The 67,552-nt window shown below is 48.1% G+C and overlaps 2 protein-coding genes across 3 annotated transcripts; one reads left to right on the top strand and one right to left on the bottom strand.

Annotated features, from left to right (window-relative positions):
- Positions 1–8,991: 8,991 nt before the first annotated feature.
- MTHFR (methylenetetrahydrofolate reductase) lies at positions 8,992–30,258 on the bottom strand. Of its 2 annotated transcripts, XM_081341096.1 has the most exons (14): positions 30,236–30,258; positions 28,667–28,842; positions 28,190–28,368; positions 26,423–26,689; positions 23,406–23,644; positions 23,208–23,318; positions 21,272–21,465; positions 19,889–20,139; positions 18,711–18,845; positions 17,455–17,635; positions 16,471–16,653; positions 15,429–15,530; positions 11,718–11,837; positions 8,992–9,234 (listed from the first exon to the last, which is right to left on the bottom strand). In XM_081341096.1, exons 2-14 carry the CDS (start codon positions 28,772–28,774, stop codon positions 9,019–9,021), a joined length of 2,286 nt encoding a protein of 761 aa, XP_081197222.1. In that variant the 5' UTR covers positions 28,775–28,842; positions 30,236–30,258; the 3' UTR covers positions 8,992–9,018. The 2 variants fall into 2 exon arrangements, with proteins under 2 accessions (XP_081197222.1, XP_081197223.1); XM_081341097.1 differs by lacking the exons at positions 28,190–28,368; positions 30,236–30,258 and having other exon boundaries at positions 28,667–30,114.
- A 2,859-nt stretch (positions 30,259–33,117) lies between these two features.
- Positions 33,118–64,601, top strand: CLCN6 (chloride voltage-gated channel 6; the record flags this gene model as incomplete). The annotated part of the gene is made up of 23 exons (XM_081341583.1): positions 33,118–33,201; positions 34,685–34,744; positions 35,238–35,303; positions 39,015–39,080; positions 39,636–39,702; positions 39,914–40,020; positions 41,282–41,408; positions 41,526–41,593; positions 42,670–42,728; positions 45,676–45,808; positions 46,461–46,574; positions 47,221–47,387; positions 48,584–48,713; positions 51,059–51,188; positions 53,627–53,780; positions 53,915–54,074; positions 56,489–56,595; positions 56,706–56,892; positions 58,452–58,609; positions 59,178–59,334; positions 60,294–60,401; positions 60,801–60,926; positions 63,414–64,601. The coding sequence occupies 23 exons, from the start codon at positions 33,118–33,120 to the stop codon at positions 63,492–63,494; spliced, it is 2,616 nt and encodes an 871-aa protein (XP_081197709.1). The 3' UTR covers positions 63,495–64,601.
- Positions 64,602–67,552: the final 2,951 nt, after the last annotated feature.

Genomic DNA, 67,552 nt, shown 5'->3' with positions numbered 1-67,552 from the left:
GCCTCACTGGAGGTTTTTAAGAAGAGACCGATCACTGGTCTGAAAATGGTAGAGGTCCTCCTGCCTGAGCAGGGGGCTGGACTAGAAGACCTCCGAGGTCCCTTCCAGCTCTGACGGATCTTTCTTGCTGTCTTTGGCCCTTCAAGATGCTTCAAAGCCTGGCAGAGTTTGGCCCGGTGGACACGGCACAGCAAGGCCGCCGTGGAGCACCTGCGGGCCCAATCCTTGAGGGCGTCTTTCCGGCAGTGGTGCCTAATGGTGCAAGCCAGGAGAAGCGCTGAGCGGGTGCTGATTGAGCTGCTGTGGGCCGGGCGGCCAAACTCCCGCGGTAAGTAAAACAAGGATAATCATGATAATAGCTCGGTGCTCCTTTGGGGGGCAGCCTTTGGCCTTTCCTGGGGTGACCCACAGGAGAAGCACAGCCAGCCTCTTTGTCTCCAGATGCCCCAGGGCCGCGGAGGGACCCCGAGAGAAGAAACTGGCCCCCAAAGTATGGAGAACATACTCTAGACTCTCTTTTCCACTTGAGGACGTTGCAGGAAGCATTTCTGACCTGGAAGACAAGGTGCCGGGAAGCGCAGCGGGCTGGGTAAGTGGTTGCTTTCCAGCTTCCCAAATGTATGCTCTCTGCTCTTCTCGGAGAGGCAGGTTCCTAGTCCTCAGGGAGGCTCGCCATCTCTTTTCGTCCCACAGGGCTTTCTATCGAGATTCGACCCTGCGGCAGCTCCGGGAGTCTCTTGCGCGATGGCGCCGGAGGAGCCGGGTTCTGAATCCTCTTAGGCTCACTGAGGTCTCTCTCCTTGCGTCGGCGGATTTGCAAGAATCTTCCCTTTCCTCCTCTGCCTTGCCCAGCGCCGGTCAGGTTTGTGTTGCCCGTGGTGGCGGCCTTGGCGAACTCGCAGATTCCCCCTCCTGGTCTTCGAGCCAAAATTTGGTAAATAAGAGAAGAAAATTGCCTTCCAAAATTTTCAGCAGCCTTGCAAAAGGTTGGCCTTCTGGATTGAGGGTGTGTTCTTTCGGTACTAGGGGCAGGTGGTTCAACTGGTAGAGCCCAGCCGCTTCGGCCTGTCCTCCTCGGGGACTGTTGGGGAGCCCAGCGGCCTTCCTGCGCCCGTCTTTCGCTGTCCGAGATGCAGTTTTGACCGTGAAAATCCTAGCCGGGTTGCGGATGAGGATTCTCCCCCTTCGGCAGCGTAAGTCCCGCCGGTTTCGCCCTTGGGACTTTCCCAGCGTGAAAGATTCAGCAGCGACTGGCTCTCCCTCACCCGCAGTCCTCGGCTTACGACTACGATCGTGGCTGAGCGAGACCGTTGTGAAGTGAGTTTTGCCCCGTTTTACAACCTCCCTCGCCACAGTCGGTAAGTGAATCCCTGCAGTGAAGAGAGCCACAGGTTTGTTAGGGGCTCCCCCCATTGACTCGGCTTGCCCGAGGGGTCGCAAAAGGGGGTCGCCGGATCCCGGGGACGCCGCGCCCGTCACAAATAGGAACCAGTTTGCCAAGGGTATGAATTCCGCGCAGGTGGCCCACGCTGCGACAGTTGCAGGTGTGAAAAAACGACCATCGGGTCACTTTTTTCACTGCTGTGAGGAGCTTCGGTCACTAAACAAAGGATCGTAAGTCAAGGACGGTCATTACAGGAAATGTGGGTAAAAAGTTACTTGAAAGAGGGACCCGAAGCTTTTCCGAAGCAAATCCAGTCATTTTTGACTGCCCGTTTTTGCTTCTTGAGAGCTAGAAACCTGAGGGGGTGACAAATGCAAACAGAACAGATGAAGGAATTTCCTGGGATGGGCAATTCTATCCGGGGCTCTGCAGATGATGCGTGTGCATTTAAGCCCTGGGTCAAGGAGTTTATGGGCCTCCTTGTGGGGCTAACTCTCCTGCTCCTTGCCCCCCCCTCCCTTCTCCCAGGAGCAAATATGGAAGGTTGTGGAAACGCGAAGTCCAGCTCCACCACTTCCGGGCCAGGTGGGACGCCCGTCAACTGGCCAAGGCCTGGCGGCTTTGGAAAGACGCCTACAGTGCCGAGCTGGTGGTGCAAACGTTGGTGAGTAACTTGCACAGCTCCTAGGGCTGCGGGAATCTGGGCCCTTGCTTTTAACTGCCCTTATGTTCCTAGTCCATATTAAGCAAGGGGTTTGCACGCAGGCTGGGGTCCCAAAGGTGCTTTTTTCCACGAGGCAACTGGACTTTCTTGTTTTTCTCTGAAGACATTTCGCTTCTCACCCCAGAAGCTTCTTCAGCTCTGGCTGGATGGTGGGGAATGAGAAGATTTATACTCCTTGCAGAGAGCCGGTCATTTGCATCCTTTTAGAGGGTCCTTGAGGCCACTTGGAGGTTTATCTGTGCCCTCTCTGACCTCCTTTTCCAACCCAGTGGTCCTCTCTGTCCAAAATGTGGACTTTGCTGTCTTCGAAAGACTGGCCTTTGTCTTTTTAAATGCAGATGGACTGCTGAACCTTTGTCCTGATCGGTTTGTTCTCCCAATATTGTGCTGTATGCCAAAGTCCACATTTTGGACAGAGAGGACCGCTGGGTTGAAAGTGGGATCAAAGAGGCCAACTACGTCAAAATGCCCCCTGTCTCCAGTCCACAACAGAGTCCTTTCAGCAGTTCCACACCTATTTGCACCACTCAGGTGACCCTGAGGACACAGATAAATTTCCAGGTGGCCTCAATGACTCTCTAAAAAAGCATGCAAATGACCAGCTCTCTGCAAGGAGTATAAATCCTTCCATTCCCGACCATTCAGTCAGAACCTGAGGAAGCTTCTTGGGTGAGAAGCGAAACGCCTTCAAAGGAAGACGAGAAAGTCCAGTTGCCTCGTGGGAAAAGCACCGTTGGGACAAACATGACCTGGATGACAGCATCTCCACAGACATGCAGGCTGGGGGATTCTGGGAGTTGAAGTCCACACATCTCAAAGTTGCTACAAGTTGAAGAGTCAGAGGGACCGACCCCACAGAAGGATGCTGGATAAGCACGCTTGTCCTTCCTTTCTCAAGCCTGGGTCTTCTGCAAACGTGAGAGCTGCTAAAAATCCCCCATCTTGGCTACTCCGGGCCAGATTTGGGGAGGATTTTAACCAGGATTGGGGGCTCTTTATCGGTGTCGTGCCTCCACCCACAGGTATGGCAGAGACGGGCTCAGTGGGGCTGGAAAATATGGAGACGGCGCTGGTTACAGCTTCGGGTGGCCCAGCGTTTCCGCGAAGCTGAAGAGGAACAATTGCTCAAAAGAGTAAGAAGGATGCATTTGGGGTACAGGGGGGAGGGATTAGCACCCCATCCCCTGGCCCTTCCCTTCACTCTGGGGTTGGGTCTTAGAGTCTTAGTAGACGATCAATTAAAGGTGAGCCAATAGTGTGCGGCAGCAGCCAAAAAGGCCAATGCAATCCCAGGTTGCATTAACAGAGGAAGAGTTGTAGATTTTCATCCGTTGGAACCATGACATCAAGATTGTGTGAGCTACTACTGCCCCTCTATAAAGCCCTAGTAAGACCACACCTAGAGTACTGCAACCAATTTTGGTCCCCAGGCTATAAAAAAGATGTTGAGACTCTAGAAAGAGTGCAGAGAAGAGCAACAAAGATGATCTGGGGACCGGAGGCTCAAACATAGGAAAAACGGTTGCTGGAATGGGGTATGTCTAGTTTAATAAAGAGAAGGACGAGGAGGGACAGGATAGCAGCGCTCCAATATTTGGGGGGGGGGGTTGCCACAGAGAAGAGGAGGGGGTCCACCTGTTCTCCAAAGCCCCCGAAAGCCAGACAAGGAATAACGGATGGAAACGGATCAAAGAGAGATTCAGTCTAGAAATGAGAAATTTCCTGACGGCGGGAACAACCAACCAATGGGACAGAAGTGGCCTCCAGATGTTGTGGGAGCTTCATCGCCGGAGGCTTTCAAGAAGAGACTGGACTGCCATCTGTCAGAAATGGTGTAGGGTCTCCTGCTTGGTTGTGGGGGGGAGGGGGGTTGGACTAGATGACCTCCGAGGTCCCTTCCCACTCTTGTTATTCTATAACAGTGATGGCGAACCGTTTAGCGCCCGAGTGCCCAAACTGTAACCCAAAACCCACTTAGGTATCGTCAGGTGCCGGGTGGGTGTGGCCTGTTGGGTGGGCGTGGCCCAATGGGCGGGCGTGGCTGCAGTGGTAACCAGCAGACCGGGTGGGACTAAAAAGTTCAATCCATCAATTCCAACTTTGCGAGATCTTTTTTTCCCCAGCGATAAAGTTGAAATCGATTGATTGAACCTTTTTTTTTTTGCACACGGCGGCGGAGGCCTAAAGCGAAAAGGTTTTATAAAACCCAGATAAAGGCCTAGGACTGGGACGTCGGCACGCGTGCCCACAGAGAGGGCTCTGCGTGCCGCCTGTGGCACGCGTGCCATAGGCTCGCCACTACGGTTCTATAAACAGCCCTACCCTGGACCATCTCTTTGCAGGCTTTCGGGAAGTGGCGTCGTCTGGCAGCCGTCTCTCGTGTCCGGATCGAATAAACATCCGGCTGGATCCTTTTACTAAACCGGCTGCAGGATGGACAGACCGCAGGATGGAGATGCAAGGGACACGCAGCAGCCTCACACACACACACACACAAAAACCCGGACTTTGCACTACAAACTTTATATATATATATATGTATATATATATATATGTATATATATATATATATATATATATATATATATATATATATATATATATATATATATATCCAAACATGGGGCAAATCTTTATTTCCTGTTTTCAGCCTTATCTCAAAGGCCATCGAACAGGCTGTAGTCAGACCGTTCATATATTTTTTATATCTTTGTTAGTAATTTACATACACACACACACACATATATATATATTTATATTTATATTTATACTGCTAAGCTTGTAAGCCGCCCTGAGTCTTTGGAGAAGGGCGGGATATAAATGGAATTAAAATAAATAAATAAATAAATTTGCACATTTTGGACTGGGGGTTGGTGGGGGGGGGAAAGACGGTGTAAAAAAATTAAGCTGCGCCGAGCATCAGCCAAGCCAGTTTATTCTGAGACAATCATTAAAATTCAAGTTCATCCTTGGCTGCATTGTGACGGGGGTGGGGGTGGCGGGGGCGCTATTTGTCAAGGCCCCTCTGAAATTGCCCTGTTCACCGCCCTGAGTCCTTCGGGAGAAGGGCCGTATAGAAATATTATTAAATTAAATTAAATTAAAATTAAATTCAGGAAAATCCCTTTGTGTGGGCAGACACACACACACACACTCTCCAGAGGATAAGTTCAGATTGGGTTCAGCAACGGAGCAAGCAGTCTTCTCCCCCCCACCACCCGCTTATAGTCCTCGACCTACAACGGTTCGTTTAGCGACCGTTCACAAAGTTGCAACGGCACCGGAAAAAGTGACTTCGGGCCGTTTTTTCACACTGAACGACCGTGGTAGCAACCTCAGGGTCACGTGATCAAGATTGGCAACAGACTCGTATTTATGACGGTCTGCAGCGTCCTTGGGGGGGGGTGTCACGTGATCCCTTTTGCCGACCTTCTGACAAGCAAAGTCCATGGGGAAGCCAGCTTCACTTAAGGACCAGGTTGCTGACTTAACAGCTGCAGGGATTCACTTAACAAACTGTGGCAAGGACGGTCGTGAAATGGGGCGAAATCCACTTAACAAATGTTTCGCTTAACGGTCGGAATTTGGGGCTCCGTTGAGGTAAGTCTACCTGCATTTGCTCGTTAAAGCAGCAAGAAAGAAACATGGTGGGGGGGGGTTAACCATCTCACCCCCACAGGAAGATCCCTCAAAAGGGACTTTTTTTCTCTCTTCGGATTCATAACAATAATAAAGTTGGAAGGGAGCCGCGAGGTCATCTAGTCCAACCCCTTGCTCAGGCAGGAAAGTTCCCACCAGCTATTTCCTTCTGGACCTTTGGCGACAGATAGATGGACAGGCAGGGACGCTCGTCTCTCGATTTGGGCTGAATGGAGGTGACAGGTTTTATTTGTTGTTTGTGTCCTGCCTTTGTTGCTTTTACAAATAACTCCAGGGGACGAATTTGCCCTACACACCTTCCTCCTCTTTTTTTCCTCATAACAACAACCCTGTGAGGTGGGTTGCGCAGAGAGGGGGGGTGCTGGCCCAAAGTCACCTAGCTGGCTTTCATGGCTAAGGTGGGACCCAGCCACCTTTCATGGCTGAAGCAGGACTAGAACTCGCCGTCTCCTGGTGATTGGCCCAAAGTCACCCATCCGGCATTCGTGGCTAAGGCGGGACTAGAACTCACTGTCTCCTGGCAATTGGCCCAGTCACCCAGCTGGCTCTCGTGGCTAAGGCGGGACTAGAACTCACTGTCTCCTGGCGATTGGCCCAGTCACCCAGCTGGCTCTCGTGGCTAAGGCGGGACTAGAACTCACCGTCTCCTGGCGATTGGCCCAAAGTCACCCATCCGGCTCTCGTGGCTAAGGCGGGACTAGAACTCACCGTCTCCTGTTGATTGGCCGTCACCCAGCTGGCTCTCGTGGCTAAGGCGGGACTAGAACTCACCGTCTCCTGGCGATTGGCCCAAAGTCACCCATCCGTCTCTCGTGGCTAAGGCGGGACTAGAACTCACTGTCTCCTGGCGATTGGCCCAAAGTCACCCATCCGGCTCTCGTGGCTAAGGAGAGACTAGAATTCACCGTCTCCTGGTGATTGACCCAAAGTCACCCAGCTGGCTCTCGTGGCTAAGGCGGGACTAGAACTCACTGTCTCCTGGCGATTGGCCCAAAGTCACCCATCCGGCTCTCGTGGCTAAGGAGGGACTAGAATTCACCATCTCCTGGTGATTGACCCAAAGTCACCCAGCCGGCTTTCATGCCTAAGGCAGGACTAGAACTCACCGTCTCCTGGTGATTGGCCGTCACCCAGCCGGCTTTCATGCCTAAGGCAGGACTAGAACTCACTGTCTCCTGGCGATTGGCCGTCACCCATCCGGCTCTCGTGGCTAAGGCGGGACTAGACCTCACTGTCTCCTGGCGATTGGCCCAAAGTCACCCAGCTGGCTTTCGTGGCTAAGGCGGGACTAGAACTCACCGTCTCCTGGTGATTGGCCCAAAGTCACCCAGCCGGTTTTCATGCCTAAGGTTTGCCTTAGCGGCTGTTGTGAGTACAGGTGGTCCCCGTCTTACGGCCTCAAGTGAGCCCAACATTTCTGCTGCTAAGGGAGACGGTGGCTAGCTTGCCTTTTGCCCCGTTTAACGACTTTTCTGGCCCCAGTTGTTAAGGAAATCAATGCACGGCTGTGGTATTGACTTTGTTTGCCAGGTCACCAAAGGGGATCACGTGACCCCGGCACACGGCGACCGTCGTAAACACGAGTCAGTTACCAACCTCTGAATTTTGATCACGTGACCATTCAGATGCTGCCAGGTGCGAAACAACAGCCACTATTTTCACTTCTATTGTAACTTCGGTCACTAAGTGGGACTGTTGTAAGTCAAGGACTACAAGTGGAGCGCAGCGTGTGTCCCCAGCCCCATCAAAACCAGTGTCGGTTCATTTCCTGGCTTCTGAGATACCAGGTAGTCCTCAACTTACGACCACAAAGGAGCCCAGATTTTCTGTTGTTAAGTGAGACATTTGTTAAGGGAGGGTTGCTGTTTTTTTTCACATTTTACATATCGTGTATCCCTGCAGTTGTTGAGTTAGTAACCCCGTTGCTACGTGAATCTGGCTTCTCCCATTGAGTCTGCTTTTCGGAAGGTCGCAAAAGGGGACCCCGGGACCCCGCAACTGTCATAAATACGAGACAAGTTGCCAAGCGTCCAAATTTTAATCATCTGGCCCTTGGGGATGCTGCAAAGGTCCTAACTGTGAGGAACAGTCATAAGTCACTTTGTTCAGTGTAAATGGTCACTGTTGTACGTTGAGGACTAGCTACGCAAAACTTTCTTTTCAAAGCGGCTCAATTCTTCCCGCGGGGAGGAAGAACAGAAACACCTAATTTTACGCAGATCTCTTAGCCCGGGCAGCCAGGTTCAAAACACAGAAGGAGAACAAGATGGGGGACTCCTCAATGGGGTAGGATCACAACTCCCATCGTTCCCTTGCTCCTGAGGGCATCGCCCTGCAGGCTGGGAGCCCTCCAGGCCCATTTTTGAGGCGGAGGATTTGAATCTGGGCTGTTTGCAAATACAAGGGGGGGGGGAAGACGGATGGCACGGTGCCCTCTCTGACGGGCAGGAGGGGGGCAATTTTTTCCTTGGCACTGGAGACCCCACCACTTTCGGACGAGGCCGTTCTGGTGACGCCACGCCTGGAGACGTCCTGGCTGAAGTCATTTTATTCCATTTTTTTCCTTCCTTTACAAAGGTTTCGCTGGCTGCCATTCCCTTGAAACGAAACGTGGAGGGCAGTTCTCGGGGTCTGCCTCTCACAAAAATCAGAATAAATAGGGGGTTGGGAAGTGGGTGAACTAAAAAAAGGGGGTGGCTTGCAACTCTCAGCCAAGCTGGCCGTACTGCTCTTTAGGAGGTTTAAGAGCAGGGGTATCCAATGCCCGGGGCCGTGGCCCACTCCCGGGCCTCAGTTTGTTTGCGGGAGAAATGGGCGTGCGTGCGTGCGTGCAGCTCCGTTCGCACAAGCGACGGGCAAGCCCGCCCGCACGCCCACGAAGCTCCGCTCCCTCGGGTGCAAAGCTCCCGTTGGCACCAAGAGCTTCGCGCGCCAGCACAAGCACCCCACCCACACCCAAACTCTCGCAGGAAGCTCCCTCTGCATGGAGGGCGCGACGCACACGCCGCTCACGCGAATGGAGCTGGGTGCGCGTGCCTGCCGCTCGCACGCGCAAACACACACGGCCAGGCCGGCCCGCCAAGCTGCAAAAACTGGGGACCACCGGTTTACAGCACCGGTCGTCAAAAAGTGTTGTTGTTTTTTTTAAACAAGTGGGAAAACCAGCAGGAGAATTCCGCTGGGTTTCTTAGCTGCCATGAGTTGTGACGGAGGTTTTAAAAAGAAAAAAAATTGTCGGGGAGCCTCCGTCTCAAAAGCCGGAGGTCCTCGCCTCATCTCCTGGACTGTTCAACTGTTCGTAGGTGTCCTCCAACACCTGCCAGAGGCAACTCTCTATGGGGAAGTCGTTGTCCACCAGGTTGACCAGGTAATAGTTGTCGTGGATGTACTGGATGATCATACGAGACGGGGATTCTTCCTCGTACAGCTTCGCCCACTGCTCGATCCACAAGGCGAAGGCCTCGTCCTGCCAGGGGGGGGGGAGACAGACGGGTTAGAATAAGAATAAGAATAAAAGAATAGAATACAGGATCGAATGGAGAAGAGAATCGGAGAGAAAAGAAAACAGAAGAGAATAGAATATAGAAGAGAATATAGAAAAGAGAATAGGATAGAAAAGAGAAAACAATAGATTGCAGAAGAGGAGAGGAGAGGAGAAGAGAAAATTGAATAGAATAGAATAGAATAGAATAGAATAGAATAGAATAGAATAGAATAGAATAGAATAGAATAGAATAGAATAGAATAGAATAGAATAGAATAGAATAGAATAGAATAGTAGGAGGAATGAAGAATAGAATAGAATAGAATAGAATAAGAATAAGAATAGAATAGAATAGAATAGAATAGAATAGAATAGAATAGAATAGAATAGAATAGAATAAGAATAAGAATAGACTAGAATAGAATAATAGGAGGAATGAAGAATAGAATAGAATAGAATAGAATAGAATAGAATAGAATAGAATAGAATAGAATAGAATAGAATAGAATAGAGAGGAAATTAAGAATAGAATAGAATAGAATAGAATAGAATAGAATAGAATAAGAATAGACTAGAATAGAATAATAGGAGGAATGAAGAATAGAATAGAATAGAATAGAATAGAATAGAATAGAATAGAATAGAATAGAATAGAATAGAATAGAATAGAATAGAATAATAGGAGGAATATAGAATAGAATAGAATAGAATAGAATAGAATAGAATAGAATAGAATAGAATAGAATAGAATAGAATAGAATAGACAGATTGTAGAAGAGAAGAGAAGACAATATAAAAGAAGAGAAGAGAAAATAGTATAGAATAGAATAGAGAAGAGAAAATAGAAGAGAAGAATATAGAAGAGAGAAGAGAACAGACCAGAATAGAATCTGGAAGGGACCTTGGAGGTCTTCTAGTCCAGCCCCCTGCTCAAGCAGGAAAACCTCCTATACCAGAGACCCTCAACCTTTTGGGCACCAGGGACCGGTTCCGTGGTGAAAGGTTTTTCCACGGACCGGAGAGTGCGTGGTTTTGTGTGCTGCCTGCAATCCCACGGATGGGGCTTTGTGTGGACTGGTTGCTGGCATGCCACGGACCGGTACTGGTCCACGGACCGGGGGTTAGGGACCCCTGTCCTATACCATTAGGGTTGCACATTTTAAAGAGGTCTGAGGCAGCAGAAGATGGCAAGACTCGAACACAGGATTCAGCCCGGGAGCTGTTTCCGAAATGAGTGCAGGCAGTCCTCAAATCTACAACCGCAACTGAGCCCCAAGTTTACGTTGCAGAAAAGGGAAAGTTTGTTCACTGAGTTTGCCCCCAGTTTACAACTTTCCTTGCCGCATTTGTTAAGGGAAGGATCTGAGGGGAGGAGGAGACCTTCGCTCCTTCCGACACGATCTGAAGACCAGCCTGGCCTGATGGGGGATGGGTTTAGGTTTTATTGTTATTTTAAATGTATTTTAATCTACTGTTTTAACTTGGGCATCTTGTTTAATTCTTTTTTAGTTTTTGTATTCCTGTACTTTTATATGTTTGCCCTGTTCACCGCCCTGAGTCCTTCGGGAGAAGGGCGGTATACAAATAAAATTATTATTATTATTATTATTATTATTATTATTATTATTATTATTATTATTATTATTATTATTATTATTATTATTATTATTATTATTATTATTATTATTATTATTATTATTATTACCTAGTATCCCATTGGTCAAGTGATCAAAATTCAGATGCTTGACAACAGAATTCCAATTATTGACGGTTGCAGCATCCCAGGGTGTGTGTGTGTGTGTGTGTGTGTGTGTGTGTGTGTGTGTGTGTGTGTGAGACGTGATTCCCCACCCCGCCTTTTGGAGACCTTCTGACAATCAAAGTCAATGAGGAATCCAGATTCACTTAACACCCGGGTTACTAGTTTAAGTACTGTGGTGATTCGCTTAACAAACGTGGTGAGAAAGGTCATAAAATGGGGGCGAAGCTCCCTTTGGCAAATGTCTCGCTTAGCAACGTAATTTCTGGGCTCAACTGTGCTCATGGGGGTGTCAAGCTCAATCGCGTCACATGACGTATCGTGACGATTTTTGCCTTGGCGGAGCCGGCTTGGGCGTGGCTCGAGCGTGACGCATCCGGACCGCGGGTCGCCTGTTTGATACCCCTGCTCTAGTTCGGGGGTCCCCAACCCGCCGGTCCGTGGACCGGTATTGGGCCGCGGCATGCCAGCAACCGGTCCGCACAAACAAGCAAAGCCCCATCCACGGGATGCAAGCAGCACGCAAAACCACGCACCCTCCGGTCTGCGTAAAAACCTCTCTCCACGGAAGCGGTGGTCCCTGGTGTGGCCGAAAGGTTGGGGACCCTTACTCTAGTTGGTCGCTTCCAGCTGGATGGCGGGCTGGACTGTAAGAAACAGGCTCAGCAGAGCTCTGCAGGTGGGAAAAACGAAACAAGAGGTTTACCTTCCAGTACATGAAACTAACTGGGTCCACCACTGTGGGCTGGATGATTTCTCTGCCCGGGAAGATCCCCCAGGTCACGGCGTTGGGCTGCATCTCGTGAGCGTTGGTGACGTTTTCTCCCTGCAGAAGCAACAGGAAAGGGTTGGAGAGGAGGAAAAGGGGCAGAGATTTCAATTTTTATAGGTCAATGCCACGGAGAGCTGTGTGACCACCCAACGATGAGAGCACGCTTGGAATACTGCATCCACGTCTGTGGAGATTCTCAGTCCTCCAAGTCCCGATTGTCCCAAAAGATGCTTTTTTTCCCCCAAGAGGCAACTGGACTTTCTCATTTTTCTTTTGAAGACGTTTCGCTTCTCACCCAAGAAGCTTCTTCAGCTCAGACTGGATGGTGGGGGGGAATGGCAGGATTTTTTTTTTAAAAAAAATTCCTTTTATATCCCGCCCTTCTCCGTAGACTCAGGGCGGCTTACAAGCTTAGCAGTAGCCTTCATTCTATGTATATGCCTGCTTATTAGGGCTTTCACACACACACACCCAAGCGGCATTATTACAAAGTCAGCTTAATTGCCCCCAACAATCTGGGTCCTCATTTTACCTACCTCGGAAGGATGGAGGGCTGAGTCAACCTTGAGCCTTGGTGGGACTCGAACCTGCACTAATTGCAGGCAGCTGGTGTTCCTTAAGGAGGCATTCGCCCACTGCTCCACCAAGGCTCTTTTGATTGATACTCCTTACAGACAGCTGGCCATTTGCATGCTTTTAGAGGGTCGTTGAGGCCACTTGGAGGTTTGTCTGTGTCGTCTCAGGGTCACCTGAGTGGGGCAATTGAGCACAGAGCCTCCTTGGAATTGTTGAAGGCCCCTCCTTGGAAGACAGCAAAGTCCACATTTTGGACAGAGGAGACCGCTGGTTTGAAAGAGAGGTCAGAGAGGCCATCTAGGTCAAAACTGAACAGCCCTCTCTCAACCGAGGGGGAGGGATATAGATGGACGCCATCCATCTCCAGTCTACAACACGGTCCTTTCAAGATGAGAAGCAAAACGGGTTCAGGGAAAACGAGAGAGGCCAGCTGCCTCCTGAAAAAGCACCTCTGGGAACACTGCATCCAGTTACGGTCGCCACAATACACAAAAGATGTTGAGATTTCTAGAGCGGGGCTTTTCAACCTTTTCACCCATTGTACCACTTTTAGGACACGGCAACATCCGAGGACCACCAGTCGCCTAGCAAGGTTTCAAAAACATGACCAAAAAAAAAGAGAGAAAAAAGTGATGAAAAGTAGTCCTCGAGTTACAACAGTTTGCTTCGTGACTGTTTGAAGTTACAATGGTACTGAAAAAAGTGCCCCCCAAGCCAGAGCCGAGCAAGACACCTGCCCGCCTGCCCGGTGGCGCTCTTCCTCCTGTCCGAGGTTTTCATTGTTGTGAACATCTGTTGAGGATTGGCAGCGGGGGTGGGGTGGGGAGGTGTTTGGTTTTTATTCCCCCCTCTGCTGGATGGTTGCAGCAGGTTTTGGTCACTCCACATGACCCTGGGGACACTGTGACCGTCATAAATATGAATCAGTTGCCAAGCATCTGAATGTAAATCACAAGGCCCTGGAGTTGCTGCAACATTCCAGCTGATCGGCGCTTCTTCTGGGCTCAGAAGCACCAGGATCAGTGCTGAGCTCCAGCTGGAGCCTGGTGCTGATCCTGGTGCTTCCGCTGAGCCCTGACAGCCCTGCAGCTCCAGCCGTCTCTCACTCAAGCTTGTACGGTGCTGCCACCGGTTCAGCTCATTCCCCTCCCCCGCTAGCACTTTTCTAGGATGGTCACGTACCACCTGCCAATGTACCACAGGTGGTACCCGTACCACTGGTTGAAAAGCCCTGTTCTAGAAAGAGGACAGTGAAGAGCAACAGAGATGATCAGGGGACTGGAGGCTAAAACATATAGGGAACGGTTGCTGGAATTGGGAATGTCTAGTTTAATGAAGAGAAGGATGAGGGGGGACATGATAGCGGCCTTCCAGTATCTCAGGGGCTGCCCCAAAGAAGAGGGAGTCAAGCTATTCTCCAAAGCCCCTGAAGGCAGGACAAGAAGCAACGGATGGGAACTCATCAAGGAGAGAAGGAGAAATTTCCTGACTACGAGAACAATTAACCAGTGGAACGGCTTGTCTCCAGAAGTTGTGGATGCTCCATCACTCATCTCTCCTTTAAGAAGAGAGTGAACAACGGATTTGTCTGAAATGGTTTAAGGTTTCCTGCTCAACAGGGGCTGGACTAGAAGACCTCCAAAGTCCTTCCCAACCCTGCTATTCTATTCGGTTCTCTATAAATATATATAAGGGAATATATTTCCAAACCAGCCATCCACTGACCCATAGATACTAACAACATCTGTGGACTATGCGAAAGAGACAATCCACCAGCCCAAAAGAGAACAAAAAGACTGCAGCAATTCTCCACCAGTACTCAGCACTCAGATCAGCATAGATTAACTCTGTTGTGATTCAGTGTCAGCCTGTGCTCCCAGCAGCTGAGTCCAATGAATCTGAGGAGGAGGAGGAGGAGGGGTTTGGAGAGCCTTTGGTGTTGGAGGGAGGCTCTGATGCACTGCAGGACTCTCAGCCTGGCCCCTCCAGTCACGTTCCTCATGAGGCTCAGCTGTGTGAGGAGGAGGTGTCAGACTCAGAGGAGTCACAGCTGAATCTGTTCAGAGACGCTAGAAGCAGAAGGCAACCCAGCAGAGCAGAGAAAAGCAATGAGGCAACTCAGTGAGAGGAGGAGAAGGCAGTGAGAAGCCACGCCTTGGGACTGATAATAAAAGGGGAAGGTGTGGGCAGGGCTGGTTGCTGAAGGCAACCATTCGTCGACATTCTAAGGCAGGGGTAGGCAACCTTGGCTCTTTTATGACTCATGGACTTCAACTCCCAGAATTCCTGAGCCAGCATGGCTCAGCTAGGAAACCTCTCCCTTTCTCCTCAGCACTGCTGGCCCAGGAATTCTGGGAGTTGAAGTCCACGAGTCATAAAAGAGCCAAGGTTGCCTACCCCTGTTCTAAGGGAATCCTGGTCTGTTCTTGCTACTTTTGTTTAACTCTTGTTTGTTGACTCTTGTTTGATATTTTGATTCATTTATTGAAGGAAATATTCTGTTGCTTTTTTTGTTTGAACTGTAAATAAATTTGGGTTGGGTTTTTCCAGGAAAAAGGAAAAAGGGGTTGTCCCTGACACACAGAGAGGGCCGGTCGTAGGCTGTAACAGGACAGAACTCCAAGGTCACCTTCAGACCAGCAAGCAAGAAAGCAACAGCCAAAGAGGCATCAGTAAACAGCCCAACCAAAGGATTCGTCCCCCACTCACACAGACAGGCAAGACGCAAGAATATAAACAGGCAAGCCAACAGCCCTCCTTACTAGCACTGATGAGGTTACCCAGTTAGGCTAACGAAACGTCTGCAAGAAAAAAAAGCAAGCTCAGACAGCGCCGAGGACCCCTCCATCTATTTTCAAGAAGATATGAGAGGATTTGTCTGAAAATAGTACAGGATCTCCCGTTTGAGCTGGGGTCAGACTAGAAGGCCTCCCGAGGTCCCTTCCAACTCTTCTTATTCTGTTGTTATTTTTTTTCTAGCCGAGCAGAGCTGAGCCGATTCTGTTCTCTGACCGATGGGAGGTGCATGCTTTTGAGGGGGGGGGGGGGGCTGAGAAATTCCCAAAATACCTTCACGTTGACGATGTGGTAATTCACTCGCTGTCCGTATTTTTTCAGAACTGCCAGAAGAGCTTTGATGTTCTCAGCGGAGGTGAAAAACTCCAGGTAAGCCTAAAGGTCAGAGGAGAGAAAAGGATGGCATTTTTTTGTTCTGTCCACACATCTTAAACTTGATGAAGTGGAAACAACCTCGCAAGTGGCCGCAGTTTTTAAGAAAGCTAAAAAAAATTTAAAAAATTTATTTTTCCAACTGCTTCCCGATCGAACCAATTTTCTCAGCTTCCACCAAACCCTCTGGGTTTGCACAACCGACAAGCTGAAATAATTATCCTAGCCAAGGTTCGCTCTAAACAAATCTGGGTTAAGGGTGTTGTGTGAACACAGCTTCTCTGTGTCTGTGCATTGTCAAAGATATTTAAGCAGCGAGGTTTTCTTCTTAATCTCATTAGGGCTGTGAGGAGCGAGGCGGTGAGAACACCGTTATTTTGTGCTGCCTTGTTGGATGATGGAAGTTAGGGATGAATTGAACTACGAATTATGGATGCACACAATTAAGCCCATACCGATTGTGTTTGAGGTTGTAACTGCTTTTTTTGTGTGAATCGTTTTAATTAGAGGGAGGAGATTGCCAACAGGGATAATCTGGGACATCGTTTTGCTGTATCCCCTGGGGTTCACTCTGGGGTGTCATTTATGGGCCTCCCAGTAGCAAAAACAGGCTTGTAATGAGGGCTGATTCCCCTCTGAGACCCCCCATGAGCTTCTCTTAATACTGTTTAATCTCTGCGCCGCTTGCTTTAATGGTTTTAAGAATAATCAAAATCCCCTTTTCCCTGGTCTTCTGAATGGGCTGATCGTTTGAGGCTTGAGGCTCCCTCTCCTTAGGCACAAAGCCAGCTGGGCGACCTTATGCCAGTCCCCTCTCTCTCAGCCCCGGGAAGCAAGCAATGGTCAACCACTTCCAAAGGAAACCCCTGGGAGTTTTCCAGGGGTCAAGACTGACCCAAAGAGACAGAAACAAAGAACCAACCACGTCGGCTCAAGATACTACCTTCTGGAAGACGTAGCCGCCTTCTGGTCCCCAACCCACGATGGGGTCCGTGGAAGGCTTTCCGTTGATGTTGGGTTGGGAGTTGATGGTCAAGATGCCTCTTCTGTTGACTTTAACCAGCTCGTCCTTCATGAGGTTGGTCTCAGCAGCCAGAGGGTCATCGTTCCACGGCAAACAGGTGACCTTGTGGAAAAGGACACAGAGGACAAAGTTACAGAAGGGTGTTTGTCAACCCTGGTCATTGGGAGACGGGTAGACTTCATCTCCCAGCATTCCAAAGGTGCTTTTTCAGGAGGCAACTGGACTTTCTTGGTTTTTTTCTTTGAAGGCGTTTCGCTTCTCATCTAAGAAGCTTTTCAGCTCTGACCGAATGTTGGGGAATGGAAGGATTTATACTCCTTGCAGAGAGCCGGTCATTTGCATCCTTTTAGAGAGTCGTTGAGACCACCTGGAGGTTTATCTTGTGTCCTCAGGGTCACCTGAGTAGTGCAAATGTGTGCTCAGGTGAACGTGCTTCATTTGCCCCACTCAGGTGACCCTGAGGACACAAATAAACCTCCAGGTGGCCTCAACGACTCTCTAAAAGGATGCAAATGACCAGCTCTCTGCAAGGAGTATAAATCCTTCCATTCCCCCCCACCATCCGGTCCGAGCTGAAGAAGCTTCTTGGATGAGAAGCGAAACGTCTTCAAAGAAAAACAAGAAAGTCCAGTGGCTTCCTGAAAAATGCACCCTTGGGACAACCACGACCTGGAGGATGGAGAATCTTCACAGAAATTCCCAGAATTCCCCAGCCAGCACAACTAGCTAGGGTATTCTGGGTGTTGAAATCCATCCGTCTTCCAAGTGGCCAAGCTTGAGCTACATCGCTGGAGAAGGAGCACTAGATCAAAGTAGCCCACATTGGCTTGGTCTCCTCACGGCCGACCTCCATCTTTCTTCCCCATCTCCCAGAAAAAGTCCCTACTCCTCCTGAATTCTCACCTTGTGTCCATTTCGGTTGGACTCCCCAGCAATGTAGCACCTGAAGACTTCGTAAACGCTCTCCTCGCTGCTCAGCTCTTCTCCCCACATCTTCAGGAGGTCTTCTCGCGGGGACTTGCTCTTCAAGTAGAAAAGGTAGTAGTCTTTTAGCTCCCCAAAAGCGGGGGACGAAGAGTTGCCCCTGGAGATTTGGGGGAGAATTGGCACGTTGAAGAGAAAGAAGGACCAACGTAGGACACTCTCAAACGCTTTTGGTTGATTGCGTCCTTGTCCCTTTATTATTATTACAGCCAAAGGCCAGCACATAAATTACAACATTCAAACAAAACAGAGCGAAACAGAAACGACACAGCAATGTGTTACAATTAGCGATGTAAATCAACGGGTGACCGAGGTCTGCCTAGTTTTACAGACAGTATGACGAAACCTAGCTACCTTCAGAAAAACTGAATCGTACTGACCTGAGGAAAAAAAAATACATTGGGCGTGGTCTAATGCTGGATAAAAACATGAAATAAAATTAATTATACAAGATTATTAAAGAGATCAAAAATGTTTACGTTTCTGGCGAATCCCCAATGCTGCTGCGCAGAATCTGGCCACCTGCGCCGCGATCACTGCCAGCTCGGGTTGATTGTGGCTGGAGAGCCTTTACATTAATGTTTAAATTCAGGGCCTGGGCTTTGTGAGCAGTCCACCACTAGCAGAAAGCTAGATACAGGTAGTCCTCGACTTACGACCATTCACTTAGTGACCCAAGTTACAATGTGCGTTGAAAAAAGGGACTTGTGACACTTTTTCCACCCTTGTGACCGTTCCAGCATCCCCCCCCCATCAAGATTCAGATGCTCGGCAACGTATTTACGACGGTTGCGTGTCCCGTGGTCGTGTGATCCCCTTGGGCGGCCTTCCGCCCAGCAAAGTCAGTGGATAAGCCAGATTCTCTTAATAACTGTGTTACCCACTGAGCGACCGCAATGATTTACTTAACAACGGAGACAAAAAAAGGGGCAAAGCTCATTTAACAAATGCCTCGCTTAGCAACAGAAATTCTGGGGCTCATAAGCCGAGGACTACCTGTACATAATTTATTCTAAAATTCTGGGGATTATAACGTAATGTAGATAAAAACAGAATCAGGCAACCAAATCTTGAACGAGGAGCCGACGTGAATTCGTCTTAAGCACGACTGACCCGCCGTGCAACCTATTTCGTTTTGCTTCGACGAGGCCCGACTGCCAGAGGACTACACTCACCATCGTCCGTTGGGGAATTCGTCCCACTCCTGCGTCCGATAGATGTAGCTCTTGGGTCGGGATGCCCAGAAAATAGGTCGGACGTCTTCGACTCGCCGTTTGGGGTGAGCGCTGACTGCCCATGGCAAGGGACGCCTGGCGTGGAAGATATCGGGGCCAGAAAAATTAAAATGGTTCAAAGTCTGGATCACGGCTTTTTTTTTTAAGATAGCTGACCTTGACTAACCTAACCCTGATGGAAAAGGGTTGGTCGAGAAATCAGTAAGTCGCGCTTGGAATCTTCCCTCAGGGTTTGGAAATTCTGTTTTCCTTAGTTTGTATTTCTGCAATCCTCCCTGCCTTCTCCTGGATGTTAACAGTGACATTTTTAAAAGCAAACCGACTCCAAATTCAGCTTAAAGGGGAAGTGAGGTCAAAGTTATGAGGCATTATTCCCCATAGACAAGAGCAGGGGTTTCCAAACTTGGCCACTTTAAGCCTTGTGGACTTCAACTCCCAGAATTCCTCAGAAACTGGGCCACTTTAAGCCTTGTGGACTTCAACTCCCAGAATTCCTCAAAAATTTGGCTACTTTAAGACTTGTGGACTTCAACTCCCAGAATCCCCTAGAAACTTGGCCACTTTAAGCCTTGTGAACTTCAACTCCCAGAAACCCCCAGAAACTTGGCCACTTTAAGCCTTGTTGACTTCAACTCCCAGAATTCCTCAAAAATTTGGCTACTTTAAGACTTGTGGACTTCAACTCCCAAAATCCCCCAGAAACTTGGCCACTTTAACCCTTGTTGACTTCAACTCCCAGAATTCCTCAAAAATTTGGCTACTTTAAGCCTTGTTGACTTCAGCTCCTAGAATTCCTCAAAAATTTGGCTACTTTAAGACTTGTGGACTTCAACTCCCAGAATCCCTCAGAAACTTGGCCACTTTAAGCTTTGTGGCCTTCAACTCCCAGAATTCCCCACCCAGCTTGAAGTCCACAAGTCTTAAAGTGGCCACGTCTGGAGAGCCCTGGCCAAGATCAAATTTCCTTTGGCTCGGTGAAATAGGCCAATCCAGACCTTAGGGTGATTAACCATGATTTATGGCTCAACGTGCTTTGCAAATGAGACCACTCTGACTTGTTCGCCAAGCCAAGGCTGAGCCCCAGGTGTCCAGCCATCCCACCTTCTGGACAGACCCACCTAGGGTCTTCTTTCCAGAGCCCCAACCGTCGGAGGATCTCCAGGGTGGCCACCTCACGGTTCAGGGTGTAGAAATGCAGACCGTGCACCAGGCCGCTGACTAAGAGCTCTCGGCACATCTTGACGGCCAGCTCAATGCCGTAGTTCCTGATGGCCGCGTCATTGTCCTTGATGGGCTCAATGACGTCCTTGATTTCCTGAGGCACCACTAATTTTGAGAGCTTCACGAGCTGGCGGAGAGAATGGTAGCCCTGGAAAGAAGCAAAATGGCTGGCTGAGAGTGGAAAAGCCGACATCTCTGAAAATGACTACAGTTACAATGGTTTGGACAGATTTCCAGAAAACATGGCGGACTCCAGGAACCATTTGCACTTCATCCTGCAGCCAAAAAGGCTCCACACCCATTTGCCCCGCTCAGGTGACCCTGAGGACACAGTTAAACCTCCCAAATGGTCTCAAGGAGTCTTCAAACTTGGCCCTTTGATGACTTGTGGACTTCAACTCCCAGAATTCCTCAGCCAGCGTGAGGGAACTATGACCCTTTTATGACTTGTGGACTTGAACTCCCAGCCTGGCTGAGGAATTCTGGGAGTTGAAGTCCACAAGTCATAAAAGGGCCAAGTTTGAAGACCCTGGCTCTAAAAAGATGCAAATGACCAGCTCTCTGCAAGGAGTATAAATCCTTCCATTTCTCACCATCTAGTCAGAGTTGAGGAAGCCTCTTGGGTGAGAAGCGAAACATCTTCAAAGAAAAAACAAGAAAGTCCAGCTGCCTCCTGAAAAAAGCAGCTTTGGGACAACCATGACCTGGATGACCGAGAATCTCCATAGACTTCTAAAATGGCTGCAGTTGGGAAACCCTGATACAGAGATTGCCTGAATGGGTTTATTTATTTAATCGATTAAATTCATTTACCTCCCATCTCGTGCTTCCAGGTGACTCTGGCCTTGTGGTACTACAATTCCTCTTTTATAACGCCGGCATATTATGACTTACGACCACAGTGGTGTCCAAAACTTCTACGGCTGAGCAAGACAGCCGTTAAGCGAGCATGGCCTCATTTTACGACCTTTCATGCCACGTGAATCCCTGCAGTCGTTCAGTTAGCAACCTGGCCATTAAACGAATCTGGATTCCCCCTCGACTTTGCTTGTCGGAAGGTCGCAAAAGGGGGATCGCGTGATTTCCCGCCCCCCCCCCTCAGGACACTGCAACCGTCATAAATACGAGTCAGTTGCCAAGCGTCTGGATTTTGATTGCGCGACCCACGCGGGATGCTGCAACGGTCGTCAGTGTGAAACACGGTCACAAGTCTCTTTTTTCAGGGGCGTTGCAACTTTGGACAGTTACTAAATGAACTGTTGCATGTAGCACACCTTTACCTGGATGGGGAATATGCCTGGCACCACGGGGCAGCTGATCCCAATGTCCTGGCAATCCTTTAGAAATTTGAGGAAGGTTTCCGTCCGGAAAAATAGCTGGGTAATGACAAAATCCGCCCCGGCGGAGACTTTTTCCTTGAGGTGCTTCAAGTCCTCCATGTAACTCTCGGCCTCTGGGTGGCCTCCGGGATAACCTTCCAAAAAAAAGAAAGAAAATGGCGGTCTCCAGGCTGGTTCCACGCCCTTGTCCTTACCAAAATATCCTCCGCATAATGCACAATCACGTTGACAGTTAGGACAAACTTGTTTTGCAAGATTTGATTTGTGGTTTCTTGGAAGCTCGCCTTTATTTTCCTCCACTCGGTTTCCAGAAGCAGAGACCTTGTGATTTTTTTAAAAAAAAATTCGGGGGGGGGGAGGGGGCTAGTTTTCTTGGTCAAAAAAGGGCTCCTCTTTTTTTCTTCCCAAGTCATCCGGGACCTAGGACGAATCCAGAAGGGAGTTTTTTTCTGAATTAAAACTTCGAAACCTGGGTGAAATTCACAAATCTCTCTCTAGAGACTTGCATACGGAGTGGCTGTGCCATCTGGATTTTTTAGAGCGGGGGTCTTCCAACTCGGCCCTTTTATGACTCGTGGACTTCAACTCCCAGAATTCCTCAGCCAGCATAGGGGAACTACAGCCCCTTCATGACTCGTGGACTTCAACTCCCAGGATTCCTCAGCCAGCATGGGGGAACTATGGCCCCTTCATGACTCGAGGACTTCAACTCCCAGAATTCCTGAGCCAGCATGGGGGAAGTATGGCCCATTCATGACTCGAGGACTTCAACTCCCAGGATTCCTCAGCCAGCATGGGGGAACTATGGCCCCTTCATGACTCGAGGACTTCAACTCCCAGAATTCCTGAGCCAGCATGGGGGAACTATGGCCCCTACGTGACTCGTGGACTTCAACTCCCAGAATTCCTGAGCCAGCATGGGGGAACTATGGCCCCTTCGTGACTCGTGGACTTCAACTCCCAGAATTCCTGAGCCAGCATGGGGGAACTATGGCCCCTTCGTGACTCGTGGACTTCAACTCCCAGAATTTCTGAGCCACCACGGGGGAACTATGGCCCCTTCATGACTCGTGCACTTCAACTCCCAGAATTTCTGAGCCAGCATGGGGGAACTATGGCCCCTTCATGAGTCGAGGACTTCAACTCCCAGGATTCCTCAGCCAGCATGGGGGAACTATGGCCCCTTCATGACTCGAGGACTTCAACTCCCAGAATTCCTGAGCCAGTGTGGGGGAACTAAGGCCCCCTCATGACTTGTGGACTTCAACTCCCAGAATTTCTGAGCCAGCATGGGGGAACTATGGCCCATTCATGACTCGAGGACTTCAACTCCCAGGATTCCTCAGCCAGCATGGGGGAACTATGGCCCCTTCATGACTCGTGCACTTCAACTCCCAGAATTCCTCAGATAGCGTGGGGGAACTATGGCCTGGCTGAGGAATTCTGGGAGTTGAAGTCCAAAAGTCATAAAAGGGCCGAGTTGGAAGACCCCTGTCTTAGAGAGCCATAACATATCAGGATGGAGATGGAGACTCGGTGTGTATCATTGGGTAGGCAACAAAAGATTAAATTTCACTTCATGCCCATAAAAAGCAGCATGGGGGAAGTGAAACTTGAGAAATGGAGAAACCTGTATTGGTTCTTCGTTAGACACAAAGCCAGCTGGGCAAGCTTAAGCCTGTTTCCCTCCCTCGAACCCAACAGGTCAACAGGTTATGAAAACTTTGCCCCCCAAATTGCAGAGACTGGGCCAGGCCATTGCCGAGTCCAACGTGACCTGAAGAAGCGCCACCACTGGTTAGAAAAGATGGAGGAAGATGGAAGATCTTCTCCTGAGAAGATCAGGAGAACCTTTGTATGAAACCCGTCTACTCACCTGCCACGCAGAGGTCAAAATAATCGTCAAACTCCTGACGGATGTGCTTCACCAGGTCCACTGCGTGGTTGAAGCCCTCCAGTTCCTCTTCCCATTCTTCCCCAGAGGGATCTGCGGGAGAAGAAGACCCCCATTGTTAAGGAAAACACGGCTCTTCCTTCCTGTGGACGAAACGACCACCGCGTTGGCGTTCCCCACCTCCTCGCAGCGCCATAATATTCTTCAGCCCCAATCGTTTGGCCTTCTGCAAGTGGGCGGTGATGGTTCCCCTGCTCTGGTTGCAACAGGTCATGTGGAGTATCGTCTCTAGGCCACAGTAGTTGAGGGCGGTGGTGGCCATCATCATGGACGAGGTCTCCTTATCGGAGCCCGGATCGCCAGCTGGATGCCAAGTGACATCGATGAAAAGAGGGCCACCTGCCCCCATGCGGTCAAACCTGCAAGGGGCAAAACAAACAAGCCATCTTCAGCTGCTGGGTCATCAGAAAGCAACCCAAAAGATCTTCTGCAGAAAAGAGGAAGAAGTAGTAGAGTGGAGTGAGATTGCTTTATCAGTTCATCAAGACACTGCATTAAACTCTCATTATTGGAAAAAAAAGGGACAAGGTGGCTCAGTGGGTTAGGACGCTGAGCTTGTCGATCAGAAGGTCGGCAGTTTGGCGGGTCGAATCCCGAGTGCCGCATAACAGAGTGAGCGCCTGTTACTCGTCCCAGCTTCTGCCAACCTAGCAGTTCGAAAGCACGTAAAAAATGCAAGTAGAAAAATAGGGACCACTCCGGTGGGAAGGTAACAGCGTTCCATGCGCCTTTGGCGTCTAGTCATGCCAGCCACATGACCACGGAGACGTCCTCGGACAAGCGCCGGCTCTTCGGCTTTGAAACGGAGATGAGCACCGGCCCCTAGAGTCGGAAACGACTAGCACGCATGTGCGGGGGAACCTTTACCTTAGCTATTGGAAAAAAGCAGGATATGTGATAACTGTGCTCTCCTAACCCACATTCAGGGTTTACAGGTAGTCTTCAACTTACATCCATTTGTTTGGTGCCTGGTTGAAATTACAAGGGCACTAAAAAAGGGACTTATGACCCTTTTTCACACTTACAACTGTTGCAGCCTCCCCATGGTCACGCGATCGAAATTCAGACGCTTGGCAACTGATTCGTATTTATGACGGTTTCAGTGTCCGGGGGGGGGGACCTTCTAACAACCAACTGGGAAGTCAGATTTACTTAACAACCCTGTTTCTAACTTAAAAACTACAATAATTCCCTTAACTACGTGGCAAGTAGACTCGTAAAACGGGGCAAAACTGTCTTAACAACCGTTTTGCTTAGCAGCAGAAATTTTGGGCTCCACTGTGTGGTCGTTAAATCGAGGACTACCTGTGTTAGAAAGAGGGCGTTAGGCCATTGTGTTCCCTTAACCCAGATTCAGGGTTTGTTGGGTTGAGACCACCCAGCACCAATGGAAGTGGAGGAGATGTGGGGGAAGGAGACCCCAAAGCCCCAAAGTGGACATAAGTGTGGAGCTGACGTTCTACAACAGATTGACCTTGTCCATCCACTCAGGATTTAAAACGAATCCACGGATACTTTCGAGGCTTGGAATAATAATAATAACAACAACCTGGTTGATACCTAGGTTGCTGGCAGCAACCCGTGTCAACCATTAGTACCAGTCAATTTGAGTGTTCAGTTGACTGAGTTTCATGTTTTATGAATAAAAGTGTTATATAATTATTATTATTATTATTATTATTATTATTATTATTATTATTATTATTATTATTATTATTATTATTAATTAAATTTATATACCGCCCTTCTCCCGGAAGGAGAGAATAATAATAATAATAATAATAATAATAATAATAATAATAATAATAATAATAATAATAATAATAATAATAATAATAATAATAATAATAATAATAATAAATTATGTCAAGAACGAGAAGGCGAAGATCTTGTGGGACTTCCAAATACAGACAGATCGCCATTTGGAACGCAACCCGCCAGATATCACAGTCGTAGAGAACCGAAGTGTACAGCTGATTGATATCGCTGTACCAGGAGATGCCAGAGTCGAAAAAAAAAGAACTGAAAAAAATTACAAAATACCGCAACCTGGCCATCGAAACTGTGCGATTATGGATAAAACGTGTAACAGTGACACCCACTGTCATCGGGGCACTGGGAACTATGTCCAAAAACTTTGTGAAACACCTCAAGAAATTGCAGCTTCCTGCAATAACTCCAGCAATGCTACAAAAAACGGCGCTACTCGGAACATCTTACATTTTAAGGAGATACCTGGCTGATACCTAGGATTGTAGAATAGAATAGAATAGAATAGAATAGAATAGAATAGAATAGAATAGAATAGAATAGAATAGAATAGAATAGAATAGAATAGAATAGAATAGAATAGAATAGACAGATTGTAGAATAGAATAGAATAGAATAGAATAGAATAGAATAGAATAGAATAGAATAGAATAGAATAGAATAGAATAGAATAGAATAGAATAGAATAGAAAGATTGTAGAATAGAATAGACAAATTATAGGAATAGAATAGAATAGAATAGAATAGAATAGAATAGAATAGAATAGAATAGAATAGAATAGAATAGAATAGAATAGAATAGAATAGAATAGAATAGAATAGAATAGAATAGACAGATTGTAGAATAGAGTAGAATAGAGATTGTAGAATAGAATAGAATAGAATAGAATAGATAAATTATAGAATAGAATAGACAAAGAATAATAGAATAGAATAGAATAGAATAGGACAGATTATAGAATAGAATAGACAAATTATAGAATAGAATAGAATAATAGAATAGAATAGAATAGAATAGAATAGAATAGAATAGAATAGAATAGAATAGAATAGAATGGAGATTGTAGAATTAGAATAGATTGTAGAAAATAATAATAATAATAATAATAATAATAATAATAATAATAATAATAATAATAATAATAATAATAATATTGCAGCTTCCTACAATAACTCCAGCAAAGCTACAAAAAACTGCGCTACTCGGAGATACCTAGGATGCTGGCAGCAACCCGTGTCAACCATTAGCGCCAGTCAATTTGAGTGTTCAGTTGACTGAGTTTCACGCTTTATGAATAAAAGTTTTATAATCATCATCATCATCATCATCATCATCCACTCTTAGCCTCCACGATCTGCTTCTTCACCTGGAGATGAGGTTCACAGCTCCGTTGGACGTCCGGGGAGGGAAGAACTCCAGGGAAAACCACTTGTCCCCGGATTCCTGCCGGCGGTGCATTTTGTCCCGCAGGCGCTCGTGACGCTCCGTGTCCAGGACGGGAGTGGAGCACCGGGAGCTGTTTTGAGAACTCTCTCCGCTGCTGCTGCTGCTGGCGCCATCCGGTCGGGTCCCGCCGAGGCCGTTGCTCACCGGGGAAAGCTCGCCGTGGGACTCGTTGACCATCCTGAGGGCCCTGGATGAAGAAAGAGGAGGCTGGATGAGCGAAGAGTCACGCTTAGCCCGGATTCTGGGCGGAAACCCATTTCTTTATAAGTAGTTCTCGACTTACGGCCACAAAAATGGAGCCCCAAATTTCTGTTGCTAAGCGGGACATTTGTGAAGTGAGTTAGTCTACATGTTAAGACCTTTCTTGTCGCCGTCGTTCAGTGAATCCCTGTGCTTACAGGTAATCCTCACAGATCTTTTAGGGACCGTTCAGAGTTAACGACGGCACTGGGGAAAAGGGACTTAGGACCATTTTTTTTCACCCTTACGACCTGATCAAAGTTCAGACGCTAGGCAACTGACTCGTATTTCTGACGGTCGCAGCGTCCTGGGGCGGGTCGCGGGGTCCCCTTTGGCGACCTGCTGACAAGCCAGGTTTGCTCAGCCACCCGCAGTGACTAACTTAACGAATACAGTGATCCGCTTAACAACCCTAGCCAGGAAAGTTGTAAAATGGGGCAAAACCCGCCTAACAAATGTCTCGTTTAACAACATAAAGTCTGGGCTCCATTGTGGTCATTAAGTCGAGGACGAACTGTATTAAGTTAATGACAGGGCTGTTAAATGAATCTGGCTTCCCCCTTGACTTTGCTTGCTGGAAAGTCGCAAAAGGGGGAAATCACTTGACCCCCGTGGCACTGCGACCGTCATAAGTATGAGTCAGTTGCCAAGGGTCTGGATTTTGATCACGTGACCGTGGGGAGGCCTCAAACCCTTGTGGGAAAAACGGTCCCAGGTCACATTTTGCAGGGCTGTTGTTAACTTCGATCGGTTGTATTACAAGCTGCATGCAACGAAATTTCATTTTGATGTATGCCGATTGGCGTACAAAGTGACAATAAAGATTATTAAATTTATACGCCGCCCATCTCGAAGTCAAGTCACTCCAAGTGGCTTAGTAATTTCTCCCAGCCTTCGTCCAAGCAGGTTTTTCTAGCTAGTGGCTCTCTTATTTATTTTTATTTGTCTGCAAACGAATGGAAATCTTAAAAAAAAAGCAATTTGGGCTAGACGCCAGGCAGGAAGGAATAGGGGTGGGGGTAGGGAAAGCAGCCCTATTTTGCCTATAGGAGAGCTAAATTATTCTGCAACAGATCAGCGCTCAGCTGATTAATCGGCCCCAAATCCGTGCTGCAAGTGATGGGATTAATTCCCCAGGCGCTGCCGGATTGGAACTAAAAACAAAACAGGGAAGAGAGAATGGGAAGGAGTGGGGGGGGTTTTGCACCCCAAACAGAAAAGGCAGGAAAGGAGCAGCAAAATTTAATAAGAAATTTCAGCCGCGACGGATTTACGCTCCCGTCCTGGTGTCGCTCGGCCGCTAACTAGGCTTGTAAATTGTGCAGACCGCCAGTTTCCAATTGGGGAAAAGTGTGTGGGGGGGCCCACGGCTAGTTTTCAGGGTCCCATCAGAGGAGGAAGTAAAGGCAAGGGATGCACAGAGAGTGGTCCTTAAGCATTCACTCACCTGGTGTCGGTGCTGCGCCTCTGGGCAAGTGTCCACCGGGGTCCGGAGGATCCCTCCAGTTTGGTTGACGGATTCAGGCCTTCCAGTTTGCTAATTCTGGGAGCTGCTGGTCCAAGTTCACCCGAGCATTTGCTGAGTAAATGCTGCTGGATCTGGATCTGACGACCCTTGCCAGCCGTCTGGAGAAATTGCAAGCCGCCGATCCCTTGAAGTCACACCTTGTCGGTGTCACAATCTCCCTTCCAAGGGGAGCAACCTGCAGGCCGCCCCTTCTCTTATCTAATCACCAAGGGGCTTCTCTACCAATGGGGAGGTGGGTTTCCAAGAGAAAAAGCGCCCCCCCAGCCCCATTTGCTAAAGAAAGCAAAGCGGCTTGAGGGTGAGGTTATTTATCAAGACAAAGAAACAACAGGAAACTGGATCCCAAACGTGCGTTGTCTTTTTTTTCTTTTCTTTTCTTTTCTTTTTTAAACTCACCTCGCAATGGGCGTTTTTTCGGCCAACTCCATCGGTCAAGTCCAAAGTTTTGGCTCCCGCAAAGCACAACGTCACAAAAAAAAAAAAAGCTGGAAGGGGTGTGTGCATGTGTCAAACCTCCTTAAATTCCTCTTCCGCAGCAGGCATGGTGGAAGGGACCCATCTTTCCTGTAGTACTAGGAATAATAATAATAATAATAATAATAAAAATAATAATAATAATAATAATAATAATAATAATCACAATCTTATTATTCATTAATAAAACATCATGCAAGTCTGACAATCCTATTTTAGCAGATGGCAAAATTGCAGGAAAAAACAAATACAACGTTTGACCCAGGATCTTCCCTCCTTTTAGAGACTAGTTACGGTGTGTTGGGGGTCACTGTTAATTCTAACGGTTTGGGGGCTGGTCCAACACCCCCCCCCAAGTTTTGTTTTTCCTGTACAAGGGAAGACTAGTCCAATGCCTTTAACCATTACACCGCGCTGCTCTCCCCCGTTTAGATTGCAGTTGCCATTGATCTGGCCCCCTTTAAGGTGATGGGTGGTGAGGATGGGACTTGTGGTTAGTGGTGATGGGCCTTGCAGTCCGCCCACTGAGGGTGGCTTTTTGTACGCAGCAGGAAAGGAAGTTGAAGGTCAACCCCAAATCTGCCCCCTGCCCTCCATTATCTCAGCCCACCCATATAAGGGGGCAAAATCTGGTGCCTATTTATAAACCCTGGCGGGGGAGATATTTATGGTAAGGAAATATTTTTTTTTTAGGGTGGGGCAGAAGGAAATATTCTTTGCAATTCTCATTAGGGTTTTTCCTTCCTTCCCGAGTTATGGCAATTGAGCAGGGAAAGGGGGCGGTTTTTTTTTAAAATTGCACGAGGGTTCTTGATCGATTTGGTTTTTAATTTTGATTTTATTAAATTTATACGCCGCCCTTCTCCCTGAGGACTCTCACAACCATAAAATTTTTTAAAAAACGTAAAAGTACAAAATTTTAAAAAGAATTAAAACAATAGATGCAATAAATACAAGACAGTTTGCAACTTGCTCCTGCAAAGGATAACATGGATTTTATTTTCATTTTCGCTGGATATAAATGGAATTAAAATAAATAAATAAAAAAATAAAACACCCCAAGGCAGCGCTGGAGGGAGGTGCAAACCTTTGCAAGGGACACAAATTGCACGCCTTTGATTCATTCGCATGCAAAACGAGGCAATTCATTGAATTGAAAGGCATTAAATTCCCCAGGAGGCGCGTGTGTGGGGGGGGGGAAATGCGCAGCGAGGGAAGGAGATTCGGCTTTATTTATTTATTTATTCATTGAAATGCGTTATTTTGTGGCCGCTCGGGTAAAAAAAAAAGTTTTGGGACCCTCCTCCCCTCCCCCACTTCAGACCCAGATCCAAAAAAGCCGAAAGTATTGCTTTCTCCTCCCCCATTTCTTAATGGTTTCTTCCACCCTTCCCTTGCCAGTCGCCTACTACGGAAAGGGGCTCCACTTCGCCTCCCCCCCCACACGGTCCGGACAGATGGAACGCTCCGCGTGCGCGCGCGCCCACTCACCTTCCTCGCGGCGACCCCCTCCCTCCCTCGCTCTCGCGCCGGCGTGGACAACAGAGAGGGGAGAAAAAGAGAGAGAAACAGAGCGCGTGCGCGGCAACCTTTCGGCAATTTCCCTCGTGGCCGCCTCTTTTAAATCTCCGCTTCTAAATACAACGGCATAGCCACGCCCCCCTCGGGACTACAGCCACGCCCCTTCTGTATTAATGGCGCGATGCCCGCTTCCACGATGGCAGCGCTGGCGTCATTTTACCCTTTATTTTTAAATACCAGACGTCTTTCATTCGTTATTATTATTATTGGCACGTGGTTGCCTGATTAACCACAAGTCTGTTTTCTCCCCCCCTCCTTTGCATCATAGCTTAATAAGCAAAGAGCCAAGAATCTAATCCAAATAATTTTATTTCCTTAATCTGCCTTAATTTTGGAGCATGAATTATTACTCTGTTCATTTCAGCCACAGCCTGTCTGGGCAGCAGGCAGCAAATTCCTTTTGCAAAGCACCTCCAGTGTTTTTAAATGCCTAGCCTGCATATAAAAGGATTGCGAGAGAGCTAAAAATAAAAGGATTGTGGCAACCTCAGCCCACAAGAACATAATAATAATAATTGTTCTAGTCACTGATTAACCAGATAAGACAGGTTTATCGCTCTTTTAATGTGCCATAAGCCTTCAGTGGTTGCGACATCTGGAGTCTGGCTGGAAGTGGACGCAGGCTCTGTCTGGCTGGAAACCTTTTGCCTATTTTCCATAGCAATCCAGACATGGTGGAAATTTATTTATTTATTTATTTATTCGGTTTATATACCGCCCTATTCCCAAAGGACTCAGGGCGGTTTACAAGGCAAAATTTAAAAACAATCCAATATAAAATTAAAATAAAATTAAATTAAGTCTAGCCCCCAAAAATTAAAATCACAATTTAAAAACATTAAACCCCTCAGTCCAGACCAGATAGCTCAAAGAGCCAGGTTTTTAGGTCCCGGCGAAATGAACGAAGGTCGGGGGCAGTCCGGAGTTCCGTTGGCAGTTGATTCCATAGGGCAGGCGCGCCCACAGAGACCGGCGGTACCTTGAGGAGGCCCTCCCTGTGGGAGCGCACAGGACGATGGGAAATTGACGCTGGCAGCAGGTGTTCCCTTAGATAATCCGGGCCCATGCCATTTAGGGCTTTATAGGTCATCACCAGCACCTTGAGGGCAACCGGAAACCAATGCAGCTCGCGGAGAAGAGGTGTTACATGGGAGTATCGGGAGACTCCCATCACAACTCGCGCGGCTGCATTCTGCACCAGCTGAAGCCTCCGAGTGGTCCTCAGGGGCAGCCCCATGTAGAGAACATTGCAGTAGTCTAGCCGGGAGGTCACGAGCGCATGGGTGACTGTGCGTAGCGCATCTCGGTCCAGATAGGGCCGTAACTGGCGCACCAGGCGAACCTGGGCAAAAGCCCCCCTGGCCACGGCTCCTATATGATCTTCCAAACTGAGCCGTGAATCCAGGAGGACACCCAAGTTGCGGGCCCTATCAACGGGGGGTAACACCTCACACCCCCCATAGTTAACGATGGAAAAGATTGGTTAGTCTGAAATGAATATGTCTGAATGGGGAAAGGCTTAAAAAAGTCACAGAAGAGACAGCTTTTCCTGCTTTAAGGGAAGGCACTGAAAGCAGCCAAATGGTCGTTTCTCAAGGCTGAATTAAAGTGTTGTTTTATTTTATTTGTATTTATTGAGGACCCAGATTGTTGGGGGCAATTAAGCTGACTTTGTAATAATGCCGCTTGGGGTGTGTGTGAAAGCCCTAATAAGCAAGCATATACATAGAATGAAGGCTACTGCTAAGCTTGTAAGCCGCCCTGAGTCTTTGGAGAAGGGCGGGATATAAATGGAATTAAAATAAAAATAAAAATAAATAAAATTGTGACATAGTACCATAGAATTTAGGTGGTTTCTACGGAAAACATATATTGCTGAAACTCCTCCTTCTCATTCCTTCGTTAGTGCTTATAGCGTGACGGTTTAATTTGCCACAAAGGCCGCCATCAGAGCATCTCTTTCATTTCCTTAGGGTTTTTTAAACTTCATTTTTTTTAGTTTATTCAGAAGATTAAAATACAAAACACACAAAAGAAAATCAGCCCCGACCAAACTGGACAAGAACAAAACAAAGGTGAATTAAAAAGGACAAAAAAACCCCAAGCAAAATCTATTGTAATTATTATTTGTCAAATTGTCAACTGGGGGGAGGGATGCGTTTTGGCTTTTTGTCCATTGCTTTTTAAGTTTTGTTTTGTTTTGTTTACATTGGATGCATCTTGTAAATCGCTCTGTATTTTCTCACAGGAAAAGCAATATTGCTTTGGGATAACATAAACCCAAGCTCAGTTGTTTGAGAAAATAAAAATAAAAAATAAAAATAAAAAAATAGCAATATGGACCTATTGCTGTTACTATCATTATTTATTGAAATGTATTGGGTCTCCCGACTCCTGTGGACTCTGTAAGAAAAGCCACTACTAATAATAGATTTTTTTTTAAAAAAAAGATCTTTATGGTCATTCTTGTATCTTGAGGAAGGCTCCTAATACACAAAAGTATCCATCTCTTCACTTTTTTTTCTCTCTCTCTCTCTCCCTTCCTATCTCCACAGCTCAGCTTCCTGTTGCCCCGGCCCACTTTCAAGATGGCAGAACAAGCACCTTCCGCCCGGAAGCCGCCGTTTCCAATGAGCGGAAGGCTTTATTCAAGGAACGCCCCTCCTTTTCCGCTTTGCTGCGCCGGCTCGGGGAGAGGGGGGGGCGGGCCTTTCTTGCGAGGCGCATGCGCGAAGGCAGGCTGCTTTTTTTTTGGAGGGGGGGCACCAGAGCGGGTTCTTTGAGGGGCGACGATGGCGGCGGGGTGCCGGGGGGGCTGTTGCAGGTGCTGTTGCTGCTGCTGTGCGGAAAGAGAGAGCCGCACTCCGGAAGAGCTGGTGAGGGGTAGCCTGGGAAGGGCTTTCCTTGTTGGAACCCCCCCCCCCATTTTCAGAAGATTGACGGGGGGGGCGCATTATATTTATATATGCAAATTAGGCTGGGTGTGGTGACATTTTTTTTGCTATTATCCTATGGCAGGGGTAGGCAAGCTTGGCTCTTTTATGACTGGTGGACTTCAACTCCCAGAATTCCTCAGCCAGCATGGGGGAAATATGGCCCCTTCATGACTTGTGGACTTCAACTCCCAGAATTCCTCAGCCAGCATGGGGGAAATATGGCCCCTTCATGACTTGTGGACTTCAACTCCCAGAATTCCTCAGCCAGCATGGGGAAACTATGGCTCCCTTTGTGACTTGTGGACTTCAACTCCCAGAATTCCTCAGCCAGCATGGGGAACTATGGCCCTTTCATGACTTGTGGACTTCAACTCCCAGAATTCCTCAGCCAGCATGGGGAATTATGGCCCCTTCATGACTTGTGGACTTCAACTCCCAGAATTCCTCAGCCAGCATGGGGAACTATGGCCCTTTCATGACTTGCGGACTTCAACTCCCAGAATTCCTCAGCCAGCGTGGGGAATTATGGCCCCTTCATGACTTGTGGACTTCAACTCCCAGAATTCCTCAGCCAGCATGGGGGAAATATGGCCCCTTCATGACTTGTGGACTTCAACTCCCAGAATTCCTCAGCCAGCATGGGGGAAATATGGCCCCTTCATGACTTGTGGACTTCAACTCTCAGAATTCCTCAGCCAGCATGGGGAATTATGGCCCCTTCATGACTTGTGGACTTCAACTCTCAGAATTCCTCAGCCAGCATGGGGAATTATGGCCCCTTCATGACTTGTGGACTTCAACTCCCAGAATTCCTCAGCCAGCATGGGGAAACTATGGCTCCCTTTGTGACTCGTGGACTTCAACTCCCAGAATTCCTGAGCCAGCATGGGGGAACTATGGCCCCCCTCATGGCTTGTGGACTTCAACTCCCAGATTTCCTGAGCCAGCATGGGGAATTATGGCTCTTTCATGACTTGTGGACTTCAACTCCCAGAATTCGTGAGCCAGCATGCCTGGCTGAAGAATTCTGGGAGTTGAAGTCCACGAGCCATAAAAGAGCCAAGCTTGCCTACCCCTGCCCTCTGGCAAAGCGAAGAGGGTGCCTCTGAGCACGTACAGAGTTCCTTCTAGAATCCAGAGGTGAAAATTGGAAGGGGAGGAGAATTTTTTTTTAAAAAATGAAAGAAATAAATCGTTATTACTGTACAACAGAGCATGGCACAACAGAAATGAAAGCTTGAAATTAAAAGAAGTTCTTGTATGGTGGCATTTACAAAGCGATGACTTCGGCATGGCCTGGATTTGCAAAATGCATTTTAATGCAAAATCTTGCTTTTTAGGGGTTCCCCCCCCCGATATTGGTCCTTTGTGAATATAGCTGGTTTGCCTTTGTTGATCTTTTATTTATTTATTTATTTTGCAGACCATTCTTGGAGAGACCGAGGAAGAAGACGATGAAATTCTGCCACGTAAAGACTACGAGGTGAAATGCCTCAAAAATGAGCTTGATTTGTTTAGGAAGAACACGAAGGATGCCAGAAAAGAGGAGAGAGTTACATTGCTGGGAGCTGCTGCTTCCCCCTTAAAAGCCTAAAGATAAAGTTAGAGTAGTTGCCCAAAGCCGAGTGGTTTTGCCAAACTCTGTGATTTTAATTCATGTTAGGAAACTAAGCAAGGCCAGAGTATCCTTGGAATGGAGACCACAAAGAAATCTCAGGACGGGGGGGGGGGGATCAAAACAACAGCCTGAAACAATGGCAAATTTCTTTTACACTGTTGGAAAGAAAATGGCTTGAACAAGTAGGTTTAAATCGCCATAAAGTGATATTTTTTTTAGGTGGCATTTTCATTTCCTCCAGAGCGGGTGGCTTTATTTACTTTTATCGCACATTAAATGGCTTTTGCTTAAAAGTTGCTTGTCTCTTCAGGCTGGACAGCCTTTGTGAAAATATTTGCTTTTTGTTTCTCCTCTCCAGAGTTTGGATTATGATCGTTGCCTCAATGAACCGTACCTGGAAGTCCTAGAAGGTTTTGATAAGAAGGTAACAGATCACGAGAGTCTTGACTGCAGGTGGATTATGAGTTTAATAAATCAAATGGCGAAAGGCCACTTGCATTCCGGGGAATGCAGGAATTTTTGAATTTTCTTCCAAAGCGTATTAACCGGTGAGAGGTACAGTACATTTCAAATACGTGCATCCCTCCGCGTTCTCAATCCGGGTAAAGAGCAACAGTAAACACAGGTAGTCCTTGAATTATGGCCACAATCGAGCCCACTGCTGCTCAGTGAGACATTTGTAAAGTTCATTTTGCCCCGTTTTACGACGCTTCTTGCCACAGTTGTTAAGGGAATCACTGCAGTTGTTAGTAACACGGTTGTTAAGTGAATCTTTGCTTGTCTGAAAGTTGCAAAAGGGGATCACGTGATTGCGGGACACTGCGACCGTCGTAAGTATGAGTCTCTTGCCAAGTGTCCGAAAGTTGATCACGTGACCATGGAGATGTTGCAATGGACATAAGAGTGAAAGACGATCGTTTTAGCGCTTTTGTAACTTTGGCCGCTAAATGAACTGTTGTTAAGTCAAGGACCACTTATGCAGAATAAAGTCTGTGTGGTTTTTTTAAAAAAAATAAATAGCTAATGTTTACGGATCTGGGAGTATAAAAGCTTTAACATTGGTTGCTACTGATAGTTTTCCCTTTTGTAAACTAATCTAATCTTTGCTGCTGAGGCTGAGCTGGTCGCAAGCACTTCCAAAGTTGAACTGTGTGTTGTGGCGTGGATTTGACCGACGTGTAGCTTTATCATTTGTGCCCCAGGTGCCCCATCAGACCTTTGCCCGGGAAAAGACGATGCAGGAATCAGATCATCATTTGGCACAATCTGCTTATTATCACAGTGCCTTGAGCATGATTTGGAAGTGAAACACAGTTCTGGTTTTAAATAATAATAATAATAATAATAATAATAATAATAATAATAATAATAATAATAATAATAATAATAATAATAATAATAATAATAATAATAATAATAATAATAAAGTTGGAAGGGACCTTGGAGGTCATCTAGTCCAACCCCCTGCTCAGGCAGGAAACCTTATACCATTTCAGGCAAATGGCTGTCCAGTCTCTTCTTAAAAACCTCCAGTGTTGGAGCATTCACCACCTCTGGAGGCAGGTTGTTCCACTGATTAATTGTTCTAACTGTCAGGAAGTTTCTCCTTAGTTCCAGGTTGCTTCTGTCCTTGACTAGTTTCCATCCGTTGCTTCTTGTCCTGCCTTCAGGCGCTTTGGAGAATAGCTTGACTCCCTCTTTGGGGCAGCCCCTGAGATATTGGAACACTGCTATCATGTCACCCCTCACCCTTCTCTTCATTAAACTACACATACCCAATTCCAGCAACCGTTCCCTATATGTTTTAGCCTCCAGCCCCCTAATCATCTTTGTTGCTCTTCTCTGTACCCTTTCTAGAGTCTCGACATCTTTTTTACATCGTGGTGACCAAAACTGGATGCAGTATTCCAGGTGTGGCCTTACCAAAGCATTGTAAAGTGGTATTAGTACTTCACTTGATCTTGATTCTATCCCTCTGTTAATGCAGCCTAGCACTGTGTTGGCTTTTTTGGCAGCTGCAGCACACTGCTGGCTCATATTGAAGTGATTGTCTACTAAGACTCCGAGATCCCTCTCACAGTTACTACTATTGAGCAAGGTACCACCTATACTATACCTGTGCATTTGATTTTTCCTGCCTAAATGCAGAACCTTTTTTCACCATTGAATTTCATTTTGTTAGATAGCGCCCAGTGTTCGAGTCTGTCCAGATCCTTCTGTATCTTAAGCCTATCTTCTGGAGTATTGGCTATTCCTGCCAGCTTGGTGTCTTTTTTTCTTTCTTTTTTTTTTAAAAAAAGAAGCATTTGACCATTGGTTTAAGCAAGTTATGTAAGGTATCACGTCTTCCCAGAGCAGCCATGAGGTCTAGAAAACTGATATTTGTAAGGGGTGCAGACAGAGGAAATGACCCCGTGCAAAAGGTGCTTGGCTTTGAACTACCACGCCCTCAATGGACGCCATCCTGCAAAGGGAGTTGGACCTCGCACAGTGTCTGCTGGGACTCGCTGTATAAATGGGGCATTGGATCCTCCCCTCGGTGTGACTGCGGGGGTCCCACGTCAAACTGTAGATCACACCATGGCCAGCTTTAAGCTGGAGCTATATTTGTTGTTGTTGTTGTTAGCTGCGAAGTCGTGTCCGACCCATCGCGACCCTACGGACAACGTTCCTCCAGGCCTTCCTGTCCTCTGCCATCTTCTGGAGTCCATTTAAGCTCACGCCTGCTGCTTCAGTGACTCCAGCTTTATACCAGTCCAGTATCTGACATTTTTCAATAATAATAATAATAATAATAAAGTTGGAAGGGATCTTGGAGGTCATCTAGTCCAATCCGCTGCTCAGGCAGGAAACCGTACACCATTTCAGACAAATGGCTGTCCATTCTCTTCTTAAAAACTTCCAGTGTTGGAGCATTCACCACTTCTGGAGGCAGGTTGTTCCACTGGCTAATTGTTCTAACTGTCAGGAAAATTTCTCCTTAGTTCCAGGTTGCTTCTCTCCTTGGTTAGTTTCCATCCGTTGCTTCTTGTCCTGCCTTCAGGTGCTTTGGAGAATAGCTTGACTCCCTCTTCTTTGGGGCAGCCCCTGAGATACTGGAAGACTGCTACCATGTCGCACCTCGTCCTTCTCTTCATTAAAACAATAAAACAATGCTGCAGCTGAATGGTTAGATGGCCTAGAGACGTCGGTATCTGAATATAGATCTTTTTATTACACCTGTGGAAATTTTCAGTCATGGAGCCTTGGTGGAGCAGCGGGCTAATGCCTCCTTAAGTAACACCAGCTGCCTGCAATTAGTGCAGGTTCGAGTCCCACCAGGCTCAAGGTTGACTCAGCCTTCCATCCTTCCGAGGTAGGTAAAATGAGGACCCAGATTGTTGGGGGCAATTAAGCTGACTTTGTAATAATGCCGCTTGGGGGGTGTATGAAAGCCCTAATAAGCAGGCATATACATAGAATGAAGGCTACTGCTAAGCTTGTAAGCCGCCCTGAGTCTTCGGAGAAGGGCGGGATATAAATGGAATAAAAATAAAAATAAAATAAATAAAAATCGAGGTCACAGTTGTCCCAAGGGTGCTTATTCACGAGGCAACTGCGCCTTCGTGAAAAGTCCAGTTGCCTTGTGAAAAAGTACCTTTAGCATCTTTTTATTATGTTTGGTTTTTTTTAAAAAAAATCTAGGCCAGCCGTTCCCAACCTTTTCTATGCCGGGCACCCCTCGAACGCTTCTGATATATTCTCGCGCCCCTTTGCAAAAGTTCGAAATAACAGCAACGAATTATGCACGGACACTTTAATTTTGAAACTTCTAAACCCTGGTTTTCACACCCCCTGGAATATCGTCTCACACTTCCGGGGGGGGCGTGAACACCCCCCCCCCGGTTGGGAACCCCCGGATCAAGGCAAAACGTTAAATAGATTGCACATCTGTGTATGATACGCCATACGCTAAATAAATGTAGGGAAGGGGTGCAGGTGATAAGTGGGTAACCGAGGCATTTTGGGTCATGCTCCGTATTTTACATCTAGGTGTTTCTGCTGAGGATCTGGTTTGTAAAAGGCAAGGGTGGGGTTCTCTTGTTTTTACACGTCTCCCCTCCTGCCTCCGGACCGTTGTCTTTCTCTCTTTCAGAAAGGCCGGCGCTATGAAGCGGTGAAGTGGATGATGGTTTTTGCCATCGGAGTTTGCACGGGGATGGTAAGTCGCTGGCGGTCTGCTCCCATCTTAACTCTTGCCTTAGCGTGCAGGGTGCAGTCTGCAGTCGATAACAAGTCAGTAAGCAAGACACAGGCAGTCCTCGACGTACGACCGCAGTCCAGCCTGGAAATTACGTTGCTAAGTGAGAGATTTGTTAAAACGGGCTTTGCTCCGTTTTACGGCTCTCCTGGCCACGTTTGTTAAGTGAATCAAGCTGGTAGCCCGGTTGTTAAGTGAATCCTCCGCCTCCCCCATTGACTTTGCTTGTCGGAAGGTCGCAAAAAGGGGGAAATCCCGTGACTCCGGGACGCTGCAACCGTCGCTAAGTGCGAGTCAGCTGTCAAGCGTCCGAATGTAAATCCTGTGACCGTGGGCTGCTGCAACGGTGGTAAGAGTGGAAAACGGTCGCTTTTTTTTTCCCAGTGCCGTTGCGACTTCCAACTGTCACGAAACTGTCACTGTTGTAAGTCGACCACCTATGCTGGTGGGAGTTTCTTTTGTTGTTGTTGTTGTTGTTAAAAAAAAACCCACCTTGTTCCTTCTTTCCCTCTGCAGGTAGGCCTTTTCGTCGACTTCTTTGTCCGCCTTTTCACCAGATTCAAATTCCACGTGGTCCAGAACTGTATCTTTTCTCGTTTGGACGCTGGTCTTGGAAGCTGAAAATGGACGGGGAAAGAGAGTGCCAGTCACCCTGTTGGGGGGGGATCCTGCTGGCCTGCGGGGGGGGTCAGTTTTGGGGGGGGCGAGGCAGTTACCTTCCTCTGGGGCCAGGTACCTTTTCCATGAACTTGGCTTGCTGCTTCTCCTCCCTCTCCTTGACTCCGTCTCTGAAGCCGTGGAGGACTGCAGCGAGAAAGGTTGCTTGGCCGTCTCCTTGCTTGAGCTGCTGGCCTTCAACCTCGCCTTCATCTTCCTGGCCAGCCTCTTCGTCTTAATCCAGGTAAGGTCTGTGGACCTTCTCCGTCATCCAGGCCACGGTCGTCCCAAAGGTGCTTTTTTCCAAGAGGCCACTGGACTTCCTTGGTTTTTTAATAATAATAATAATAATAATAATAATAATAATAATAATAATAATAATAATAAGAAGAAGAAGAAGAAGAAGAAGAAGAAGAAGAAGAAGAAGAAGAAGAAGAAGAAGAAGAAGTAGTAGTTGTTGGAAGGGACCTTGGAGGTCATCTAGTCCAACCCCCTGCTCAGGCAGGAAACCCTATACCATTTCAGACAAATGGCTGTCCAGTCTCTTCTTAAAAACTTCCAGTGTTGGAGAATTCACCACTTCTGGAGGCAGCTTGTTCCACTGGTTAATTGTTCTGACTGTCAGGAAGTTTCTCCTTAGTTCCAGGTTGCTTCTCTCCTTCACTAGTTTCCATCCGTTGCTTCTTGTCCTGCCTTCGGGCGCTTTGGAGAATAGCTTGACTCCCTCTTCTTTGGGGCCGCCCCTGAGATATTGGAACACTGCTATCATGTCACCCCTCACTCTTCTCTTCGTTAAACTACACATACCCAATTCCAGCAACCGTTCCCTATATGTTTTAGCCTCCAGCCCCCCAATCATCTTTGTTGCTCTTCTCTGTACCCTTTCTAGAGTCTCGACATCTTTTTTACATTGTGGTGACCAAAACTGGATGCAGTATTCCAGGTGTGGCCTTACCAAGGCCTTGTAAAGTGGTATTAGTACTTCACTTGATCTTGATTCTATCCCTCTGTTAATGCAGCCTAGCACTGTGTTGGCTTTTTTGGCAGCTGCAGCACACTGCTGGCTCATATTGAAATGGTTGTCTACTAGGACTCCGAGATTTTCTTTGAAGTCGTTTCGCTTCTCACCCAAGAAGCTTCTTCGGCTCTGACCGGATGGTGGGGAGTGGAAGGATTTATACTCCTTGCAGAGAGCCGGTCGTTTGCGTCCTTTTAGACGGTCCTTGAGGCCACCTGGAGGTTTGTTTGCGTCATCTGGGTCACCCCGAGGGGTGCAAATGGGTGGGGAACCACCTTCCTTTCAGCAGTTCCAAGAAAGTTGCTCACCCATCTGTTAAGCGAATCATCAAGTTAGTAACAGGGTCGTTATTAACAATGGATGGACACTAATCAAGGAGAGAAGCAACCTGGAACTAAGGAGAAACTTGCTAACAGTGAGGACAATTAACCAGTGGAACGGCTTGCCACCAGCCCATTGCAGCCTCCTTTTGTGCCTTCCTTTCCAGCCAGTTGCAGCCGGCTCTGGGATCCCAGAGATCAAGTGTTACTTGAACGGAGTCAAGGTCCCTGGGATCGTGCGCCTTCGGACCCTGATCTGCAAAGCCTTGGGGGTCCTTTGCAGTGTGGCTGGAGGTAACTGTCCAAACCGTCCTTCCTTCTCAAGCTTTGCTCTTTCTGTCCCTCCTTTTGTTGTCGGATGGTATGTGATTTCCTTCCCTCCCTTTAACCGGCTGTATCTTTTCTCCCCAGGTCTTTTTGTTGGAAAGGAAGGCCCCATGATCCACAGCGGGGCTGTCGTGGGGGCTGGCCTGCCTCAGGTGAGCGCAAGCGTGGGGCGGAAAACGCTTTCTCGGAAAAGCTTCTCCACCTCTGTGCTTGGTGTGTTCCAACGCAGGGGAAAAGCCGGGTTGTAGTTTACGCTTTTCGGTGGCTTCGTGTGGGGCAAACATTTCTGACAGGAAAATCCCAGTTCTGTCACCTGCGTATTTCAGAATTTGGCCAAGCTAGAACGGCCCGCCGACACCTGCGACCCAGGTGTGCGCTCTGATCTTTGCATCTGCTTTTACAGCTGTGAGGTTAAGAAGAGCGAAAAACGCCTTTTCATTTTTCTCCAAAACCTCCCCCCCAAAAATGGACGCTTTAGATAGAATTACAGGAAGTCCTCGACTTACGATGACAATTGAGCCCAATCTAGCTTCCCTCATTGTCTTGGCTGGTCAGGAGGTCGCAGAAGCGGATCACACGGGACACGGCAACCGTCGTAAATATGAGTCAGATGGCAAGCATCTAAATTTTGATCACGTGACGAAAGGTTTTTCATGCAAGTGTGAAAAACGGTCCTAAATCCCTTTGTAACTTTGAATGGTCACTGTGAACTGTTGTAAGTCGAGGACTACATGAATAGTATGACTCCCTGTGAATTTTGTCTGCTTTTTGGGAATAGAATAGAATAGAATAGAATAGAATAGAATAGAATAGAATAGAATAGAATAGAATAGAATAGAATAGAATAGAATAGAATAGAATAGAATAGAATAGAATAGAATAAGGAAAGGAATAGAATAGATAGCATAATAGAATAGTAGAGTAGAGTAGAATGCAATACAATAGAATAATAGGAGGAATGAAGAATAGAATACAGTAGAACACAATAGAATAATAGGAATGAAGAATAGAATAGGATAGAATAGAACAGAATAACTTTATTGTCACTTTGAACGGACACTAATCAGCATACATTAAAATGAAATTTCATTGCATACAGCTCTCAAAGGGTCACCACCTCTGCTAAACGCTACATAAATGACAAAAATAAATAAATGCAGAATACTTGGCAAACCAAGAATTATCTCTTCAGCATTTTTACATTTTCCTTCTCTCTCTTGTTCTGCAGTTCCAGAGTATCTCTTTAAGGAAGATCCAGTTTAACTTCCCCTATTTCCGAAGTGACAGGTATGCTGGCTCCTTAAGTGGAGAAGACACAGATGTCTGTAGGAGAAGGGTGAATTTGTTGTTTGCCCAGTGGCAAAGATTTAGCTGCTATTTTATTTTTATTTTATTTTTTTTGCTGTGGGATAAGGTTACAATAGGGACGCGGTGTGGCTCAGTGGGTTAGGTCGCTGAGCTTGTCGATCAGAAGGTCGGCAGTTTGGCGGGTCAAATCCTGAGTGCCGCGTAACAGAGTGGAGCGCCTGTTACCCGTCCCAGCTTCTGCCAACCTAGCAGTTCGAAAGCACGTAAAAATGCAAGTAGAAAAACAGGGACCGCTACGGTGGGAAGGTAAACAGCATTCCGTGCGCCTTTGGCGTCTAGTCATGCCGGCCACATGACCACGGAGACGTCCTCGGACAAGCGCTGGCTCTTCGGCTTTGAAACGGAGATGAGCACCGGCCCCTAGAGTCGGAAACGACTAGCACGCGTGTGCGGGGGAAGCTTTACCTTTACTAAGGTTACAATGCTGGCTCTCTTAGAGAAGCGGTTGAGATCAATGGGTGCCTTCGTTATTGGCTGCCAATCAGCCATCGGGCCACGTCTTGACACCGATGGATGGAGAAGTTCTTTATTTTCCTCTTCTTTTTGAAATTTCGAATTGTGCAATCTGCTTGGCTCTTAAAAAGCCTCCAGCTAGTAACCCACCTGGATTGTTTCCCCTCAGGTTTTTCCAAGGCCCTACTACCGTATTTCCCCCAAAATAAGACCCTACTGGAATTGCGGTTGCCCTCAGGGGGCCGGGTGGGTATGGCCTGGGTGGGCATGGCCTACTGGGTGGGCGTGGCTAGAGTGCGTATGGCCTACTGGGTGGGTGTGGCCAGCTCTACATCGTTCGCATCAAGGGTGCCTATGGGGGCCTGGGCAGGAGTGGGACAGATCTGAGGGTCTCTGGCAGAAGGAGGGTCTCTGGGCCAGGGCCAAGGCAGTGGGGGCCGTTCCCTCACTGTTTCCAGGATGGCTTCGCGGGCCACATGAAACCACTTTGCGGGCTATGTTTGACATGTCTGCCCTAGCATGATTTTTTTTTCCAGGGCGCTCATTATATAAGCCCGACCCCCAAAATAAGCCCCAATTACGATCGTCAGCCAGACGGAGGCATTTAGGTAAAGGTAAAGGTAAAGGTTCCCCCGCACATGCGTGCTAGTCGTTTCCGACTCTAGGGGCCGGTGCTCATCTCCGTTTCAAAGCCGAAGAGCCGGCGCTTGTCCGAGGACATCTTTGTGGTCATGTGGCCGGCATGACTGGACGCCAAAGGCTCACGGAACGCTGTTCCCTTCCCACCGTAGTGGTCCCTATTTTTCTACTTGCATTTTTACCTGCTTTCGAACTGCTAGGTTGGCAGAAGCTGGGATGAGTAACAGGCGCTCGCTCTGTTACGCGGCACTCGGGATTCAACCCGCCAAACTGCCGACCTTCTGATCGACAAGCTCAGCGTCTTAACCCACTGAGCCACCGCCTCCCTTTCATAGTACCGTATTTCCCCCCAAATAAAAGCTAGCTGGAAAACAAGCCCTAATGCCTCTTTTGGAGCAAAAATTCATATAAGAGCCGGTTTTATTTTGTGGGGAAACACGGTAGCAGGTTATGGGTATGAATACTGTGGGTGATCCCCGCCAGCTTTTCCAAACCCCTTTTAAAGCCGTCCAGATCTGCGGCTCTCGTGTCTCTGAATCCAAGGCCGCATTTGCTACTCCGAGAATCTAATTGCTGTGTGATGTTTTGAACTACATGCCCGTCTCGGCAGATTGGCAGTGCCTTTAGCCAGCTGAAGCTTTTCTGACAGACCGCCACTAAGCAGACTGTGGTTTAGCTTCCAGCCAGCATGGGTAGCGGTAAGAGGATCCGAGAAGGAGAGCTTTAAACCTCTGGGGATCGCTAGGACATCCCCCTGGACCTTTTGGGATCGTTTGATTGGTCAACCCTTTGCCCAGAATGGCATTAGGTCTGCTCCTTGAGCACGGGGTTGGACTACAAGACCTCCACGGTCCCTCCTTAACCTTGTTATTCTGTCTTCTACGAGCTACGTAATGTACTGCGTTTCCCTGAAAATAAGGCCCAACCGGAAGATAAGCCCCAGCGTGATTTTTTTCAGGCTGCTCCCAGTAGAAGCCCATCCCTCAAATTAAGCCCCAGTTAAAGTCATCAACCAGCCTGATGCATTTAGTACCGCGTATTTCCCCGAATGTAAGCCCTAACTGGAAAAATAAGCCCTAATGTGTCCCTTGGAGCAAAAATTAATCTTAAGACCCGATCTTATTTTTTGGGAAACACAAGTACTCTAGAAAGAGTGCGGAGAAGAGCAACAAAGATGATCAGGGGGCCGGATGCTGAAACATATGAAGGACTATTGCAGGAATTGGGTATGTCCAGTTTAACGAAGAGAAGGCCCAGGGGGGACAGGATAGCAACCTTCCAGTATCTCAGGGGCTGCCCCAAAGAAGAGGGAGTCAAGCTCTTCTCCAAAGCACCAGAGGGCAGGACAAGAAGCAAGGGATGGAAACTAGTCAAGGAGAGAAGCAACCTGGAACTAAGGAGAAACTTCCTGACAGTTGGATCAATTAACCAGTGGAACAACCTGCCTCCAGAAGTGGTGATTGCTCCAACACTGGAAGTTTTTAAGAAGAGACTGGACAGCCATTTGTCTGAAATGGTATAGGGTTTCCTGCCTGAGCAGGGGGTTGGACTAGATGACCTTCAAGGTCCCTTCCAAATTATTATTATTATTATTATTATTATTATTATTATTATTATTATTATTATTATTATTATTATTAATTATTTAAAAAATGCCTTTTGCCTTTCCCAATGGAAAATGGAAAACACGATGCTGTTCCCGTGTCCGTCCTTTCTGCCTGAGACGCTGCCTGTTTTTTTTGTTTTGTTTTGTGTTTTTTTTTTCCCCTCCTAGGGACAAAAGAGATTTTGTTTCTGCTGGGGCAGCCGCTGGGGTGGCTGCAGCCTTCGGGGCCCCCATTGGAGGGATGCTGTTCAGCCTGGAAGAGGGGTCGTCCTTTTGGAATCAGGGGCTCACGTGGAAAGTGGTGAGGAGGCCAAATTCTCAGCTCAGCCCGTGTGTGTGTGTGTGTGTGTGTGTGTGTGTGTGTGTGTGTTGTTGTGTGTGTCTGGCTGGGGCTGCGATGGGAGACTCTGCCCTCCCATTTTCACAGCTTCCTGGCGGAGTCTGAGCGAGCCTTTTCACTCTGAACATCGGCCTGCGTCCACAGTTAATCCTCCAGATTTTTTGTTGCTAAGCGAGACTTTCGTTAAGTGAGTTTTGCCCCCCCCCCATTTTACGACTTTGCTTGCCCCAGTCGCTAAGCGAGTCGCCGCAGTGAAGTTATTAACACGATGGTTAAGTGAAATCTGGCTTCCCCCTTGAGTTTGGTCGCAAAAGGGAAACACATGACACACACACAACACACACACACACACACACACCCCAGCTCATAAATATGAGCCCGTTGCCAAGCATATGGATTTTGGGCACGTGACCACGAATGGATGCAGCAACGGTGATTAAGTGTGAAAAACGCGGATAAGTCGCTTTTTTTCAGCACGGTGGTAACTTCAGACAGTCACTAAAAAAGCTGTTGTAAGTCGAGGAGGATCTGTAGGCAAGCTTTGGACCTCGAACGTTGCCGCACATATCCTGGGAATGACCTGGGTTGTGTGTGTTGCGTCTTTCCCTTCCAGCTCTTCTGCTCCATGTCCGCCACCTTCACCCTCAACTTTTTCCGTTCCGGCATTCAGTTTGGAAGCTGGGGGTCTTTCCATTTGCCGGGGTTGCTGAGTTTTGGAGAGTTCAAGGTAGGCCTTACTTGGCTTTGAGTCTCTTTCCCTTGATTGGGAAAAGAATTCGTTTTTCTAAAAGAAATTTCGAAAAACGTCCTCGGCTAACAGTCATTCCTTCCCCTGGGGTTTCCAGATCGGGGGGGGGGGGCGTCTAGCTCGAACCTCACTTTGCTGGTGCAACATTTATTGCTTCTTAGTTTGCCAATGAACTTGCGGAGGGGGGCGGGAAGAGATGGGGAAATATAACGCAGGCTGCAAAGATAAGGCAGACCGTGAGAATCAAGGACGATTCGCCAGATGTCTGACTCGACTGAGAGACATTTTCTCATAACAATCTAATGGCTCCTAATTGGGGCCCTGTGACCTCTGCAGGGATGGGAGGGGGGGATTATATACGTTTACTACGGGGTTTTGGCTTGGGGGTTTCCAGAGCTGGTTTCGCTTTTCATACGTGCCGAGTTGATGCATTCGTTTTTCCGATAAAAAGATCGGAACGCCTCAGCTCGTCAGTCGAAACCATGACAGGGCCTTCCAAGACAAGCAACGGTGGCTCCTCGGAGCCTCGATGGGGGTCTCCAGGACCAAGCTGGATTGTGACCCTATAAAACCTGCAAGGAATTTGCACCCACCCTCCTTTGTTTTCCGCATGTTCTACCCCCAGTGTCCAGAGTCTAACAAAAAGTGCCACCTGTGGACCATCGTGGACCTGGCCTTCTTCATCCTGATGGGGGTCGGCGGGGGCCTCTTGGGGGCCACCTTCAACTGCATCAACAAGAGGCTGGCAAAATACCGCATGAGGAACATCCACCCCAAGCCCAAGGTGGTCAGGTACCGGGGCCTTGGCTGTGCGTGATGGGCATCGGCATTACTCTCTGTAAACCAGAAGATGGGACGCATCTTTGTGACAGTAGCCAGTGTTGGGGTGCCAGGCTGTGTTGGGGTGACATCGGCTGTGGGTGAAGGGGACTGGCTGCAGCTAGCTACAGCTTACAACCACAACTGAGCCCCAAATCTCTGTCGCTAAGCAGGACGTTACGTGACTTTTGGCCCCGTTCTGTGACCTTCCTTGCCGTGCTTGCTAAGTGAATCGCCACCGTTGTTAAGTGAACAGCGCCGTTCTTAAGTGAACCCGGCTTCGCCACGGACTTTGCTTGTCGGACGGTCACAAAAGGGCATGGCGGGGGGGGGGGAAACCCGGGACACTGCGACCGTCGCAAATGTGAATCGGTTGCCAAGCACTCTGAAATTTGATCACCTGACTGTGGGTCGTAAGCGTGAAAAATGGTCATAAGTCGTTGTAGCTGTGAATGGCCACTAAACAAGTGGCTGTAAGTCGAGGACTTCCTTGTACTTGGTTTTCTGCGTACAGGTGGGCCTGTGGGTCAATGTGAGGGACACCATTCCCATGTTGCCCTGGGCGCCATGAGGAGAAAAACCATCAGGCCATCTTCACCTTCAGCACAGCAAATCCTTGGCTTAACCACGATTCGTTTAGTGACCGTTCAAAGTTACAACAGCATTGGGAAAAAAATATGATCATTTTTTCACACCTACAATCTTTGCATTTTTACCTGCTTTCGAACTGCTAGCACACACACACCACAGTCATGTGATCAAAATTCGGCCGCTTGGCAACTGACTCACACTTACGACCATCGTGGCGTCCCGGGGGTCAGGTGACCCCCACCCCCCCCCACCCCTTTTTGCGACCTTCCGACAAGCAAAGTTCACAACCGGGTTACTAACCTACCAACTGCAAGGAGTCACTTAAGAACTGTGGCAAGCAAGGTCGCAAAACCGGGCCCCTTGACAAATGTCTCACTTAACGACAGAAATGTAGGCCTCACTTGTGTTCGTACGTCGAGGGCTACCCGTGCCTCAAATCGAGGCTTTTTTGGGGGGGAGGATCCCCCAGCTCAGCGAGATGTGGGATATGGCGGGCGTCTCGGCCGTCGTGACTCGGAGGACGTCCGTGCGGAGTTCCCAACCTTGAACGTTTCTCGTGCGCTTTGCGCTGCTTGCAGAGTCCTGGAGAGCCTGTTGGTGTGCCTCACAACCACCGTTGTGATCTTTGTCGCGTCGATGCTGCTCGGGGAATGCCGGCCGCTCTCTTCCGCGGAGCCCGGGGACAACAGCTCCTCCTTCAGCCTGCAGGTGAGCGGAGAAGGCGTCAGGCCGACGCCGAGAGGAAGGCCCGCGAAAGAAGGGACGGGCATCGCCATGTCCTCGCTGGGGTTTTTTTTTTTTTGAAGTAACAAGGGACCTTGTAGGTCATCTAGTCCAACCCCCCCGCCCAAGCAGGAGATCCTACCCCAGGCGTCTTCAAACCTGGCCCTTGTGGACGTGCCTGGCTGAGCTGAGGAATTCTGGGAGTTGAAGTCCACGTCATCAAAGGGCCGAGTTTGAAGACCCCCTGCCCTGCCCCATCTCTTTTTGGAAGCCTCCGGTGATGAAGCCCCCCCACAACGTCTGAAGGCAACTTCTGTCCCATCGGTGGATTGTTCCCGCAGTCAGGAAATTCCTCCTCCTTTCTAGGCTGAATCTCTCCTCGATCCGTTTCCATCCGTTCTTCCTTGTCTGGCCTTTGGGGGCTTTGGAGAACAGGTGGACCCCCTCCCCTCCTCCTCTCTGCGGCAGCCCCTCAAATATTGGAAGGCTGCTGTCATGCCTCCCCTGGACCCTTCTCCCCCCAAGGCCCGCCACGTCCTTTTGAAACCCACCCTTCCGTTTTGGAAAGTCACATTAGAGAAATGTTTGTAGAGCCCCATCACAACCACAATCTCCCTCAGAGTTGGGGAGGGACATTTTAGAGCATAGATACAGGTAGTCCTTGACTTAACGACCACAGAGGACCCCCCCAAACGTCTCTGGCTAAGTGAGACAATTGTTAAACGAGTTTTGCCCCATTCCACACACTTCCTTGCTTCAGCTCTTAAATGATTCCCGGCAGCGGTTTGTGGTTGTTAGCTGCGAAGTCGTGTCCGATCCATCGCGACCCCATGGACCACGTTCCTCCAGGCCTTCCTGTCCTCTACCATCTTCTGGAGTCCATTTAAGCTCACGCCTCCTGCTTCAGTGACTCCATCCAGCCACCTCCTTCTCTGTCATCCCCTTCTTCTCTTGCCCTCCATCTTTCCCAGCATGAGGCTCTTCTCCAGTGAGTCCTTCCTACTCATTAGATGGCCAAAGTATTTGAGTTTCCACTTGAGGATCTGGCCTTCTAAAGAGCAGTCAGGGTGGATCTCCTCTAGGACTGACCGGTTTGATCGCCTTGCGGTCCAAGGGACTCGCAGGAGTCTTCTCCAGCACCAGAGTTCAAAGGCCTCCATTCTGTGGCGCTTGGCCTTTCTTACAGTCCAACTTTCACAGCCGTACATTGCAACTGGGAAGACCACAGCCTTGACTATACGCACTTTTGTTGGCAGGGTGGCATCTCTGCTTTTTAGTGTGCTGTCTGGATTTGCCATGGCTTTCCTCCCCAGGAGCAAGCGTCTTTTTTTTTTAATTGAAAAGTTTTACAGTACATTTTTGGATACAAAAAACCCCTCTCCCCAACCCCTCCCTACCCTCCCCTCCCCCCTCCCCGACTTCCCAGAGCTGAATACAGGGTATAAAAATACAAACAAGCATAATCTAGAATATGCTAACAACAATAAAACATTGTTCTATCGCACTTTAACTCTCCATCGTCCAAATATTAATAAAATAACTACTAACTAATTATACATCATATAGATCCACTACTTATTCAAATGCTAAATGAAACTTTTTAGTCCCATATTTATTCTGGATATATTCAATCCATCTCCTCCATTCCACAATGTATCTCTGTTGCGACTGGTCTTTCAAATACGCTGAAATCTTTGCCATTTCCGCCAAGTTAGAAACTTTTAAAGTCCACTCTTCTATAGTCGGCAGTTCTTCCTTCTTCCAATATTGTGCTACTAAAAGTCTGGATTTGCCATGGCTTTCCTCCCCAGGATCAAGCGTCTTAATTCCACAAACTTGCTTGCTTCAGCTCTTAAGTGATTCCCGGCAGCGGTTAAGTTAGGGAAACGGCCGTTAAGCGAATCTGGCTTCCCCATTGACTTTGCTGGTCAGTGGGTCACCAAAAGGCAGTCCCATGACCCCAGGACAATGCCACCGTCACAAGCGCGAGTCAGTGGCCAAGCATCTGAATTTTGTCCACCTGAGCACGGGGATGCTGTAACGGTCATAGGTGTGAAAAACAGTCATAAATCGCTTTTTTTCCCCACTGCTGTCGTAACTTTGAACAGTCCCTAGACGAACTGTCGTAAGTCAAGGACTACCTGGGCTTCCACTTAGTGGGGAAATATTGAAACTGAAGCCCAAGAGGTGGAAACCTCGGGACGGTCCCGAGCGAAGGTGCCAGCTCGAAGAGTCAACAGCCTGGGATTTGGTAAATTTTGGGGACACTTGACACGATTTTGGAACCGGAGTCAAAAGTGGCGCTTGTTTTTTTTTTTTTTTTGGTCAAGGATTCTTCATCGGAGGAGGTTAATTCAAGCATCAAGACCTTTTTCTGTCACAATAAGACTTACAACGACATGGCAACCTTGTTCTTCAACCCGCAGGAGTCGGCCATCTTGCAGCTCTTTCACCAGGAGGGTGAGTGGCTCACCGGAGTTGCGAGGCAGAGAAAGGACTTAATTTCTCCGCTTTTCTCCTTGCCTTCCTTGCTGGGTTAAACAGGGGCTTCCCGAGGTCTGGGTTAGAAATTAAAAGGTAAAGGTTCCCCCGCACACGCGTGCTAGTCATTTCCGACTCCAGGGGCCGGTGCTCATCTCCGTTTCAAAGCCGAAGAGCCAGCGCTTGTTCGAGGACGTCTCCGTGGTCATGTGGCCGGCATGACTGGACGCCAAAGGCGCACGGAACGCTGTGACCTTCCCACCGTAGCGGTCCCTATTTTTCTACTTGCATTTTTACCTGCTTTCGAACTGCTAGGTTGGCAGAAGCTGGGACGAGTAACAGGCGCTCACTCTGCTACGCGGCACTCGGGATTCGACCCGCCAAACTGCCGACCATCTGATCGACAAGCTCAGCGTCCTAACCCACTGAGCCACACCGCGTCCCTTAGGGTTGGAAATTGGGAGAAGTCTAATCTGAGATGAAATTCAGGCAGCTGGTCTTGGAATTCGTGCTTGGGGGACATGAATGCTTAACAAACTTCGGGGGGTAAATAAATTTCTCCAAGGCGGCCAACGGCTTCCAGGCAGTTCACACGCACGCCGAGGGCATCTCAGATTCTCATGTTTGGTCGGAAACAGAATGAATGAGGTTGTTAAGTCGTCCTCTCCTGCCTCTGGGGGACTTGGCTAGCAATTAAATTTACCCTGTCTCAGTTTCTCTTGCACAAGAACTAGCCTTTTCTGTAGAGACGGCCACGTTGTCCACCTCCTCGTGGAGATCCATTCGGATCGCCCTCTTGGCTGGGAGATGAGGGTGGAAAGATAAACTGTTGATGGAATTTATCTAAGATTTAATCAACTTCCACCCATACCTGTGTTCGTACTTTGAACCAGTGCCACTTTAAGTCTAATTTTGCTGGCCTCAGCCGCCAGCAAACTGATCAATCCATCAATCAGTCTGTCTCACACACATCTAATTGCCTCTCTCTGTCATCTATCTATCATCTCTCAAATATATCTAATTCTATATCTATCTATCTATCTATCTATCTATCATCTCAAACACATCTAATTATCTCTGTCGTGTATCTGTATCTTATCTATCATCTCAAATCTATCTGTCTATCTAATCTCATATACATCTAATTATTTCTGTCATGTATCTGTATCCATCACCTATCATCTCTCAGATCTGTCTGTCATCTATCTATCTATCACACATCTAATTATCTCTATCTGTCGTGTATCTGTATCCATCATCTATCATCTCTCAAATTTATCCGTCTGTTTTATCCATCCATCCATTGATCTCATACACATCTAATTCTCTCTTTGTATCATGTATCCATCATCTCTCAAATCTGTTTGTCTGTCTGTCTGTCCATCCATCCATCCATCCATCTATCTAATCTCATACACATCTAATTATTTCTGTCATGTATCTGTGTCCATCATCTATCATCTCTCAAATCTGTCATCTATTTATCCTATCTATCTATCTATCTATCTATCTATCTATCTATCTATCTATCTATCTATCTATCTATCTATCTATCTATCTATCTTTCTATCTCACACACATCTAATTATCTCTATCTGTCATTTATCTGTATCTATATCCATCAGCTATCATCTCTCAAATTTATCCGCCCGTTTTATCTGTCCGTCCGTCGGTCTCACACATATCTAATTCTCTCTCTCTCTCTCTCTCTCTCTCTCTCTCTCTCTCTCTCTCTCTCTCTCTCTCTCTCTCTCTCTCTCATCTCTCTATCCATCCATCCATCTACCTACAAAATTTATTGGCCACCCATTTTGCCACAGCGTAACTCTGGGCGGCTTGCAGTTGCATCAGATCTAAAACATTAAAAAAAGTTAAAACCAGACCTTCGAACCGAAGACCCACGGGGAGGGTGGGGGTGGAGGGCAGAGTGGAGGGGGAGGTGGGATCTGTAATTATTCAGTCCACCACCTCCTTGGCGCTGATCCCTCCCCCCCCCACACACACACACACTGGGGCCCCGGGCCGACTGGCACAGCCACGTCTTTGGGCCTTTATGAAAAGATAGGAGGATTGGCAGCCAACCTTACATTGGGTGTGGGGGGGGGCAGGCAGGGCAAGACGTTCCAGAGGGCGGGGGCCCCCGCAGAGAAGGCCCTCCTCTTGGAGACACACACACACACACACACCGCCAGAATACTTGGGTTGACGGGACCCGACGCGCCAGGCCTCCTCTTCCCGGCAGGGGTGGCACGGCCCAATCCCCGTGGGGGGAGACGGTCCATCAAGTAAGCTGGACCCCCCCACCCCACAGAGCCTTTCAGCATTGAAAAGAGGGATTGGGGTGCTGGCTCGGCTTGTCTTTTGGTCTTCGGCTGCTGCTCAACCCCCTTCCTTCTTTCTTCTCCCCTCTTTTCCAGGTACTTTCAGCCCTGTCACCCTCTCTCTATTTTTCTCCCTCTACTTCTTGCTGTCCTGCTGGACTTACGGGATCTCTGTGCCGAGCGGTCTTTTTGTCCCGGCGCTGCTCTGCGGGGCCTCTTACGGACGCCTAGTGGCCAACCTCCTGGAAAGGTGCCCCCTTTGGCTTTCGTGGGTTGCGTCTCCCCGCCTCGCTCCCCCACCCCTCTCGGCTCCAAAGGCCTCCCTGACCCCCACCCCCACCCCCCTCGTAACCGCCCTGCTCTCACTTCCTTCCTCCCTCCCAGCTACATCGGCCTGGATCACGTCTACTCCGGCACCTTCGCTCTGATTGGAGCGGCCGCCTTCCTGGGCGGGGTGGTCCGCATGTCAATCAGCCTCACCGTCATCCTGATCGAGTCGACCAACGAGATCACTTACGGGTTGCCCATCATGATCACCCTGATGGTGAGTCCCTACGGCCTTCGGGGCCTCGATGCTGTGGATTTAATTTAATTTAATTTATTAATATTTCTATACCGCCCTTCTCCCGAAGGACTCAGGGCGGTGTACAGGGATGCCCCAACACTGGAGAGCTGGAAGATTATCAGGGACGACTCACACCCTGGATGGTATCTCTTGACTCTCCTACCATCCGGTAGGAGATATAGGAATATAGCCAGCCGTACCAACAGGCTGAAAAATAGCTTTTATCCGTGGGCTGTTAGGCTTTTAAATGGGATATAATCTCTGTGAACTTATGCAGAAGTGACTTGGGAGGTGTGTGGTGTGTGGTGTAGTTGGTTCACATGGTGTGGTAGGATGGAGGGTTTGTTGTCACTGTGTGTTGGGGGGAGAGAGCACGGCGGGGAGGCTCAGCTAATCTCAATGTACACATGTTGTACTTTGACAATAAAGGTTTATTATTTAACCCTCTGGGGATCGCTAGGACGTCCCCCTGTGCCTTTGGGGATCGGTTGATTGGCCAACCCTTTGCCCAGAATGGCATTAGGTCTGCTGCTTGAGCACGGGGTTTGGACTAGAAGACCTCCACGGTCCCTCCTTAACCTTGTTATTCTGTCTTCTACGAGCCGCTTAATGTACCGCGTTTCCCCGAAAATAAGGCCCAACCGGAAGATAAGCCCCAGCGTGATTTTTTTCAGGCTGCTCCCAATAGAAGCCCATCCCTCAAGCCCCAGATAAAATCATCAACCAGCCTGATGCATTTAGTACCACGTATTTCCCCGAATATAAGCCCTAACTGGAAAAATAAGCCCTAATGTGTCCCTTGGAGCAAAAATTAATCTTAAGACCCAATCTTATTTTTTGGGAAACACGAGTACTCTAGAAAGAGTGCGGAGAAGAGCAACAAAGATGATCAGGGGGCCGGGGGCTAAAGCATATAAGGAACGGTTGCTGGAATTGGGTATGTCCAGTTTAATGAAGAGAAGGACCAGGGGGGACACGATAGCAGCCTTCCAGTATCTCAGGGGCTGCCCCAAAGAAGAGGGAGTCAAGCTATTCTCCAAAGCGCCTGAAGGCAGGACAAGAAGCAACGGATGGAAGCTAATCAAGGAGAGAAGCAACCCAGAACTAAGGAGAAACTTCCTGACAGTGAGAACAATTAACCAGTGGAACCAGCTGCCTCCAGAAGTTGTGGGTGCTCCAACACTGGAAGTTTTTAAGAAGAGACTGGACAGCCATTTGTCTCCAATGGCGTAGGGTTTCCTGCCTGAGTAGGGGGATGGACTAGATGACCTCCAAGGTCCCTCCCAACTTTATTTATTTATTTTTTATTTTAATTCCATTTATATCCCGCCCTTCTCCGAAGACTCAGGGCGGCTTACAAGCTTAGCAGTAGCCTTCATTCTATGTATATGCCTGCTTATTAGGGCTTTCACACAAACCCCAAGCGGCATTACTACAAAGTCAGCTTAATTGCCCCCAACAATCTGGGTCCTCATTTTACCTACCTGGGAAGGATGGAAGGCTGAGTCAACCTTGAGCCTGGTGGGATGCGAACCTGCACTAATGGCAGGCAGCTGGTGTTACTTAAGGAGGCATTAGCCCACTGCTCCACCAATATAACAATATTATTATTATTATTATTATTATTATTATTATTATTATTATTATTATTATTATTATTATTATTATTATTATTATTATTATTATTATTATTATTATTATGTCCTCCCAGATGGTGGGAACAATGACAGGCCAGCATCGTCAAACCATATATTATGTCACGGAAGCTGTGTTCAGACACCTGTCCCCCCTTACCTAAAAAGGCTTAAATTGGGGCAACTGGACCCCAGTTTATTCAAGCCGAGATGTTTCGGTATGCACCCCACGTAGCTCCTTCAGTCAAAATGAGAATTGGGGTTGGCCGAGGGTCGTTGCCCTACGGACTGCAGGTCGGTTTCTCCCCAAAGTGAAAATCAAGCTGAAGATTCTATCCGCCAGGCCCAAAACATCTGAGTAGCCGTAGCAATTGCACTTAGACTTTCATACCGCTTCACAGTGCTTTGCAGCCCTCTCTAAGCGGTTAACAGAGTTGGCATTTTGCCCCCCAACCATCTGGGTCCTCATTTGACTGACCTCAGAAGGACGGAAGGCCGAGTCGATCTTGAGGCCGAGTCGACCTTCGGTCGGGATCGAACTGCTGGCAGCCGGCAGTCTGCAGAATCAGCCTGCAGTACTGCACTCTAAACCACGGTGCCACCACAGCGCAGGTTAAATCAGGGCAATTGGACCCAAGTTGATTCAAACGGAGGCGTTTCGAGTAACTCCTCCAGTCAAAGTGAGAATCGGGATCGGCGAAGAGTTAGAGGGTCATCGGAACGAAACCAACTCTAGCCTCTTCCCCCTTCCGTTTGCAGGTGGCCAAGTGGACCGGCGACCTCTTCAACCAAGGGATTTACGACATCTACGTGGCCTTGCGTGGGGTCCCTTTGCTGGAGTGGGAAGCCAGAACAGAGATGGACAAGTAATGTCGGCGGATCTTAAGGCTGGGAACGTCTGCCAGCTTGCAGTCAAGTTGCCTGGCGGCTTCAAAAGCCTGCTTTTGATTTAACCCCAACCTTTCTGTCACCCAAGGCTCAGGGCGAGCGACATCATGGAGCCCAACCTGATGTACGTCTACCCCCACACCCGGATCCAGTCCCTGGTCAGCATTCTCCGCACCACGGTCCACCACGCCTTCCCGGTGGTGACCGAGAACCGGGCCTACGAGAAAGAGTTTATGAAGTGGGACCAGCTGATTAGCAACAACATTAAGTTCAAGGTGAGTTTCCACCGATGGTTGCCTTGTTCCTCTGGAGCAGATACCACAGCAAATATCGATTAGTGGAGGGGTAGGCCACCTTGGCTCTTTTATGACTCGTGGACTTCAACTCCCAGAATTCCTGAGCCAGCATGGGGAAACTATGGCCCCTTCATGACTCGTGGACTTCAACTCCCAGAATTCCTGAGCCGGCATGGGAGAACTGTGGCCCCTTCATGACTGGTGGACTTCAACTCCCAGAATTCCTGAGCCAGCGTGGCTCAGCTTGGAAACCTCTCCCTTTCCCCTCAGCTTGGCTGGCTCAGGAATTCTGGGAGTTGAGGTCCACCAGTCATAAAAGAGCCAAGGTTGCCTATCCCTGTCCTAGAACATTCAAACTTGGCAACTTGAAGATGGGTGGACTTCAACTCCCAGAATTCCTGAGCCAGCATGAGGGAAACTTTGGCCCCTTCATGACTGGTGGACTTCAGCTCCCAGAATTCCTGAGCCAGCATGGGGGAAACTTTGGCCCCTTCATGACTGGTGGACTTCAGCTCCCAGAATTCCTGAGCCAGCATGGGGGAAACTTTGGCCGCTTCATGACTGGTGGACTTCAACTCCCAGAATTCCTGAGCCAGCATGAGGGAGACTTTGGCCCCTTCATGACTGGTGGACTTCAGCTCCCATAATTCCTGAGCCAGCATGGGGGAAACTTTGGCCCCTTCATGACTGGTGGACTTCAACTCCCAGAATTCCTCAGCCAGCATGGGAGAACTATGGCCCCTTCATGGCTCGTGGATTTCAACTCCCAGAATTCCTCAGCCAGCATGGGGGAACTATGGCCGCTTCATGACTCGTGGACTTCAACTCCCAGAATTCCTCAGCCAGCCTGGCTCAGCTTGGAAACCTCTCCCTGAGGGGAAAGGGAGGAATTCTGGGAGTTGAAGTCCACCGGTCATAAAAGAGCCAAGGTGGCCTACCCCTGGATTAGTGAGTCCATTGCTCAGTTTTCAATAAAATAGATTTTTTTTAGTTTTATGTGTTTTCTCTCTGTGTGTGTGTGTGTGTGTGTGTGTGTGTGTGTGTGTGTATGTTGACTGTGAGCTTGTGAGACTAACTGGGGCGGCTTAACCAGCTTTCACAGGGATGTCTCAGTTCTGAAGAATTTGGTTGTGCGTGAATGTTGCCTCTTTTAACCTCAGCGAAATGAAAGCCGAACAGGGTTTCAGCTCGCTTAAACTGAGATTCCAAGCCTGAATGGTTAAGGGTTCTGTTCTGAGAGAATTTCAGATCTCTGGGCTCAACTGAAAAACTGGAAAAAAAATTCTCAAGAAAAACCTACCAGCAAACCCCTCTGTTGCGTTGCAGAGAAAGGCCGCGGCCGTGCCCGTCAGCTCCTCTCAAAATGGGGTCGTGGTTTTTTTTATCTTTTTAGGCGTAACTAAAATGGCCGCAGCGTGCTAAAGAGTAGACAGGCGGATCTTGTTTTTGATTCTTGGGGGCTGACTTGGGTGAAAGAGTCCCGGATGTTCCTTTGAAATGATCCTCGGGTAAACTGAGTCCCGCTTTCCCTCTTCCAGAAATCCAGCATCCTCACCCGGGCGGCCGAGCAGCGTAAACGCAGCCAGTCCATGAAGTCGTATCCCTCCAGCGAGTTGAGGAATGTGTGTGATGACCACAGTGGGGCCGAGGAGCCCCCGGAGACGGAGGACATGTTGCAGCAGATGCTGGAGCGGAAGTGAGCATGGCGAAGGCGGCACTTTCCGTCTTTTGAAAGGACTAAACGCCCTGGAACAGCGGGGGGGTGGGGGTGGGCGCAGGCCCTTGGCTGCCGGGGTGGAGAGGCCACTGCGTCCAGCCAGCAGGATTAGTAGATCGCTTCTTATATATATCAAAGATTTTGGCGGGGAAAAACCAGCTAATTTTGGATAGATCTTTCATGGATCCTAATTTGCTCAAGTTGTCTTCAAGCTCTTCCTTGACTGCGCAAGGAGCAAATGTGGACATGTCTTAGAAGCTGATAAAGGCAACCCATCCATCCATCCCATCTCTCCTTCCTTCCATCCATCCATCCATCCCACCTCCCCTTCCATCCCATCTTCCTTCCTTCCTTCCTTCCATCCATCCATCCATCCATCTATCCAACCCAGCTCCCCTTCCATCACCTCTCTCCTTCCTTCCTTCCTTCCTTCCTTCCTTCCTTCCTTCCTTCCTTCCATCCATCCATCCATCCCATCTCCCCTTCCTTCCTTCCATTACATCTCTCCATCCATCCATCCATAATGAAGTTGTGTGGTTCCTTCCAGATACACTCCCTATCCCAATCTGTATCCGGACCAGTCCCCCAGCGAGGAGTGGACGATGGAGGAACGCTTCCGGCCTCTGACTTTCCACGGCTTGATCTTGCGCTCGCAGCTGGTCACTTTACTCGTCCGAGGAATCTGCTACGCTGAGAATCAGTCGGTGAGTTCTGACTAAGAAGTGACCGGGCTGTCTGAATAGATGATAATCCAGCAGATTTTTCTGGGACAGGAGAGATTCTTGCATTAATGTCCCGATGGTGATGATGATGGTTATTATTATTATTATTATTATTATTATTATTATTATTATTATTATTATTATTATTATTATGTAAAGGTAAAGGTAAAAGTAAAGGTTCTCCCGCACATGCGTTTCAAAGCATGTTTCGGCTGTTTCAAAGCCGAAGAGCCAGCGCTTGTCCAAGGACGTCTCTGTGGTCAAGAGCCTTGGTGGAGCAGTGGGCTAATGCCTCCTTAAGTAACACCAGCTGCCTGCAATTAGTGCAGGTTCGAGTCCCACCAGGCTCAAGGTTGACTCAGCCTTCCATCCTTCCGAGGTAGGTAAAATGAGGACCCAGATTGTTGGGGGCAATTAAGCTGACTTCGTAATAATGCCACTTGGGGTGTGTGTGAAAGCCCTAGTAAGCAGGCATATACATAGAATGAAGGCTACTGCTAAGCTTGTAAGCCGCCCTGAGTCTTCGGAGAAGGGCGGGATATAAATGGAATTAAAATAACAAAAAAATGTGGCCGGCATGACTAGACGCCAAAGGCGCACGGAACGCTGTTACCTTCCCACCGTAGTGGTCCCTAGTTTTCTACTTGCATTTTTACGTGCTTTCAAACTGCTAGGTTGGCAGGAGCTGGGACAAGTAACAGGCGCTCACTCTGTTACGCGGCACTCGGGATTCAACCCGCCAAACTGCCAACCTTCTGATCGACAAGCTCAGCGTCCTAACCCATTGAGCCATTGTGTCCCTATTATTATTATTATTATTATTGTTGTTGTTGTTATTGTTGTTGTTGTTGTTATTTCAACCAGAAGCCCTGTTAGGATTTTCATTGCAGCCCGTTGAGAGAAGTGGTGTCTTTATTTCTTATTCTTTCACCCCGTCTCAGAGTGCCAGCCAGCCTCGTCTCTCGTATGCAGAGATGTCAGAAGATTACCCACGCTATCCGGACATCCATGACCTAGATCTTACGCTCCTGAATCCACGCATGATTGTGGTAAGGCAGTTGCTGCGTTTTCTACCTTGTTTCCTAAGAAAAGACACTTCTGCGTGTCTTGGATTTTTTTGTCTAGCCCGTTTTCCATACCTCTGTGTTTTGTTTTTGGAGGTTGCCTATCCAGAACAGGGTACAGAAGACAAATGGTTAGAGACTCGTAAGGCAGACTTTGGCGAGGTTTCGTTCGCCTAAATAAATTCCTCTGCGAAAGTCGCCATCTTTCGAAAAGGAAAGGGGGAAAACAGGGGAGGAAAAAGGGAAGAGGAAAAACTGCAGGATAAAGAAGAAAAGGGTGTGGGAAAGCATCTTCATTTCTCTTCGTCTTTCAGTATTTTATATTTCGGTAAACTCATAAAAACTTTGAACCCGAACGTCACCGAGCGTTTTTCTCCCCAACAGGACGTCACGCCTTACATGAACCCTTCCCCCTTCACCATCTCTCCTGATGCTCACATCTCCCAAGTCTTCAACCTCTTCCGGACGATGGGGCTCAGGCACTTGCCGGTGGTGAATGCCGTCGGGGAGGTGAGTCTTTGCCGGCGGAGTCTTCGGAGAGAAAAAAAACCTGCCTCTTTTCTGATCCGATCTGTACTTTGTTGTTGTTGTTAGCTGCGAAGTCGTGTCCGACCCATCGTGACCCTATGGACAACGTTCCTCCAGGCCTTCCTGTCCTCCACCATCTTCTGGAGTCCCTTTAAGCTCACGCCTCCTGCTTCAGTGACTCCATCCAGCCACCTCCTTCTCTGTCGTCCCCTTCTTCTCTTGCCCTCAACCTTTCCCAGCATGAGGCTCTTCTCCAGTGAGTCCTTCCTTCTCATTAGGTGGCCAAAGTATTTGAGTTTTAGCTTCAGGATCTGGCCTTCTAAAGAGCAGTCAGGATTGATCTCCTCGAGGACTGACCGGTTTGATCGCCTTGCAGTCCAAGGGACTCGCAGGAGGCTTCTCCAGCACCATAGCTCAAAAGCCTCCATTCTTTGGCGCTCGGCCTTTCTTAGGGTCCAGATTTTACTGCCATACATTCCAACTGGGAAGACCACGGCCTCGACTATACGCACTTTTGTTGGCAGGGTGATGTCTCTGCTTTTTAGTGTGCCGTCTAGATTTGCCATGGCTTTCCTCCCGGGGAGCAAGCGTCTTTTAATTTCTTGGCTGCAGTCCCCATCTGCGGTGATCTTGGAGCCCAGGAAAATAAAATCTGTCACTCCCTCCATTTCTTCCCCATCGATCTGTACTTTGCCCTTGCTGAAAAGTTGAACCGGGGGTTGAAAGAGGTTGAGGTTTCCCCACCAGATGGCGCTGCAGGCCCACAAATGGCGCTGGAGCTCTCAAGGTGGCCCAGGATGAAATGTCCTCGTCTTGTAACTCTGGATTTGTTGAACTTGCTGCAAAGGCCACTTGAGAGCAGGGGCTGTCCAACCTCGTCAATCTTTTAAAAAAGATTTGAGGACATCAACAAGCCTGCTTTAGAGTCTTTACTCAGAGGGGGGAAACTTTTGTTGTTGTTAGTTGCGAAGTCGTGTCCGACCCATCGCGACCCTATGGACAACGTTCCTCCAGGCCTTCCTGTCCTCTACCATCTTCTGGAGTCCATTTAAGCTCACGCCTCCTGCTTCAGGGACTCCATCCAGCCACCTCCTTCTCTGTCATCCCTTTCTTCTCTTGCCCTCAACCTTTCCCAGCATGAGGCTCTTCTCCAGTGAGTCCTTCCTTCTCATTAGGTGGCCAAAGGATTTGAGTTTTAGCTTCAGGATCTGGCCTTCTAAAGAGCAGTCAGGGTTGATCTCCTCTAGGACCGACCGGTTTGATCTCCTTGCAGTCCAAGGGACTCGCAGGAGTCTTCTCCAGCACCAGAGTTCAAAGGCCTCCATTCTTTGGCGCTCGGCCTTTCTTAGGGTCCAACTTTCACAACCGTACATTGCAACTGGGAAGACCACAGCCTTGACTATACGCACTTTTGTTGACAGGGTGATGTCTCTGCTTTTTAGTGTGCTGTCTAGATTTGCCATGGCTTTCCTCCCCAGGAGCAAGCGTCTTTTAATTTCTTGGCTGCAGTCCCCGTCTGCAGTGATCTTGGAGCCCAGGAAAATAAAATCTGTCACTACCTCCATTTCTTCCCCATCTATTTGCCAGGAATTGAGAGGGCCAGATGCCACGATCTTGGTTTTCTTAATGTTGAGTTTCAACCCAAGTTTTGCACTCTCCTTTTTCACTCGCAACAAGAGGCTCTTCAGTTCCTCTTCACTTTCTGCCATTAGAGTGGTATCATCTGCATATCTTAGGTTGTTGATGTTTCTTCCGGCAATCTTAATTCCAACTTTTGGAAACTAATCTTGGGCTAATTCTAAAACCGGAGGAATTATTGCCGGATAGCAGAATCCCCTTCCCTTCCAGCTCTGCTTCAGTTTGAGAGAAGAGCACGCTTTGAAATTTCAAAATAACTTTTTTTGGAAGCGGGGGAGGGGCGGTATTTGGGTGCCATTTTCCTGCTTGGAACGTGGGTTTCTTTGCCCCGGTTTGACGGGTTGGGTTTCCCCTTGTCCCATTCCTTGAGAGTTAGACCTCCGCGGAACGGGACTACCGTCCCCTCTGAGCCGAATTCGGACAAACTAATTTGGGGGAAAAGTTGCTGGGGGGCGGGGGGGGGGAATATTATGCAAAACTGCAGAGGGCCAGGCAGGGTGAAACCATTTTCTGCTGGAAAAATGTCCCCAGCCTGATTTTCAGAAAAGCCGAAGCCTCTGGCGTTTTGTTTTGGGGTTATTATTTATTTATTTATTTTATTTATTTTAATTCCATTTATATCCCGCCCTTCTCCGAAGACTCAGGGCGGCTTACAAGCTTAGCAGTAGCCTTCATTCTATGTATATGCCTGCTTATTAGGGCTTTCACACACACCCAATTGTTGTTGTTGTTGTGTGTGTGTGTGTTGTTGTTGTTTTTTTTTTGGCTTTCACGCTTGACAAATTCACTTGCCTTTTTTTCTCTCTCTCTCCTCCCCCACTGTTCTTCCAGATTGTGGGCATTATTACTCGACACAACCTGACCCACGAGTTCCTCCAGGCCAGGCTGCGCCAGCATTACCACACCATCTAACCTTGTCTCCTGCCGCCTCCGTAATCCAGTTCCTCCTCCTCCTCGGCCCATCGTGTGCACTTTAGTCAACGAAACAAGCTTGTCGTTGCCCTCTTTTTTGGAGCCTGTAAACTGTACATCCTTCAAGCTTGGGGGGCTGGCGGGGGGGGGAAGCGTAATATGTGGAAAAACTCGAAAGCTCTGTTTTGGCAGCCGTGCGCTTCTCGGCGGAATTCGGGTTGCAACAACTCCGTGCTTCAACCCTGCGGACATCCGAAAGGGTTACTGATTTTTCCTCTTGCTGACTTTTTTCTCTTTTTTGTGTGTGTGTGTGTGTGTGTTTTGTTTTTGGTTTTTTTGCAAATATTGCGGACTTCCCTCTTTGGGGCTGGTGGAGACTCCGTCCGTATCTTCGCTCCAAACTTAAGCCACCGGCTTCTCGGTTGAATTGAGGGATCTCGCCTTTGATCCGGTTGAAACAGGACAAAACAGGAGGGTGGGGAGGGGGAAAAAAATTGGATTTTCCGACTAGGGCTTCTGACTTTCTGCCCTTGGCACCTCTCTCCCTCTTTCTCTTTTGTTGACGTCTTTCGGAGTTCAACCCCACCCCACCCCACCCCCCGGGTGCGCAAGGAAGCCTCTGCTTTTCGGGGAGAGTCCGATGGGTCGCCCTGGATCCTCGGGATCCCCTTGAAAACTTGGCAAGAGCGGGGGGAACTTTTTCGCCTGTTTCCGAGCGCGGGCCCCTCCTTTGCGTGCTGATCTTCAAACCGACCCCCCCCTTTTTTTAAAAATCTGATGCACAGGCCGTTGCGGAGAAGGAACCAAGCTTTTTCAGCCGTGGGGGTGTGTGTGTGTGTGTGGGGAGGGGGACATATTGTCTGGCAGGACCAAACCGATATTTATGGATCTTCAATTCAGCCCCTCTTGCTCTCCAGCCCCTCTTTGCATGCTGGATCCCAGCTTGGCTGGATCCCCCCCCCACTTCCTCATCCCGTCCTCTGCGCTTCCTTCCTTGCTATTTGCCAACACCCCCACCCCCTTCCCTCCCCCTCCCTCTATTTCTGGCTTCGCAAGGGTGACCCGCCGGGTGTCCCCAAATAACTTCTGACTTTTCCTGTCCTTTCAGCCAGGAAGGGGGGGTGGGTGGGTGGGGAGGGGAGGGGAGGGGAGGCGGTATTGTCGATTCCAGCACCTTTCTTCTCGGCAGGTGGCGGCTCTTTTCCTTGCCCCCGGCGTGACCCTCGCCCTTGCACAGCAGTCCCCTCCCCTTCCCCGGGTGGTTACCTTCGCCAGATCTGGTTTCTTGCAGACGGACTGTAATTTGCAACATTGATAATTTAATAAGGATGAGAAATGCCCAGGTAGGACCGGAATGGGTCTGAGGCTGGGGGCGGGCGTCCGGAGCGGCCACGTTCAAAAGCTTTTCCATCCTGGGTGGCTCACACACACACACACACGCACGCACACACACACACACACAAGCCTTGAGCCGGCCGGGACTGGTCTGGCCTTTCTAACTAGCCTCATCCCACTGGCTCTTGCGCAGGCCGTTCCGGCAGACTCCTGTCTTTGTAGCTTGGGCTTTGTGCGTGTTTGCGTGTGTGTGTGTGTGTGTGTGTGTGTGTGTTTAACCTTTGCATAAATCTCTTTCCGAGGGAAAGCAGAAATTCAAGACTGCGAAGAGAGCTGATACGGCCTTGATAAAGCACAGCGGTCGATGCTTGTAAGGAGAGCTTAGCCTTTTCCATTTCCCCCCCCCCCCAAATCTGGTTACAGGACTTAATCCATGCAGCTTGACCCCCCCCTCCCCGCCCTCAGGGGGGGGTCTCTGCTGAAAAAGAAGGAAGAATGCCTCTATGGGGGGGCTCATTCACTCAAAATTTAGCCAGGTTCCCCCCCCCCAAAAAAAAAAATTCCAGCACTTGGTTTGCAATCTGGAACGACTCAAATTTTTGTAAGGTGACAAAACTTTTAAGGATTTCTGGCTTATTTGCCCGCTGGTTTTATCAGCGACAAAAAAAAAAAAATCCATTTCCTGGCTTAGGCTACGAATGGGGCACAGCCGGGTTTTTTTATGCCTTTTGATGCTAATTAAGTCTCCCGTGCAGTATTGTTTTTTTTTTTATTATTTTCCCCTCCTCCTCCTCCTCCTCCTCTTCCTGCTTTCCAAGTAATAGATTATCCATACCTATTTTGGAGTGACCTGGTCTGGACGCCGAGCGGAAGTCCAATTTTGGAAGACCGGTTCTGTCTACTCAAGACAGGAATGCCTTTGCAAGTTTTTTTTAATTTTAGTGTGTTTTTTTTAACGTTCACCTCTCTGGGATATTTAGTTTTATCTCTCTTTTTCCCCCGTCCCCTTTTCTAATATTTCTTCACTCCCTTCTCAACCCAAACGGGATTGCAGCCCCTCCTTTGCCCCCTCCCGCTCTTGACCTTAAAAAAATATGTCATTTTTTCATTTCCCAACGCGTTACCTTCCCCCTGCCCTCTTTTGCAAGCATTTCTGGTTAGAACAGGTCCCGTTTCAGCGCTGTTAGCAACTCCCGTCGCAACTCCTCTCTTTCACGGCATCAGCCGTCAAACCGTTCCCTTTGCAACTCTGAACTTTTGCAAGACCAAATTTATCCTGGCTGATTTTTGACTTGGTTGTGCTGGGCAAACGGGCATTTGATTCTAAAGTTCGGTCTATAAATGGCCCTTTTTTTTTTGCCCCCGTCTCTCTCTTATGTGCTTGTGTGTGAGGGAAACAAACCAACGTTCTTATTTTCCCAGCAAGCTAAAGTTGTTTTGGTCTCCCTGAATTTCCAGAATTCAGAGAAAGAGAGAGAGAGAGAGAGAGAGAGAGAGAAATACTGTAAAAATAATACTGTAAAAATAATTCATTCTATATCTGCTTTACTGCTTTAAAAGCGGATGAGAAAGAAAATGCCAAGCTAATATTTTGGGGCGGTTTTGTAGGATTGCTGGCCAGTTATAGCTTCCCTATTCATTTCTTGAAGCTTAAAAGCATTAGAGGGCGAAAAACTTGCAAAATTCTCGGCTGGGTTCATCTGTATTGCCCAATTGTTGGCATCTTGCTAGGCTGGGGATGTATGGATTTATACGTATAAATTTATACCTATAAATTTATACGTATTTATTTATACGTATAAATTTATACATATGTATAAATTTTTACAAAGTAAGGTAGTCCTGGAAATTTAGGCGACACTGCAGTACATTGTCAAGAGTAGGTGCCACGTTTGTTGGCCTGGTTTCGTTTCACGATCCAGATGACACATCTCTTTCTTCTCCCAGGTGTATCAATAATGTGTGTTTTAATGTGTGCGCTCTAATCAAAAAAATTTTTTTTAAAAAAAATCCAGTTACACCCTTCAGGTTTCTAAAAAGTAGTGGTAGGACTTCTCGGTTTTCCTCTTTGTCCCGGCTTAAAATCATAGCTCAGAATTGAATGAAGAGAAAGCGATTGCCGTAAAACGGCCCCCGGTCTCTCCTGCGCTCCACAAAATTGTGTCGAGAATTGTCTTCCCCTCCTTCCCGCACCGCTCTTATTTAATTCACATTCCCCCATCGAATTGGCTGGATCCCACTTCACTGGCCACTTCCGGGTTGATAGCTATGTTGATGGATCCTGGGACACTCTAGGAATTCTCCTTGTTTCTGCTCTCTCGTCACTTCCAACAGTATTAATATCCATTCCAGAGGGAGAAGCACACGAGACGTTTCTTGGGTTTTATCAGCTCTTATCAATATTTTCATTTCCAATTGCACTTTCCCCTTGTCGTCGCCAGTCAAATCACGGGGAACTAATTTTTGTGTGTGTGTGCGTAACACTTTTGTTTTTTTAAAAAAATCATGTTTCAAAGCATTCTGGTCAGAGAATGTGCTGGATATATGTGTGTGTATATATGTATATATATATATGTATGTATATATATATGTATGTATATATATATGTATGTATATATATATGTATATATATGTATGTATATATATATATATATATATATATATATATATATATATATATATATATATATATATATATATATATATATATATATAAAAATTTG

Source organism: Vipera berus (assembly GCF_964194415.1).
Source record: "Vipera berus genome assembly, chromosome: 17".
In the NCBI taxonomy this organism is placed as follows: Eukaryota; Metazoa; Chordata; class Lepidosauria; order Squamata; family Viperidae; genus Vipera; species Vipera berus.
This window is presented reverse-complemented; position numbering and strand designations above follow the sequence as displayed.

Excerpts from the sequence above, each read along its gene's own strand:
- MTHFR (XM_081341096.1), bottom strand. The coding sequence starts at position 28,774 with ATGCACACACCCCTTCCAGCTTTTTTTTTTTTTGTGACGTTGTGCTTT. Across the intron at positions 28,369-28,666 it reads GAAAAAACGCCCATTGCGAG|ACGGCTGGCAAGGGTCGTCA; the intron begins GTGAGTTTAAAA and ends CAATTTCTCCAG. Across the intron at positions 9,235-11,717 it reads TTAGTTTCATGTACTGGAAG|GACGAGGCCTTCGCCTTGTG; the intron begins GTAAACCTCTTG and ends CCCCCCTGGCAG.